Source organism: Vigna angularis, chromosome 4 (assembly GCF_016808095.1).
Source record: "Vigna angularis cultivar LongXiaoDou No.4 chromosome 4, ASM1680809v1, whole genome shotgun sequence".
Taxonomy (NCBI): domain Eukaryota; kingdom Viridiplantae; phylum Streptophyta; class Magnoliopsida; order Fabales; family Fabaceae; genus Vigna; species Vigna angularis.
Window position 1 is genome coordinate 2145111 of NC_068973.1, and position 72089 is coordinate 2217199.

Consider the following 72089-nt stretch of genomic DNA (forward strand, 5'->3'; position numbering starts at 1 on the left):
CTCAGCTATGGCGAACTAGGACAGCTTTCCTACTTTCTATGCAATTTGGTTCTGTTACAAGTGGGAATTGCTGCTGGCATTTTGTTTTACATGTTTTATCAAGCTACATGATTCTATACCAATGGTTAAGTGCTAATTTTTGATTCCAAACTTGTTTACAAACACTAACCATGATGTTTGCTTGATGAATTTTTCACATGGCCTGGGGGCCAGGCCCCTACTGATGGGGGAGCTAGAGCAGTTGCAGAGCATAAGCTACTGGGAGGAGGAAGATGTTTCACATGGAAGTAAAGCTAGTTTTCAATAGTTGTGAAGCTGCAAAGAGTTCACCTAAATCGGTTTTTGAGTTTTAATTTCAAGTTTTATTTTCTTTCAGTTTTTGAATTTGGATTTCTTTTTGACTTGCCTAGTGGATAGTTCTTGCGCAATTGGTCTAGTGATTTGAGTGAATCATATCTTAAGCTTGAAATGAATGCAAATCTCTTATGCTTGCTCTTTATCCATGAGAATTGTTTTGAAAATATGTTTGAGATTATGTGGTTGAGCTTGTTGAACAAAGATTGTGGTTGCTTGTATATGTTTAGATAGATGCTTGTTTTTAATTGTGATCAATATTCTTGGCATGATGTTTATCAAATTTTGGAACTTTGAGTAAACCTGTGAGATGTTGTGCCTCAGAGTTTATTGTTGAATGTTATTACTTTGGAATCATAGTTGATTTTGCCTAAGTTTCTCTATTTGAACTGTTACTTGTATGTTACAAATGATCAAGGCCATCTTGTTCTTCCACCTCTTCTACATTTTGAGCCTAAAAGCCAATGTATAACCTTTGAACCTTAAAGAAAACTTTCTCATTCCCAAAACCTTAAGCCTATTGAAAAATCATTAACCTCCTTACCTTGAGTTGAGATGAACATATTTGTTAGAATGAGGAGAATGGTTTAAGTTTGGGGGAGTTCTTGTAAAAAAAGGGAGCATTGAGAAAATAAGTTGAGTAAAAATAAAGAAAAAGAAGAAAGAAGAAAAAAAGACAAAAACATGAATTCAATGAAAAAGAGTTGGGAAATAAGTTGAGAGTGGTTTATTCAATTTTGGAGAAAAAGAGATACTATGCTATATCATGAACTAAATTGTTTGGTCTCTTATCTCAAGGTGCTTTGTTGTCCAGAAAAACCAATTTTTCTTCTTAGCCCAGCCACAATACAAGCTTTAAAAAGTCCTTGTGATGTAACTTGTTTGTTAATGTGTTTGAAATTGTTGAAACAAAAGGCAAAGTTGATTTGTGTAACATTGTGATATTTGAGAGTTAGACACACATCCTTATACACCATTGTGCTTGAGTGAAACACTTTCCTTGGTGAGGATTGGTTCCATGCATTCAATGAAAACATCTTTCCATTTTTGTTGATCTATCAATTGCATCTATCATGTGATTTTGAACTGTTAGCACCATGATTGAAGTTTAGCTTGCTAAGACTATATTGTCTCTTGAATGTGATTTATAAGTTGAGCAAGCATGATTGATTTTGTTTATTTGATTGAAACTATGCTTGAGTTGCTAGACCATTGTGATTGAATTGTTTGCAAGGTGAAGTACTTTTGCTTGAGGACAAGCAAAGTTGTAAGTTTGGGGGTATTTGATAATGCTAAATTTTACCATTATTTAAGCATCATTTTAGTAGCAAAATCAACTCCTTTCTAACTTGTAACTTGTTTAATCCTCTTCTTTTGTCATGATTTATAAATAAATGTGTTTTAGGCTACATTGATGTATTATCATCACTAATCCCCTTATTTTGTAGGTAATATTAAGCTTAGAAGAACCTCCACCAATGTATAGAGCTTAACCAGTCACAAAAGCAAGTAAAAAAGAGAGAATTTTGGAATGCTGTGGCTGAGCGGCACAGTTTCTGTGCAGCTGAGCGCCACCCGACCAGACTGGTTGTAGCTGAGCAGCACTTGATCCGACCTGCTGCCGCTGAGCGGTACCAGTTTTGTGCAGCTGAGCGCCAGCTCCCTGGAATGTTGTCGCTGGCGTGCAGCTGGCGCGCAGCTGAGCGCCAGCTCTCTGGAATGCTGCCGCTGGGCTGCCGCTGGGGTGCAGCTGAGCGGTGACGCTGCTGATGTGTCAAAAATTTCTATTTATTCAAGTTTTCTCGAAGCATTTGGGGTCTTTGGATCTTTGGAGGCGCGATTTCACTCAGAGGAGAGCTTGGAGGGCTGCTAGGGTTCGTGGGAACACTCCCTTCTTCCTCTTGGGTTCTTCATCTTCTTCCATGGCCATTTTGTAAGCTTTAGGGTTCTCCATGGAAATGGAGAACCAAACCCATCTTTGTTGGGATTAGTTGTAGCCTTTGAATTCTTGTGTAATTGTTGAATGATTTGATTATATATATGCCTTTTCTATCAATTGCTAGTATTCTTGTTTCCAATCTTAAAGCTTGCATGTAATGGGAACATTCATGGCTTGATTTTGGGGTTTCATGGATTATGGGGACGTAAGATGAAACCCAGAACTGAAATAGGAGTCCTTGTGGGTCATTGATTCTAGGGATGGAAGATGATTCACATGTTGTCTTAGATCCTAGCTCTTTAATGCGGGTTTGCTTGTTAGATTGTCCAAGGGATTGGAGTTTGATAAGGAAAACCTAGGCTCTTTCATCTAAGGGATTAGGGCTAGAGTGTTTTAGTGGATTGACTTTAGTAAATTGATAGAGAGGAGACGAAATTGGTCATACACAAGAGTGCATTGGTGAAAACTAACCTTAACAATGTCATTTCATACCATTTCTAGTCTTTTCCATTTCCAAGTGCCTTCAATACCAAAGTCCAACCTTGTAATTATGTATGAATTTATGTTTCTGCACTGGTTTTGTAAATTGATGTTATGTTCTTGAGTCTATGTGAGTTGTTAATCGCACAATTCTCTAGTATTACGAGTCTCTTGGGAAAACGATACCCGGTCTTACCGGTTTATTACTTGAACGATTCGGTGCACTTGCCGAAATCGAGCCCAACAAGTATTTTTTGAGCTAACAAGTTTTTGGCGCCGTTGCCGGGGATTTGGGGATTGAACCCGAGTCCTAGCAACGGCTAACAAGTTAAATTGGGCCTCATCACTTCTGCCATGATAAAGGAAACAAAAGCGAGAAAAAAAAACGAGAACGAAAGGAAGAAAAAGAAACAGAGATATGCGCAACAAAGCTTTTCAATCTAATACCATATTATAGTGGTAGATGCAACTTACAAAGTAAAACACGATCAAGGTAAAAGCAGCAAGCTTTATGATGAATAAAGCACAAAACATTGATAAAGAAGAAGAAAGAAGATGAGGTGCAGAAGATGTACACCTAAAGGAGAAAGAAAGCACAGTGAATTGAAAGTTGAGAAATCCCTAACACTCTTAGTAGCAGCGTTCAAAAAACATAAAGAAGAAAAGACAAACAGAGAAAAAGGAAAGATAAAATTAAGTGGGTTGGGCTTCCAAATACAGGCCCAATAGTATCAACTTTCAATTACAGAAATAAAGGCCTTTTGACCTTGTTGTTATAAGGAAATGCGTGTGATAAGCGCGGATGCAATTTATTATAATATTGATTAACGTTGTTACATTATGAGAAAATGAGGGAAAATACAATACAACTCACACAACCCCTCATTTCAAATATTTGACTGCTTCTTTCATTCAACAAGCAAGCTAGATGTCCAAAAACCTTAACTTTCTTCTTCCCTAAGCTACCTTAATAACAGTGTCCCTCGGCAAGAATTTCTTGAAATGCATGGTGGTCGTGTCTACGTATGCTTCCCATTTAGTTTAGGATGGACCAAAAAATAAGATCGTTGAAAAATATAATAAAACTAAAAACTCAATAACTCACTTGTGTCTACCAAAAAGAAATTCCCTAATTGTGTATAAATTTTGACATCAGAATGTTGGGTACAAACAAAGTCTCAAATTGGATAAAATAATAGATGAACATGGATTTATATACACATAAGATATTTTATGAATACTTTACCATCTCTGAATACTTTACTAAACTTCGTACTCTTTGGGATGAGATTGAAAATTTCCGGCCAGAACCTACTTGTTCTTGTAAACCTAATTGTGATTGTCGAGTCTTGAACATTTTGAAACAAAGAAAGCAAGAAGATCAAGTTATGCAGTTCTTACATGTATAAATGATGTATTAAATATTATTAGACAATTTAATATTTGAAATGAATTCTATTTTTTTAGTTTCATTGAATTTTTTAATTTGAAACTATATTGATTATAAATTGATTGAATAAGATGATAATATAATAATATTATTATAATTTCATTAATGTAAAATGTAATTTTCAATTTAAAAAAAAAACATATGTTATGACGTAATAAAAAATATATACATAATAATAATAAATATATACATAATAATAAATACCATAGTACAAAAATATATACGTAAAAATAGATCACATATTATAATGTTCATAATACATTCTATCCTATTATAACGCACAAATGAAAGTTTATCATAATAAACTACGTATCAGTTATAATATGTTCAACATATTATGACGTAAATTTTTGCTACTTTATAAAATGTGTAGACTTATTATATGGCCCAAAACTATATGTTCCCAGTAACTACGTTATAATATATCATTTTTGTACGTTATAAAATGTCATTTTTCCACTAGTGAATTTTATACTAGACCACTTATTGTTGTGTAGATTTCTAAACTCATATAATTACTTATTGACATATCATAACTATATATTCTTAATATTGCTATAGTAAAATTTAAAAATAATAATAATAATATTTTTTCTATATTAATCATATTATTAATTTTAGTATAGTCTTACTTTTTTTATCATTTCAATAATCTAATCAATAATTCTTTTGACATATTTTATTATCGTATCCTTCAAACGTTTTATTATTATTATTATTATTATTTGAAATATCTAATAAACTTATTATAGAATTTTAGAAAATGTTAAAATGACACATGTTTACGAAGAATGAAATTTTTTTTTTTTCCAATTTAGACTTTGTACGCACTTCACTTAAATGATGAAATGCACAAAAATAAATTATTTAAATAGTAAAATATACATGGAATCTTTATTTTATTCTACATTTTTTTACTATTATTTTTTGTCCCTCTTCTATTATATTAAATATCGTCTATTTTCTTTTACAGGCATATGACAGGTTCAACCACTCCGACAATACAACTATCCGACAATACAACGGACTCAGATGGGATCAATTTAATGCTCCTGACCAATACTTTTTACAGGAAACAATTAAGATCGAAAGTTTTTCTTTGTTGCCTTATCTATTCTCTTAATTATTTAAATTAAATAGTCTTATATATCTTACATTTTTTCTTTAAATAATAGTAAATTCATATGTTTTTTTATCTTTAAATATTTTAATTTTTTTATGGTATATCATTAATTATTAATTATTTTAGAATCTTTCATAGTAAAAAAAAATTGTTTAATGGTATATTTTGTTAAGTAATCATCAATGTTTTTGTTAAATGTAAATAAAAACTGACATTATATGAGAAATGTGTTAAAATTGAATATTTTATCAGTGCTTTGATATGCGAAGTTGACAACTAAGATAAAGTATAATTCACACGGCAGTTTTGTTTGGCCATATATCATCTTCAATATAGTACATGAGATAGGAACCCAAAAGGATCTTTTAGTAACCTATACGGTGAAAGAAGACAACCCTTCGTTTTCTTTACCAAAATAAAGAACAACAAATTGTTGTATTTGGCTGCAAAGTTAGCCCCACTAGATAAACTTGAATTAGTTTCTAGAGCAGCACTTCAAATGTGCCTTGAGATAATATGGTTTGAGGTAACTTCCTTCTTATATTATTATTATTATTATTATTATGATATAGGTCTTTGAAAGCTTATTCTAAGAAGACGGTCAAATAATCACACCTAACATAAGAGAAGAAACCGAGCTTATTTCATTTTAAGTGTTAGTACAAACTTTGTTACAATTCAATAGTGTATGTACATTAATGTAATATTTGGATTTAATAGATAGTTTCATGTATAAATGATCTATTAAATGTTATTAGACAATTTAATAGACAATTTAATGTTTGAAATGAATTATATTTTGTTAGTTCATTAAATTTGTTAATTTGAAACTATATTGATTATAAATTGATTGGATGACAAGATAATACAAGAATATTATTATATTTCATTGGATGTCAAATGTAATTTTCAACTTTTCTTTTTAAGAAAACATATATTATGAGGTACTAAATAATGTACGTTATTATATGTTGATCACATATTATAACGTACAAAAATATATACATAATAATAGATGACATATTATAACGTACAAAAATATATACGTAATAATAGATCATATATTATAATGTACAAAAATATATACGTAATAATAGATCACATATTATAACGTACACAAATATATACGTAATAATAAATCACATATTATGACGTAAATTTCTGCTACTTTATAAAATGTGCAGACTTATTACATGGTACAGAACTATGTATCCAGTAACTACGTTATAATATATCATTTTTGTACGTTATAAAATGTTATTTTTTCACAAGTGAATTTTATACTAGAGCAGTGATTGGTTTGTAAACTTCGTACACACTTCACTTAAATGATAAAATCACAAAAATAAAATATTTAAATAGTAAAATATACCTTGAATCTTTATTTTATTCTACATTTTTGTACTTTTATTTTTTTTTTCATTGTTCCTTTTGTTATATTAAATATCGTGTATTTTTTTTTACAGGCAAATGAGAGGTTCTCCAACTCCTAAAAGACAACTGCCCGAGAGATGCGGATCAATGCTCCTGACCAATACTTTTTACAAGAAACAACTCTTAATTATTTAAATTAAATAGTCGCATATATCTTACATTTTTTTTCTCTAAATAATAGTAAATTCATATGTTTTTTTATCTCTAAATATTTTAATTTTTTTTTATGCTATATCATTAATTGTTAATTATTTTAGAATCTTTCGTAATAAGAAGAAATTGATTAATTGTATATTTTGTTAAATAATGATCAATGTTTTTGTTAAATGTAAATAAAAACTGACTTAATATAAGAAATGTGTTAAAATTGAATATTTTATCAGTGCTCATCCCAGTTTGATATGGAAAGTTGACAATAAAGATCAAAGTATAATTCACAGGGCAGTTTTGTTTCTCCATGCTACATCTTCAATCTAGTACATGAGATAGGATCATAAAAGGATCTTTTAGTAACCTGTGAAAGAAGACAACCCTTCCTTTTCTTTACAGAAAATAAAGAACAACAAATTGTTGCATTTGACTGCAAAGTTAGCCCCACTAGATAAACTTGAATAAGTTTCTAGAGCAGCACTTTAAATGTGTCTTGAGATAATATGGTTTGAGGTAACCTCCTTCTTGTATTATTATTATTATAATATAGGTCTTTGGAAGATCTTCTAGGAAGAAGGTCAAATAATCACACCTAATATAGATTAATGTAATATTTGGGTTTAATAGATAGTTTCATGTATAAATGATCTATTAAATGTTATTAGACAATTTAAGGTTTGAAATGAATTATATTTTATTAGTTCATTGAATTTGTTAATTTGAAATTATATTGATTATAAATTGATTGGATCAGATGATAATACAAGAATATTATTATAATTTCATTGGATGTCAAATGTAATTTTCAATTTTTCTTTTTAAAAAAACATATATTATGACGTACTAAATAATGTACGTTATTATATGTTGATCACGTATTATAACGTACAAAAATATATACATAATAATAGATCACATATTATAACGTACAAAAATATATACGTAATAATATATCACATATTATAACGTACAAAAATTATATATTCTAAAGTAGTTACTGAAGACATAGTTCTAGGCCATATAATAAGTCTGTACATTTTATACTAGAGCAGTGATTGATTTGTAGATTTCTAAACTCATATAATTACTTATGGACATATCATAACTATATATATTCTCAATATTGTTAGTAAAATTTAAAAATAATAATAATAATATTTTTTCTATATTAATCATATTATTAATTTTAGTATAGTGTTACTCTTTTATCATTTCAATAATCTAATCAATAATTTTTTACACATATTTTATCATCATATCCTTCAATACGTTTTATTATTATTAATTATTATGTGAAATATCTAACAAGTTTATTATAGAATTTTTAAAAAAATGTTAAAATGACATAATTTTACGATAAAATGAAATAAAAATGTTATTTTGCGAATACACACTTCATTTAAATGATAAAATTACAAAAATAAATTATTTAAATAGTAAAATATACCTTGAATCTTTATTTTATTCCACATTTTTGTACCTTTATTTTTTTTTTTTCATTCTTCCTTTTGTTATATTAAATATCGTGTATTTTGTTTTACAGGCAAATGACAGGTTCTCTAACTCTTAAAAGACAACTGTCCGACACATGCGGATCAATTTAATGCTCCTGACCAATACTTTTTACAGGAAACAACTCTTAATTTTTTAAATTAAATAGTCGCATATATCTTACATTTTTTTTTGTCTAAATAATAGTAAATTCATATGATTTTTTATCTCTAAATATTTTAATTTTTTTTATGCTATATCATTAATTGTTAATTATTTCAGAATCTTTCGAAATAAGAAGAAATTGTTTAATTGTATATTTTGTTAAATAACGATCAATGTTTTTGTTAAATGTAAATAAAAACTGACATTATATAAGAAATGTGTTAAAATTGAATATTTTATCAGTGCTCATCCTAGTTTGATATGGGAAGTTGGCAACAAAGATCAAAGTATAATTCACAGGGCAGTTTTGTTTTTCCGTGCTAGCATCTTCAATCTAGTACATGAGATAGGATCATAAAAGGATCTTTTAGTAACCTATATTGTGAAAGAAGACAACCCTTCCTTTTCTTTACCGAAAATAAAGAACAACAAATTGTTGCATTTGGCTGCAAAGTTAACCCTACTAGATAAACTTGAATTAGTTTCTAGAGCAGCACTTCAAATGTGCCTTGAGATAATATGGTTTGAGGTAACTTCCTTGCTATATTATTATTATTGTTATTATATAGGTTTTTGGAAGCTCATTCTAGGAAGAAGGTCAAATAATCACACCTAATATAAGATAAGAAATCGAGTTTCTTTTATTTTAAGTGTTAGTAGAAACTTTGTTACAATTCAATAGTGTATATATTAATGTAATATTTGGGTTTAATAGATAGTTTCATGTATAAATGATGTATTAAATGTTATTAGACAATTTAATGTTTGAAATGAATTATATTTTGTTAGTTCATTGAATTTGTTAATTTGAAACTATATCGATTATAAATTGATTGGATGAGATGATAATACAAGAATATTATTATAATTTCATTGGTTGTCAAATGTAATTTTCAATTTTTTCTTTAAAAAAAACATATATTAACGTACTAAATAATGTACGTTATTATATGTTGATCACGTATTATAATGTACAAAAATATATATATAATAATATACGACATATTATAACGTACAAAAATATATACGTAATAATAGATCACATATTATAACGTACAAAAAACTTTTGTGTCATAATACATTCTACTATGTTATAATGCACAAATGAAAGTTTTTCATAATAAACTGCGCATATTATAACATACTAGTCCATTATAATATGTTCAACATATTATGACGTAAATTTCTGCTACTTTATAAAATGTGCAGACTTATTATATGGCCCAGAACTATGTACCTAGTAACTACTTTATAATATATCATTTTTGTACGTTATAAAATGTCATTTTTTCACTAGTGAATTTTATACTATAGCAGTGATTGATTTGTAGATTTCTAAACTCATATAAGTACTTATTGACATATCATAACTATATATATTCTTAATATTGTTATAGTAAAATTTAAAATAATAATAATAATATTTTTTCTATAATAATCATATTATTAATTTTAGTATAGTGTTATTCTTTTTTATCATTTCAATAATCTAATCAATACTTTTTTTCACATATTTTATCATCATATCCTTTAATTTCTAGACGTTTTATTATTATTATTATTATTATTATTATTATTTGAAATATTTAATAACAAGTTTATTATAGAATTTTAAAAAAATGTTAAAATGACATATTTTTACGACAAAATGAAATAAAAATGTTATTTTGCAACTTCATACACACTTCATTTAAATGATAAAATCACAAAAATAAATTATTTAAATATTAAAATATACCTTGAATCTTCATTTTATTCTACATTTTTGTATATTTTTTTATTGTTCGTTTTGTTATATTAAATATTGTGTATTTTTTTGTACAGGTGTTTACAGGAAACAAAGTAAGATCGAAAGGTTTTCTTTGTTACCTTATATATTTTCTTAATTATTTAAATTAAATAGTCTCATATATCTTACATTTTTTTCTCTAAATAATAGTAAATTCATATGTTTTTTTATCTCTAAATATTTTAATTTTTTTTATGCTATATCAATAATTATTAATTATTTTAGAATCTTTCGTAGTAAGAAGAAATTGTTTAATTGTATATTTTGTTAAATAATGATTAATGTTTTTGTTAAATGTAAATAAAAACTGACATTATATGAGAAATGTGTTAAAATTGAATATTTTATCAGTGCTCATCCCAGTTTGATATGGGAAGTTGACAACTGTTGTAAAAGCTGACAATAGTAGAATAAAGATCACGAACAGTATATTTCCTGAGGCGTGTAGATCACTGTCTTTAAGGACTTATCCGCAGTGTATTGCGCAAGCCCCCAGGATACAATAGGAATTCTCAGAATTTATGAGGATCTCTGAACTAGCAAAGATCTCTTAAAAGGAGAATAAATAAACCCAGAATATTTTTAGGGAAAGAGAGAGAATGAAATTAGGAGAAAAGAGAAAGAGGGAAGAATGATTCTCATCATCTTTTCTGAATGAAAGTAAAGCTCTATTTATAGAGCCTAGGATGGAACTAACCCTCCTTAGCTTGAGGAGTACTTCACGTAAAAAGTGGCACCAAACCTTAAAATTAAAGTACAAAATCAGTGGCTGTGGAGAGAGAAAAGCATCGTTGGAAACAAACAAGAACGTTGACACCAAAAGTGACGTTGGCTGCGTGCATATAGGAAAATATCTCTAAGGCAGAGACTTGCGGTCCAATCTCAACTTCCTCCGCAAATGATGGCACATATCTTTGCAATATTTTATTAATAAATAATAACAACAACAAAGATCAAAGTATAATTCACAGGGCATTTTTGTTTCGCCATGCTAGCATCTTCAATCTAGTACATGAGATAGGATCATAAAATGATCTTTTAGTAACCTATATTGTGAAAGAAGACAACCCTTCCTTTTCTTTACCGAAAATAAAGAATAACAAATTGTTGCATTTGGCTGCAAAGTTAGCCCCACTAGATAAACTTGAATTAGTGTATAGAGCAGCACTTCAAATGTGCCTTGAGATAATATGGTTTGAGGTAACCTCCTTCCTCTATTATTATTCTTATAATATAGGTCTTTGGAAGCTCTTCTAGGAAGAAGGTCAAATAATCACACCTAATATAAGAGAAGAAGTCGTGCTTCTTTTATTTTAAGTGTTAGTAGAAACTTGTTATAATTCAATAGTGTATATACATTAATGTAATATTTGGGTTTAATAGATAGTTTCATGTATAAATGATGTATTAAATGTTATAGATAATTTAATGTTTGAAATGAATTATATTTTGTTAGTTCATTGAATTTGTTAATTTGAAATTATATTGATTATAAATTGATTGGATGAGATGATAATACAAGAATATTATTATAATTTCATTGGATCTCAAATGTAATTTTCAATTTTTTTTTTAAAAAAACATATATTATGACGTACTAAATAATGTACGTTATTATATGTTGATCACGTAATAATAGATCACATATTATAACGTACAAAAACTTTTGTGTTATAATAAACTGTGCATATTATAACATACTAGTCTATTATAATAGGTTCAACATATTATAACGTAAATTGCTGCTACTTTATAAAATGTGCAGACTTATTATATGGTCTGAAACTATGTCTCCAATAACTACGTTATAATATATCATATTTGTACGTTATAAAATGTCATTTTTTCACTAGTGAATTTTATACTAGAGCATGGTTTGTAGATTTCTAAACTCATATAATTACTTATTGACATATCATAACTATATATATTCTTAATATTGTTATAGTAAAATTTAAAATTAATAATAATAATATTTTTTCTATATTAATCATATTATTAATTTTAGTATAGTGTTACTCTTTTACATTTCAATAATGTAATCAATAATTTTTTTCACATATTTTATCATCATATCTTTCAATTTCTAGACGTTTTATTATTATTATTATGTGAAATATTTAACAAGCTTATTATAGAATTTTAAAAAAAATGTTAAAAGGACATATTTTTACGACAAAATGAAATAAAAATGTTATTTTGCGACTTCGTACCCACTTCATTTAAATGATAAAATCACAAAAATAAATTATTTAAATAGTAAAATATACATTGAATCTTTATTTTATTCTACATTTTTGTACTTTTATTTTTTTTTCAATTGTTCCTTTTGTTATATTAAATATCGTGTATTTTTTTTTACAGGCAAATGACAGGTTCTCCAACTCCTAAAAGACAACTATCCGACAGATGCGGATCAATTTAATGCATACTTTTTACAGGAAACAAAGTAAGATCGAAAGGTTTTCTTTGTTGCCTTATATATTCTCTTAATTATTTAAATTAAATAGTCTCATATATCTTACATTTTTTCTCTAAATAATAGTAAATTCATATGTTTTTTTATCTCTAAATATTTTAATTTTTTTTATGCTATATCATTAATTATTAATTATTTTAGAATCTTTCCTAGTAACAAGAAATTGTTTAATTATATATTTTGTTAAATAATGATCAATGTTTTTATTTCGCCATGCTAGCATCTTCAATCTAGTATATGAGATAGGATCATAAAAGGATCTTTTAGTAATGTATATTATGAAAGAACACAACCCTTCCTTTTCTTTACCGAAAATAAAGAATATTTGACTGCAAAGTTAGAATAAACTTGAATTAGTTTATGGAGCAGCACTCCAAATGTGCTTTAGATAATATGGTTTCAGGTAACCTCTACTTCTTTTACTTCTATAAATCCAGAATGTGTATAATGTGTATAATAGTTATATTTTACAATCTTTTATACTAATTCTTAAATGTGTGCAAAAGGAAAAGAAAATAGTGCCTCCACATAATAATAAAAAATTCTGATGGCGTAACTGTTCAGGAATTATTCACAACAGAGCATGAAGGGTTGCCAAAAAAAAGAGAAGAGTGGATGAAACGTACTGCAGAGTTTTGCATCCTCATCGTTTGTCCACCCTTGCTTTTGTATATAGCTCTGCAATTTTCTTTATGGTCAGATATCGTATATTCAACCTTCTATTGTAGGACTCTATTTCGACCAACCAAACGTATGATCTATACTATTAAAGATATATAATAAATTCTTTACTCGATGTGTATATTGATTTTAATGTGCTGTTTTATCATTATGGAGCAGACTGTAGTTGTTGAAATAATAAGACTGTGCCTGTTAAAAAACACTAAGAATAATATTATATTTTTTTATATATATGTTTTTTTGTCTATTAAAAGAATTATATTATGGGAGATCACACTAGTGGAAAAATGACTTTTTATAACGTACTGGGGACGTAGTTCTGGGCGATATAATAACTCTGCGCATTTTATAACGTAACAGAAATTTACGTTATAATATGTTCCACATATTATAACGTAGTTTCTGAAGTACGTTATAATATGCGCAAACTATTATGACAAATTTCCATTTGTATGTTATAATATGTTATATATTATTACGTATATATTATTGTACGTTATAATATGTGATCAACATACCCTAATGTACTAAGCAATGTACGTTATAATATATGTTTTTATTTTTTAAAAAAAATTATTATTAAATTTGACATCCAATGAAATTATAATAATATTCCTGTATAATGATCTCATCCAATCAATTTATAATCAATAGAGCTTTAAATAAACAAATTTAATGAAACTAACAAAATAGAATTTATTTCAAATATTAAATAGTCTAATATTTAATACATCATTTATACATGAAGCTATATATTAAATCTAAATATTACATTAATGTACATACACTATTTAATTGTAACAGTTTCTACTAACACTTAAAATAAAAGAAGCCCAGTTCCTTCTAATGTCTTCAATGTCTGCAGCAGCATCCATGGGAGATGAATCATTAAAGATCTACAAATAAAATAATAGAGTTAAAACAATATTGTGATGAATAGTTGGATAAGTATTTAAAGATCAACCAAGAACCTTATCAAATATCTTTATATCCTAATCCTAGTTACACAGACCAAAGAAAAATACCCAAGAGGAGCAAGTGGATATTGAAAATTCATTAAGATCATAAACATAAAACACACTTATTTATTCTTCATTCAGTTACATATAAGCGAATAATAATTGATCAAAATTACTTTAAATTTAACGAAACCTGGTCCTACAATATTTAAAGCAAAATTTTAAATTAACTAATGTCTCTTGATCCACAAATCTTACTATCTAGAGATTGTTATTAATCATATTCAAATCTATAAAATTTCTTCTATCTAATTTAAGGAAAAAAATACAAACTAAATATTTATAGCTGAAACTCTACCATTATCTTTATCTAGATTAATTTAACGAAAATAGAATATTATGTTTAATAACTTTAAATGGTCCTCGACGGCTATAATGTCATTCAATTTCCTACAATCGCAGACATTGTAGACACAATCCTCTTACATAATCCATATATATATATATATATAATGATTTCTATATATAAATTAACATCAGCAATAACAATATATTAATATTGATTTCTAGAATGTTAGAAATGCCAAATAATATATTAATTTGGGAATTTCTTTATAAGAAAGAGTAATAAAATTAACATTAAATAAAGAACTTAGGCCAAAAACAGAAATATGAGACATGAAACGCATACCAGTGAACCATTTTCTATTTCTATCACTTCATTGACATTCCAACAGTGATAGTCTATAGATATGCCTTAATGCATAGTAGTTGTATATTAAATCTTAAACTGCAAGTGGTACTAACATCATTGACAATAGTTGGTACATGTCCGGTACAGTTATATAGTAGTACAACCTATATTCATGTGTATCTGCATCACAATCGAGAGTGAAACTTACATGTCTTGTTCGTGCTCATTGGCAAGAGCAGCCTTGGCAATACACAGGAATGCAGCATCAACATTGAAATCTTCTTTTGCGGATGTTTCAAAATAGGGAATATTCCCTTTTGAAGCACACCAATCCTTTGCTTTCTTCTCAGAAACCTGCATGTGAGATAAATAAACATTTTACACTCAGAGATAAAGTGAGAAAATGTCAAAGTGTAATAATATTTGCCTACCACTCGACTATTCCCGCCATCAATATCAATCTTGTTTCCAAGCAAAATAAATGGAAATGACCTTGGATCGGGTGGGTTTGCCTTCATCACAAAGATACAACGAGAACATAAATCTGAACAGAAAGCTTATCCAGCAAATTCCAACATTGGTAGGTTATAAATTAGGGTTAGACAATCTGTGAATGTTATGAGGACACACTAGCTAATAGATGCATTTGTCCATGTGAAAAAACACCACACCCTAGACAATAGTCGAAGCAGCAAGAGATAAAGCATTTTGAAAAGGACAATAATTACCTGTTTGAGAAACTCCTCATGCCAGTTGTCAAGGGTATCGAAAGATTTCATCACATTAACATCATACGCAAGAACACAGCAATCCTCGCCTCTATAAAATGCAACCCGGAGACTTTGGAATCTCTCTTGCCCAACAGTATCCCATATCTATCAATCAGACACAGAAAATAAACACATTGGAACAAACTAATTAGAAGGCAAACAGTAGCAGCAGATTTGCAACGAAATAACATTAATATAACACCAAGATCGAGAGTTAAAGACTCATGTTGAACATTACTCATAACACCAAAATTCTCAGACAAAACATTCCTAATAGCATGCTATTTCAAGATGAGAGCCATATGTACAATTTTCTGCTTCTGTTATATGAGGGATTAATTGTTCTTATTTTTTGTATTCTGTTATTTGAATTTGAAAGAATGTAGATCTAAAATAATAGAGTGAATTACAGTATGAAAGATACACAAACCCTAAAGAAAACCCCTTCTTCCCTGAAAATTTCCCTGAAAACACCACTACTCTACTACTTTTTCTCTGCCACTTTCATAAGCACAAGGACTAAAGTGAATAACACTATCCAGCATCAATGATTCAGAAAGAAACGTTTTTTTAATTATAAATAGTCTATGATTACACTAGTTTATTTGTAGAAATATAACCCTAAATTCAGAATTTAATTTGAAGCAAATTCTCGTGCAGGAGATTTAAAACCCAATCTTTTTGTTCTTCAAGAATCAATGAAAACAAAATTAACAGGATAAAAAGAGGGGGAAAGTGTTACGAAGAATGTGACCTATAACTACCTTCAAAATTCTCCAATCACTGCCGTGGATTCGGCATTCAAGGCTCCCTCCTCCTCTCTCTCGTGCTAACGCCGCTAATTTCTCCACCAATCCAAACACAATCCCCACCAATCTAGGAGAAAAATTAGTGAAATTAATAGAATAAAAACATAAAAAATTAGGAAAAAACAAAATAGTAGAATGTATGAATCATCACTACTACAAACCAACACGCTATGGACTCCTTCGAAGCTCCCTCAAAGAGTGAAACGCAGCGGAATGATACGAATCCAAGAGCAAATGAACCAAAACTGTGAATGAAGCAAGGAAACCCTAAATCGAACGGTGAAAGAACCTTAAAACACTAGGTTAACCGATTAAACGGTGGAAAGTGTTTAATCGAAGCAAAAGAGGATTTAAACGGTTAAAATCAAAGAAAAAGATGAAAGATGAGGGAAACCCTAGCGGAGGCCATAGATCGAAGAACTCATCGGTGAAGATGATGTTTCTAAGGCCAAAATAGCTGAAATAAGGTTGAAATGTGAGGAGAAAAGGTGGATATGTGAAGAACTGTGGCTGTTGCAGGAGAGAGAACTCGAGGTATGGTTTGATGGCGATGCTTCGCGAGAATGAGAGAAGCAACGGGTAACTGAAAATGAGGTGCAAGCACTGACGCAAGCACAATGAAGATGTGGCAAAAGATAGGGATGAGAATCACAGAAAACGTGAAATGAAATCTAGCGAGAGGGATATGGAAAATGAGAGAGTTAGAGATATTATAACCGATTTCTAAAACTCCGTTATAATACATCAATAATAGGTTTTGAACTTATTTACAAGTTTGCCACCGCTTTTCATATTATAACTGATTTTCAAAACTACGTTATAATATGTCTTAAACTTATTTACAAGTTTGCCATCGCATTTCATATTATAACTGATTTTCAAAACTACGTTATAATATGTCTTAAACTTATTTACAAGTTTGCCACCGCATTTCATATTATAACTGATTTAAAAAAATACGTTGTAATATCTCCCTATTATGATGGATAATTTTTGTCGTTATAATAGGCTTGTTATAAAATGTCATTTTTCCATTAGTGTCATCGTGATGTCCAAATTATATATAAACACCACTTCTTCCTATATACAAATTATAGAAATTATGTGGGTATCAGGATATAAATACTTAATAATCACCACTTCCAATGACCGAGCTTTAACATCATCTTGGCAAAAATTTACTGACAAATGTAGTCTCTTGCATCTGCCTCCGAAGCAAGCAATACAAAGAGGTCTCAAGAACCATATAACCCCATGGCTACTTCTTAAACATCTTTTTCTGATGTATTATTTCTTCTTAATCTGTTCCAGCATTTTCTTTCCACACTTTCCTTTTTGTTCACTTACAACACGATACTTAGTATCACTTTATCGTATATTTGTTAATATTCTTCCAATTCTTAGTCACTAAGTATAAACGGTCGCTCACATCCTTTTCCACCCACCCAATACGTTATCATTTTGAGTCAATCATTTTCTAATATTCTCCGTATTCATCGTATAGTACATTTTCTAATAGTTATAAAAACAAATCCAATATTAATGAAACAGTGACATCTTTGGTGAATTTATTACAATCATAAGACTTTTTCTCTCAAGGTTACTAAGGTGAAATGTAAAAGTGCACTGAAGCAGGAGGAAGATGGTGCATGGTGTTTGGGTAATGAGTTAGTTTCGAAGCAAACAGTGGTGATTTGCCATAAAATTTGTGCTTGAAAACGTACAGCTTGGCCTGACATTAACTTAATTGTTCTTGTTGTCCGGCTATATGTCACTGGTCACCAGAACTGAATTATGAGCTTTAATACCATTTGTAGGGAAAGGCATTGATAGGATATTGTCCGCTTTGGACCAATGATTTGCTTTTGATACTACTCCAAAAGACTTTTTACCAATGGAAGTAGCTTTTTACAAATAGAAGTATTTTATGTGTATATAAATTCATGTTCATCTTTTATTTTATCCAATTTGAGACTTTGTTTGTAGTCAATATTCTGATGTCAATATTTATACACAATTAGGGAATTTCTTTTTGGTAGACACGAGTGAGTTATTGAGTTTTTAGTTTTATTATATTTTTCAACGATTTTATTTTTTGGTCCATCCTAAACTAAATGTGAAGCATACGTAGACACGACCACCATGCATTTCTAGAAATTCTTGCCGAGGGACACTGTTAGGTAGCTTAGGGAAGAAGAAAGTTAAGGTTTTTGGGACATCTAGCTTGCTTGTTGAATGAAAGAAGCAGTCAAATATTTGAAATGAGGGGTTGTGTGAGATGTATTGTATTTTCCCTCTATTTTCTCAGAACATAACAACATTAATCAATATTATCGCTTATCACACGCCTCAGAACAACGAGGTCAAAAGGCCTTTATTTCTGAAGTTGAAAGTTGATACTATTGGGCCTGTATTGGGAAGCCCAGCCCACTTCATTTTATCTTTACTTTTTCTCTGTTTGTCTTTTCTCCTTTATGTTTTTTGAACATGTGTTGGGGCTTCGGCAAGTGTACCGAATTGTTCAAGTAATAAAACCGGTAAGACCGGATATCGTTTCCCAAGAGACTCGTGTCCTAGACAATCGTATAATAACTAACTAATTTAGACTAAAGAATGATTCCATGTTTTTGTGGTTTTCATGCAATTGAAATAAATATAAAACATAAATTGTAAAAGTGATCTTTGATAACGCAAACACTTAAGAATGGAAAGATTAGAAATGCTATGGAATGATATTGTTGGGGGATGATTTCACCTACTTCACTCTTATGTATAGAAAATCACTTCCTCTTCATTAATTAGCCAATGTCAATCTTCTAATTTACTCAAACCCAATCCCTTGGTAGAGAGAGCCTAGACTTACTTATTAATCTCCAATCCCTTGGAAAACCTAACAAGTTCATCCGCTTTAAGAATTGAGATTCAAGACAACCAAAGGTCCTAGTTCTATCCCTAGATACAATTTCCTTTAGGTGTTTAATCCAGTTCTAGATTCACCCAATATTTCCCAATATCAAGCAAACCCTAAAATCATGATATGGTTGAATTACTCATACAAGCTTTAAGTAGAGGAATTAAACACTAACAATCAATGAAAGAGGCATATAATCATTCAAAACAACTGTAATTACATAAGAGATCCGTGGTTACATCAATCCCCAACAAGAATGAAACTAGCTCTCCATGAATGGAGAGCTTGAGCTTACAACAATGGTGGAAATGGAAGAAGGAGGAGGACCCAAGGATGAAGAAGGGTTGTTCCCACAGCTCCTAGCTCACCTATGAACGCTCCAATTGAGAGAATTTGTGTCTGGGATGCTAAAGATGTCAAAGCCCTTCTAATTTGGGGTTAAATAAACCCAATCTGCCAAATCAGCAGCAGGCGCGCTTGAGACCGCGCTCCAGCGCGCGAAAACAGGAAAAAGGGCGCTCCAGCGCCCTTTTGTAGGGGGCGCTCCAGCTAGCTCCAGTCCTGGTGCAGAGCCCGCTCCAGCGCCCATGGAAAAAGGGTGCTCCAGCTAACTTTTTTCCAGATTCTGGTTCTTCATATTTTTGCTGTTTTTGCTGTTTTCTTGTTTTCTCTGGTTCCAGCACTCTTCATTTGATGCAGAGACTTCTTCCAACTAATTAACTTGTATAAATAAAGGGGTTAATGATCAATTTATCTAATTAAAGCTTAGGATGCAACCACTTCTTAAACTAAATGAAAACTAGGATTTACAAGGTAAAAAGGATGAGAAAGAGTTGATATTTTCTCTAATTCAATACTGAATTCATAGTAAAATATGCCACTATCAACTCCCCCAAACTGAGAACCTTACTTGTCCTCAAGCAAAAGGTATCTGACTGTCAAACAAAACATATTTCAAAGATTACAGTTGGATTCATAATACATTGCTTAACTTGAAACAACTAGAAATGTGTATCATGTTAGTTTTCCACTATGATGCTCACAACACAATCAATCAAATGCCATAGTTTATAAGAGATCAACAGTCATGGCAGGATGCTTTACTAAATTATGTAGAACCAATCCTCACTTAAGATGGTGTTTCACTCTAATGCACTGGTGTATAAGGATGTGTGTCTATCACTCTACTATCAAACTGTCACACAAATCAACTTTGCCATTTGTTTCAACCAAATTAAACACATGCACAAGTAAGTCTACATCACAAGGACTTTCATTGGCTTGTATTGTGGCTGGGCTAAGAAGGAACACGGTTTTTCTGGATAATAAAGCACCTTGAGCTAAGAGATCCAACAATTACAATCATGAATAAAAGTTCTCTTTTGCTTCACTTAGATTACCACCAATGTCGAACTTACACCCAACTGTTTTTCATTCAGTACTTTTCCTTCTCTCTTTTTCTTTCTTCCTTTTTGTTACTTTTGTATCTTTTAAATTTTTCTCAATTCATCCTTTCATAACAACTCCCCCAAACTTAAACCATTATCCTGCACTACAGATGATTTCTCCATTTAGCTCAAGGTAAGGAAAATAGGGAAATTTCATTTGGGCTTTAAGGTTCAAAAAGAGTCATTTATCAATCAAGGTCGAAAGGTTTTGAATTGGTTTCTTTTGGCAATATGTGGAAGAAGTAGGAGAGCAAGATGGCCTTGATCATGTGCAACTAACAAGCAAATGATTCATATCAGAGAAACTCAGGCAAAGTCAATTGTGATCAAATATGATAGCATTCACAAGAAAATTCTAAGGCACAACATCTCACAAGGTCAACTCGAGGTTCCACAATAACATCAAGCAACTGCCATGAATAATGATCTCAGTTAAGCATACAGCATTCTCAGACTTTTTCATGAAGGAAGCAATACAATTTGAACTAAATTGACCCATCTCAAGCATCATTTCATATCAAACCATAAGCATTATGAATCAGCATAAGTCTAACAAGCCAGATAACTAAAACAACTTAACTAAAATTGAAAAACGAAAGCTAACTAGTAACCAAAGTAAAAGAAAGCAAAATAAAAGGTCCTGTGACTCATGATTTGTAGCTCATTGTCAGACTCCTTCATTTTCTGCACCACCTCCCCCAATAAATTGGGTTGGTCCCCAAGCCATGCTACTTGGGTCGCATATTCCTCTGTTGACATCTCTACTTTGTGGCGGCGTTTGTTTTTATTCTCTTGGAGTTGGATGAAGAAGTCATTTCTGCACAAAAGATTGAAAATAAAGTTTGCAAATGTGAGCTCACAATGTATGCATTTGTAACAAACAATCATTAGATCACATGATCATGATTTCACAAGGTCAAACGCACACTAAATATGCAAGAAAAATCACAAAACACAGCCTGGAGCATGAAAAATTTGAAGCAGAAGAGAAAAATAGAGTTGCTGAAAAATCTGGTCTGGTTGGAGCTAGCTGGAGCGCCCCTAAGCAGAGGGCGCTGGAGCTAGCTATGGGTCAGAATGCCAGAAAACTGGATTCGTGCTGAGCGCGCTGGAGCGCCCCTGAGCAGAGGGCGCTGGAGCGCCATACCAGATTGCAGATTTGCAGAATTTCACAACTACACCTACGATTTTTGGAATTTGGCACTTCTTGATGCTCAATTCAGCCCAGATTAACATGTTTTCACTATACAAACTTGATCAAATCCATAAGGATTGAAATTGAGTGCAAGAATGCCAATTTAGGTGCACACTTCCAAAGCTTTCTAATTCTACAACTCAAGGCTTCAAATTTTACACTTTAAACATACCTAAACTAAACATAACCATTCAGAACATACACAATCACACTAGAACACATAAAAACAGATTGAACAATTCTAAAACACATCAATACACAATAAAACTCAACATTACACTAGTTAACCATTAACAACACAAAAACTACAATTGAAACTAACATGCTCCAAAATAACCAAATCAAATCAAAACATTCTAAAGCAAATTCAAACAATAAAAACACACTCAAATAACAAAATCACACAAAGAGAAAGGGTTAGAAAGCTGGGTTGCCTCCCAGTAAGCGCTTGTTTAACGTCATTAGCTTGACACCATTAAGCTCAAGTTTGATTTTTGATGTTGGAATGCTTCTTCTTGTCATGACACCAACATCCTCTCAGCAATTTCCTAGTCACCACCTTGACTCTCCTAGAATATGGAGCCTCTATCTCAAGCACTCCATTTATCTTTATGTTCTTGATGACCCATAACCTATTCTTGAATCTCACTGGTTTTCCAGGTTTGGGCTCATCGCTTGCTATCACAGAATTTTGGTGGACTAGTTCTTCTTCTTTTTCTTCTTCCTCTCCCTTTACTCTTGGGGATAAACAGCTGAAGCTCCTCTTGACCAACTTGGCAGCTTGCTCTGTTAGACTAGTAATTGATAGAAGTTCATCTGTAGCTTCAAGACTAGTCTCTTTTTCATGATTTTGCTGCTCAACCCCAAAGACGTTGAAAGTCACCTCCTCATCTTGGTCTTTCAATTTCACTGTTCCTTCTTCCACATGAATGACAACCTTGGCTGTCTTCATGAAAGGTCTTCCAAGTATGAGTGGTATCTCGACATCTTCTTCTATGTCCATAACTACAAAATCCACTGGGAATTGGAGTTTATCTATTTTGACCACCACATCTTCCACAACACCATACGGATACTTGATGGATCTATCCGCCAGCTGCAGCATCATTCTCGTAGGCTTGACTTCAAGACCACCAATCTTCTTAAGCATAGATAGGGGAATCAGATTGATACTAGCCCCCAAGTCAACGAGAGCTCTACCTATCTCCTTGTTTCCAATAGTGCATGGAATGGTGAAACTCCCTAGATCTTTAAATTTTGGAGGAAGAGTCTTCTGCATGATGGCACTGCAATTTCCCTGTACTTCAATTGTTTCCTCATCTAAATATTTCTTCTTGCTGAGGATTTGCTTCATGTATTTCGCATAAGCCGGAATTTGCTGCAGTGCTTCGGTCAATGGCATGGTGATCTCAAGTTGATCGAATATTTGCTTGAACCGAGCCAACTGTTTCTCCTTCCCTTTAGTAGATGGGATTTTTGGGTAAGGGAGGTGTTTCACTATTTCTTTCTCTTTTTGGTTTTTCTCTTTTTCAAAATTTTTATTCTCTTCTCCACCTTCAACAATCTCTTCTTCAATTATTTCTTGATTTTCCTCTTCATTCTTTTCTTGTTCTTTTTCTTCTGGCTTTTCTTTTTCTTCTTCTTCTCTTCCAACCTCTTTCCCACTTCTTGTGAATATTACATTACATTCTTCCTTGGGGTTGACTTGCGTATTTGCAGTAAATTGTCCACCCTGTTGGTTTGCTAATTTCTTGGCCAATTGACCAACTTGCACTTCCAGATTCTTTATAGATGCATCAGTGTTTTTCTGGTTTTGGATGGACTGCTGTATGAACATTTGCAAAGTATCTTCTAGCTTTGAAGTCCGATCATTTTGAGGTTGATAATGCTGAGCAGGTTGATACGGATTTTTACTGCTAGAAGCTTCTTGATTTTGTCTCCACCCTTGATTGGAAGGATTAGGGAAATGATTGTTGAAGAAGTGTTGTCGTCCTTGATTTCCCATATAATTGACTTCTTCAGGTTGGGATGTACTAGGACTTTGACAATGGCCGTTGGGGTGGTTATCTCCACAGAAATCACATCTCATTACTTGATGATGTGGTTGAGGTTGAGCTTGCATTGCTTGCAACTGTTGAGGTAGTTTGGCCATATGTTGAGTTAGGAGTTCCATCTGTTGGGCCAGAATCTTATTTTGTGCAAGTAAAGCATCCTGGGCACTCAATTCATACACTCCTCTCCTCTGTGCTGGATTTCTCCCATGTTGGCTCCGCATGTCAGTGGAAGCCATATTTTCAATCACCTCAATGGCTTCATCAGCAGTTTTAAATAGTACTGAACCACCAAAAGATGCGTCTAGTATCATCTTAGTATGAGGTTGCAAACCATTACAGAAAGTTTGCACTTGCATTTCTAGACTGAATCCATGGCTGGGACACTTTCTCAGTAAGGATTTAAATCTTTCCCAGGTTTCACAAAGTGGTTCATCTACACCTTGTACGAAGGTAGCAATGGCAGCCTTCACCTCTGTGCTCTTTGATGGTGGAAAGAAGCGTGCTAGAAATTTGTATTCTACATCCTCCCAGCTCGTAAGACTTTGATTAGGCTGTGACTGGAGCCAAGCCTTTGCTTTGCCATTCAGAGAAAATGGGAAGAGTCTCATGTACAATGCTTCTTCATCCTCCCCTTGTACACCCATAGTGCCACACAACTCATAGAAGGTGACCAAATGCGCATGAGGGTCTTCATTGTCCAGGCCAGAAAATTGGTTTGAACTGATGAGCTGGAGTAGAGCAGGCTTCATTTCTGTCAGCTTGTCACTCATAGTGGGCCTCACAATGCTTGAGAAATTCCTCGGGCTTGTGTAGGTTATTGAGTCCCCTATGGTTCTCCTTGGAGGTGGTCCTGCGCCAGCCATCCCGTTCACAGAAGAAGAATCAAAAGACTCTATGTCTTGATTGTTGAAAGAAGATGAAGATTCAAGAGCAGCTTGTGTTGCTAGAGCTTTTCGTTTCCTAGTGTCACTATTGTTCCTTCTAGCTACTTTCTCAATCTCAGGATCCGCAAGGAGTGGTTCAGATGACACAGTCCTCCTTGTACGGATGTTTCCCTGCATACACTAGAATCACCCAAGCTCGAAGCACAATTTAGCTCAAAAAAATATATAAATGATAAATACAATAAACAGAAAGTTATACACAAAAGATAAAGTCTAAATCGGTTAAAGATCACACAAAAGTCTAGTTTAACACGGGTCCCCGGCAACGGCGCCAAAAACTTGTTGGGGCTTCGGCAAGTGTACCGAATCGTTCAAGTAATAAAACCGGTAAGACCGGATATCGTTTCCCAAGAGACTCGTGTCCTAAACAATCGTATAATAACTAACTAATTTAGACTAAAGAATGATTCCATGTTTTTGTGGTTTTCATGCAATTGAAATAAATATAAAACATAAATTGTAAAAGTGATCTTTGATAACGCAAACACTTAAGAATGGAAAGATTAGAAATGCTATGGAATGATATTGTTGGGGGATGATTTCACCTACTTCACTCTTATGTATAGAAAATCACTTCCTCTTCATTAATTAGCCAATGTCAATCTTCTAATTTACTCAAACTCAATCCCTTGGTAGAGAGAGCCTAGACTTACTTATTAATCTCCAATCCCTTGGAAAACCTAACAAGTTCATCCGCTTTAAGAATTGAGATTCAAGACAACCAAAGGTCCTAGTTCTATCCCTAGATACAATTTCCTTTAGGTGTTTAATCCAGTTCTAGATTCACCCAATATTTCCCAATATCAAGCAAACCCTAAAATCATGATATGGTTGAATTACTCATACAAGCTTTAAGTAGAGGAATTAAACACTAACAATCAATGAAAGAGGCATATAATTATTCAAAACAACTGTAATTACATAAGAGATTCGTGGTTACATCAATCCCCAACAAGAATGAAACTAGCTCTCCATGAATGGAGAGCTTGAGCTTACAACAATGGTGGAAATGGAAGAAGGAGGAGGACCCAAGGATGAAGAAGGGTTGTTCCCACATCTCCTAGCTCGCCTCTGAACGCTCCAATTGAGAGAATTTGTGTCTGGGATGCCAAAGATGTCAAAGCCCTTCTAATTTGGGGTTAAATAAACCCAATCTGCCAAATCAGCAGCAGGCGCGCTTGAGACCGCGCTCCAGCACGCGAAAACAGGAAAAAGGGCGCTCCAGCGCCCTTTTGTAGGGGGCGCTCCAGCTAGCTCCAGTCCTGGTGTAGAGCCCGCTCCAGCGCCCATGGAAAAAGGGTGCTCCAGCTAACTTTTTTCCAGATTATGGTTCTTCATATTTTTGCTGTTTTTGCTGTTTTCTTGTTTTCTCTGGTTCCAGTACTCTTCATTTGATGCAGAGACTTCTTCCAACTAATTAACTTGTATAAATAAAGGGGTTAATGATCAATTTATCTAATTAAAGCTTAGGATGCAACCACTTCTTAAACTAAATGAAAACTAGGATTTACAAGGTAAAAAGGATGAGAAAGAGTTGATATTTTCTCTAATTCAATACTGAATTCATAGTAAAATATGCCACTATCAACATGGCTACTCTTTTGAGAGTAGAGATGGTAATTTTATCCGCGGGCACAGGTATCCACGGGTAAAATCTGCGGCGGATAGTAACTATTCGAGGATATTTACTACAGGCGGATAACGGGTATTTTAATACCCGCTTCTAAACGGGTCGGATACGGGTAGAATACTATCCGCCCTGCGGGTACCCGTTACCCGCAAAAAATTAAAAAGAAATAATTTATATATTTTTTAATTAAATTTAATTAAAAATTAAATAAAATTATATTTTATTAGTTTAAATTTAATTAAAATTAAATTTTAATTTACATTTAATTTAATTTATATTATATATATATATATATATATTGTATTTTTATTTAAATTTTATTTTTAAAATGTATTAAATATTTTTTTTTATTTTTTGCAGGTACCTGCGGGTTTTAAAATACCCGTGAGTATTTTTTAAACGGGTACCCGGTGGGTAGCGAGTCGGGTAGCGGGTACGATTTTATCTGGCGGGTCGGGCTGTGGGTAGGCACTATTCGTGCCCGACCCGTTGTCATCCCTAGTTGAGAGTGCTAGGGATTTCTCAACTTTCAATTCAGTGTGCTTTCTTTCTCTTTTGGGTGTACATCTTCTACACTTCATATTCTTTCTTCTTCTTTATCAATGCTTTGTGCTTTATTCATCATAAAGCTTGCTGCTTTTACCTTGATCGTGTTTTACTTTGTAAATTGCATCTACCATTGTAATATGGTATCAGATTGAAAAGCTTTGTTGCGCATATCTCTGCCTTCTTTTTCTTCCTTTCCTTCTTGTTTTTCTTTTTTTTTCTCGCTCTTGTTTCCTTTATCATGGAAGAAGACAACAATTATCTCTACATTTATCTGAGTGAAAATCCTACCACAGCCCTTGTCTCGCCTCTTCTTGACAACACCAACTACCATTCTTGGAGTCGATCAATGATGATTGCTCTCAGCGCTAAGAACAAGGTTGAGTTTGTAGTTCATAATGTTTGTCCACCTGAAGCAGATAAACTCGAACATGCTTCCTAGATTAGGGGGAATAACATGGTTGTGTCATGGCTTGTCCATTCCGTCTCCACGAACATCCGACAAAGTATCATATGGATGAACAAAGCTTCAGAGATCTGGAATATTTTTTTTATATTGTTTGGTAATTACCAAAGGCTTTTGTCCTTCAGTAATCACCGAAGACTTTTGTCCCTCGGTAATTACCGAAGGCTTATGCCCCTCGGTAAATGTTAGCGACAAGAGATTTATCGACGGTGTTTTGGTCGTCGATAAGCCGTCTGTAAAAGGTTATCACCGACGGCTTACGACTGTTTCCGAGGAATTATGACCTTCGATAATGCCCTTATTTTTTGTAGTGCACGTAGACAAAAGTTGCAGGAAAATATATAACAATTTTTTATTTAAATTAAAAATACTTAAATGAACCTTAAGCAACAAAAATCTTTTACAAAAGAAATTATCTAACCTGATTTTCTGACTTTTTATTTATCAATGGAAATACGTAAAAATAAAATTAATCTTTATCGAGTTCACATAAATAATTTCATAAATATACATTTTCTTTGATTTAAAAAAAAGTTGTTACATTTATCTTTTCTTGATTTTAGAAAAAAATAAATATTTAAAAAAATATATCAATTTTGCCTCTGATTACGTGTTAAGTTTTTTTTACACGTAATTGAGCTAAACCCAAATTTGGTTTCAAATTAATGAAGTAGGGTAACGACTTCTCTTATCACGATCGAATTGCAACAATTATACATATATGCATTAACATTTAGAATAATTTAAATTTTATTTTTATAAAAATTGAGCGTTAAATTCTCTGTTTGAGTTTTTCCAGGATCGGAGATAGATGCATATAAGATACCCATGGACAACATATCTTCTACAAATATATATCAACCAGATTTTAACATTTTGTTTTCAATATTAAGTGCTTTAAATTAAAATACACATTTTGGTACTTAATTAATTAAAATAACTAAATATATTATGTGTACTTTGTTGATTTGTTTCTCTAATAAGTTATAAATTAATTGAAAAATAATTAGTGTATTAAAAAAATATAATTTTACATTAATTACAGTCGTAGTCGATACAAGGAAACTATTAGAAAACTTCCATTTAAATGTAATGTATTTCTTTAAAAAAAAAATGTTCGTGTGTATGTAAATCCAATAGGCAACCTAAATTATTTAAAATAATCAATGTTAAAAAGAGAGGCTATCTTAGTATAAAAGATAAATGAAATATAAAAGAAAAGTATACTATTTAGTATAGATTATAATTATGTTTTGAGGCATATATTTAAACTTAGACCTTTCCGACTTTTCTCTTCCTAACACCAATAACAGTAAAGGAAACTCGTGAAAAATACACATCACATACAGCACAAACAAACGATAAAAAAAAAAGAAAAAAATTTCTGATCATGAAAGTTAGTTTATAGTTCAATTTTATATTCGCCAATATAGATTTGATAAAGTGTATATGGTGCTCGGTAGTATTAGTATGATGAAGAAGGTTAGGTTGAGTAAATTCAGCATCTATTTATCAAATTATTTGCAGTGTTTTAGGGTTTCACCGTTTAAGTCATTAAATTAAGAGAAGAGTAAGAGTAATATACACACATTAAAATTTATTTGACTCATTTAACAAGAATAAAAGAATTTTAAAAGAGTAAATTTTTATAATTTTTCGAAAAGATGAAAGTAAAAAAAATATATCAAATAAATGTAAAAGAATTACGTATGTTAAAATATTATTTTTCTTGAAAGAAGGGTGTGAAAATGTAAAAGAAACATAGACTTGTATAGATTTTTCAACTATCTGACTTTTCAAATAAAAGCAGAGAGTAATTGGCTAGAACCTGCACCATTAAACTCCCCCTGCCACGTAGCACCAAACCGCGGAAACAAGCTTGCAGCTGAAGCTACCATTGATCATTTCAATTGCATGGCAGGTTCATCACGTTCCCATAAACCTATAAATATTTCATCAAAGTTTGAACCTTCAAAACCATTCGATGTTTCCTATAGCAACTTCAATATACGTTCATTCCCTCACTCTTCATCAAGTCTCAACGCTCCTTCTACAAATCAAGCATCATGAGTTCTAAAAACATGATTCAAAGTGCTATTTGCCACACCACAAGACCGGCTCCTCGTACCAATAACACCAATTCTAGGTGGCCTTTAGTTTCTTTATATATATTAGTTACTTTTATCTAAATGTTTGACACTTACTCTTAAAATGATGCAAGTGAGGAAGATGACGCAGGAAAGCTTTTGCTTGAGTATGAAGATCCTTCTAACAGAAAAGGTGCTAGTAAAGGAGAAGGGAAAACAAATGGACCCAGCACCGGAGAACTTCAGAAACCCGATCCAGAGACTAAAGAACCAAAGGGTTCTAGATTCAAAGCTCGAAAATAAACAATACCAAATCACAAACAAACAGGTAACAATATTTCACCAAACTTTCTTAATTTGCAGCACCTGTTCCTTTGCAGTTACATCAGTTTTCTTTTTTAACTGTTTTTGCAGGTTTACTTTCAAGTGTTTATGTGGAAAAAAATTATGCAGCAACTTGAAGATTCAATGTTCTTATTTCCAACTTCGTTTAGAGTATAGTGATTACAAACTAATGTGACCTAAGAAATAAGTCTACGTTGTTATTAGTTAGTAAGTTATGATTTGGGATTCACATGTACGTCTTTATTTATATTTATACTTGTAATTGATAAAGTAGCATGTTATAATAAGATTCAAGTTAATTAATGAGATGTGGGTTGGTTGAATTTTTGTGGATATACGTTCTAAATATCTTCATATATATATATAGATCATTAATGGAGCTATATATTAATAAGCTGATTCTCTTGCAATTCAACATGTTATTTTAATTATGTTTCTGTGGTTCGGTGCCAAATTTTTAAACAAAAAAAAATCCAACAACGAAACAGTGACATCTTTGATAAATTTATTACACCATAGAAGGATTCCTTACTCGAGGATAATGAACTCCTTTGTGAACTACTCACAAAGTGTGTTCAAAGAAGAAGGAGAAGAAGACTTAAAAGGAAACATCTCATTGTAGACTTCAATCCCAGTTTACCCTAATTTATTTGCTTCTTTATTTACTATGTAATCACTTCTAAATACTATGACATTCGTTCAAATTTCTCAGTAGTTTTCGAAGCAAAGCATGGTGATTTACCATAACATTTGTGTGTGAAAACACTGTTGAATGAGAGGAACAGTCAAAGATATGAAAAGAGATGTTGTGAGTTTTATTGTATGTTCCCATTTTCTCTCACCGTAACAATATGAATCAATATTATAATAAATAAACAATCCGCGTCTTTACCACATGTCTTGCCTCATAATCTAGCATATTGTTTTTACAATATACTTATTTATTTTATGTGATTTATTTATTTAACTAAATTTAGAGATTAAATAAATGTATTTTATAAAAATATAAATACAACTATACTGTTATAGACGAAAAGAAAAGCTAGCATTGAATTAAGTTTTATAACAGGGATTAGTGTTGGGTTTTTTTTTTATCCATTTTGAGGTATGAATTCATATAAAATAATGCGACATCACTATTTGTTTTTTATTGGGTTTTTACCAAAGTCTCATATAAATAATCTATGTCTTTATCAGATGCCTTCCTTAGTAACTCTAGCGTATTACTTTTACAATATTGTTCTGGTAAAAGGTTGAAATGTCCTAACAAGAGCCTCTTCTCTCTTTGTTACCTTCCACTTCTTCTTAGTGAGACAAGGGTACGTTGTTGGTGCAAAATCAACGACAAATATATCAGTCGTAGTGTAATAAGTGATAAATATTATTTTCTCTCAAGAAATTTATATAATACTCCGACAACTCCTGCATTTAATAACTTAATTAGATCATCACAAAGTTTATAAAAACACACAAAAAAAACTATTTTTTATATTTTCATTAAACAATTGATGTGCAAGAAAATATAACATAGATTATTTAAAATTTGTTGAGACTAGAGCTCATCCACTTCTTTCTCATTGCCTTAAAAATCATATCAATTCCATATTCATGTCAAAATCAAATTGTAACCATCGCCCAATGACTTAATTCTTCTTACATCCACTTTCTAATATACAAAAACTTATCAAGTATTATAAAGTAGGTTTAAAGCCTAACTCAACCTCAAAAAACCGGTTTATAGGGCGAGGTTTGCACTCACTTATAAACTAAGAATGGACCTTATCTCTAGTCGGTGTGGAACTTCCAACACCCCCTTTATGCGGAGGTATAGACATCTCGTGTCGTGCGTGATAGTGAAAATTGGGTGGTCCGATAATGGTCTGATTGCGAATGGAATAGAAGAATAGAATGCCCACCTAGAACTCGCTAGGATAGGCTCTAACGTGGCTCTCTGATACCATATTAGAAAGTAGGTTTAAAGCCTAACTCAACTCCACAAAACCGGCTTATAGGATGAGGTTTGCACCCACTTATAAACTAAGAATTGGTCTTATTTCTAGTCGGCGTGGGACTTCCAACACGAAGGAACAAAATATTTTTTTGCAAATTAATATTAACAAAAAAATTAAAAAATAGTTAAGGTTAATATCTTTAAGGAAATTAGTTCAAAATATCAAATGAATGGAATATTATTGTGTCGTATTTTTGTATCCGTAAATGAATGGAATATTAAAATTTACAAACAAATACACTGTTGGAGAGCAACCAGGTGCTGCATTTATTGCAGTCTCCCTATGAATGCAAGTGTAAATATACCAATAATTTAATCTTTTCTTTCAGTTCACATTCATTCATAAGCCAACGCGTCATAATTTCTATAACTATTTCTTCAAACACTTCATAGGCCCTTTCTTCTTCGTGGAATTCAATGGAAAAATCAGTTAAATATGAGCAATTTATCATACAACATTTACTCATCATATTGATTTAAAATCAAATTAAAGCAAAACGAGTTAGTAGAAATCATTGTCTGAGATTAAGAAAAAAAAAACACAAGTCGTTCGTCCTCTATTTTTTTAAACAACAAATATAGAAAATGTTTTATTTGTATTCATACATTACAATGAAATCTCTTACACAAACAATATAATATAATGAAACTATGATATATATGAGAACATCAGAAATTTCACCTCAATTTAAGTTATCAATACTTAAATCAGGAATTCAAATTTTCAAAGTTGGATTACTTGGTTTCGTGTGATTATGAAAATCCAGTTCTGCAAAAGAGCCTTAATTTACTGTGAGTTACACAGGACATTCCTTTATGCAATATCAGTTTGGCTATAAAATGGGTTAAAGGAATCACATCCAAAACAACACAGAATAGAATTTGTATTCATATTGTTCATTAAGAATGAGTTCGTCAACTGATCGCTATGCCACCAGGTAATATAATGAGTTCATCACCTTCATTTCTTTTTTAAATATTCAATATTCATAATTTTAGTTAGTTTTGTCCTCTATGTTTTTCTTCAAACTTTGACACTATTCTGGAAATGATACAAGAGAGCATGAAAGCTCAGGCCAACATTTGACTACGGGAAAGTCTTCAACAAAAAAGTTCTAACAAAGACACCGAGAAATCAAAGGAATCCACGGCATCTTATGTGGGCGGAAAGACAAGTTCTGAAGGAAAAAAGGGTTCAAGAAGCAAACGTTGAAAGTAAACAATACCAAATCACAAACAGGTAACATTTCACCAATTTTTCTTAATTTGTAGCACATGTTCCTTTGCACTTACATCAGTATTTCTTTTTTTTCTTTTTTAAATTTTTTTGCAGGATTACTGGCAAAGGAAAATATGCAGTAGCAAATTATACTATTACTTCAAAATTCAATGTTATCGTTTCCAACTTGTTTAGAGTCTGTAGTTTGCAAACTAAATTCAGCTAAACAATAAGTCTATATTATTCTCGTTAATAAGTTATTACAATTTGGAATTCACATGTACGTTTATTTATTATTTACTCAAATTTGTATTTATATTGGTTTACCAACAATGTAGCAAGTTTTAATCAAATTCAAAGTTAATAATGAGATGTGGGTTAGTTCTGTTTTGTTGATGTACATTTTAAATTTCGTCATATAAATCATTAATGAAGCCACTGATATTCTCTTGTAATTAGAGTCGTTATATTAATTATTCCACTGTTGTTCAGCGAGAAATTTTTAAGCACAAAATAAAGTTATAAAAACAAATCCAATATTAATGAAACAGTGACATCTTTGGTGAATTTATTAAATCATAAGACTTTTTCGAAGTAAACAGTGGTGATTTGCCATAAAATTTGTACGTTTTCACGGACCGTTTCTGTCAAACCTTTTCTTTTTCTATTTCAGATTCCAACCATTTTGTTGTAAATGAAAAAAGCGCATTTTTATATATATTGATATGTATATCGATATCCACTTTAGTGAAATCGACACAAATTACTCATAATTTGTTTTTTATTATTATTAACAAATTGATTGAAAATTGAATCAATGAAAAAAAAATATTTTTTTTTCAATTTTTGCTTAGATTTTCTACTTACATATCTTCACATGAATACATATTATTAACAAGATTTGAATTTGTAAAAAAAAATATAAAATACAGAAAAAAAAGAAATAACCTTAGATATGTTTAATCTCATTATTCTTCCGTATCAGACATGAATCATGAGCTCTGCGTTTACGGATTTGTTTTTGGTACTACTCCAAAAGGCTTTTTACAAATGAAAATATCTTATGTGTATATAAATCCATGTTCATCTTTTATTTTATCCAATTTGAGACTTTGTTTGTACCCAACATTCTGATGTCAAAATTTATACACAATTAGGGAATTTCTTTTTGGTAGACACAAGTGAGTTATTGAGTTTTTAGTTTTATTATATTTTTCAACGATCTTATTTTTTGGTCCATCCTAAACTAAATGGGAAGCATACGTAGACACGACCACCATGCATTTCAAGAAATTCTTGCCGAGGGACACTGTTATTAAGGTAGCTTAGGGAAGAAGAAAGTTAAGGTTTTTGGACATCTAGCTTGCTTGTTGAATGAAAGAAGCAGTCAAATATTTGAAATGAGGGGTTGTGTGAGTTGTATTGTATTTTCCCTCATTTTCTCATAACGTAACAACGTTAATCAATATTATAATAAATTGCATCCGCGCTTATACACGCCTTTCCTCATAACAACAAGGTCAAAAGGCCTTTATTTCTGTAATTGAAAGTTGATACTATTGGGCCTGTATTTGGAAGCCCAACCCACTTAATTTTATCTTTCCTTTTTCTCTGTTTGTCTTTTCTTCTTTATGTTTTTTGAACGCTGCTACTAAGAGTGCTAGGGATTTCTCAACTTTCAATTCACTGTGCTTTCTTTCTCCTTTAGGTGTACATCTTCTGCACCTCATCTTCTTTCTTCTTCTTTATCAATGTTTTGTGCTTTATTCATCATAAAGCTTGCTGCTTTTACCTTGATCGTATTTTACTTTGTAAGTTGCATCTACCATTGTAATATGGTATTAGATTGAAAAGCTTTGTTGCGCATATCTCTGTTTCTTTTTCTTCCTTTCGTTCTCGTTTTTTTTTTCTCGCTTTTGTTTCCTTTATCATGGCAGAAGACAACAGTTATCTCTACATTCATCTGAGTGAAAATCCTGCCACAACCCTTGTCTCGCCTCTTCTTGACGACACCAACTATCATTCTTGGAGTTGATCAATGATGACTACTCTCAGCGCTAAGAACAAGGTTGAGTTACTGGTTCATAATGTTCGTCCACCTGAAGCAGATAAACTCGAACATGTTGTCTGGATTAGGGGGAATAACATGGTTGTGTTGTGGCTTGTCCATTCCGTCTCCACGAACATCCGGCAAAGTATCATATGGATGAACAAAGCTTCAGAGATCTGGAATGATTTAAAGAACAGGTTCTCTCAAGGCAGCTTATCTCACATTTCGAGTCTTCAACTTGATATCGCCACGCTCCATCAAGGTGACCTTACCATCTCTGAATACTTTACTAAACTTCGTACTCTTTGGGATGAGATTGAAAATTTCCGGCCAGAACCTACTTGTTCTTGTAAACCTAATTGTGATTGTCGAGTCTTGAACATTTTGAAACAAAGAAAGCAAGAAGATAAAGTTATGCAGTTCTTACATGTATAAATGATGTATTAAATATTATTAGACAATTTAATATTTGAAATGAATTCTATTTTTTTAGTTTCATTGAATTTTTTAATTTGAAACTATATTGATTATAAATTGATTGAATAAGATGATAATATAATAATATTATTATAATTTCATTAATGTAAAATGTAATTTTCAATTTAAAAAAAAACATATGTTATGACGTAATAAAAAATATATACATAATAATAATAAATATATACATAATAATAAATACCATAGTACAAAAATATATACGTAAAAATAGATCACATATTATAATGTTCATAATACATTCTACCCTATTATAACGCACAAATGAAAGTTTATCATAATAAACTACGTATCAGTTATAATATGTTCAACATATTATGACGTAAATTTTTGCTACTTTATAAAATGTGTAGACTTATTATATGGCCCAAAACTATATGTTTCCAGTAACTACGTTATAATATATCATTTTTGTACGTTATAAAATGTCATTTTTCCACTAGTGAATTTTATACTAGACCACTTATTGTTGTGTAGATTTCTAAACTCATATAATTACTTATTGACATATCATAACTATATATTCTTAATATTGCTATAGTAAAATTTAAAAATAATAATAATAATATTTTTTCTATATTAATCATATTATTAATTTTAGTATAGTCTTACTTTTTTTATCATTTCAATAATCTAATCAATAATTCTTTTGACATATTTTATTATCGTATCCTTCAAACGTTTTATTATTATTATTATTATTATTATTATTATTATTATTATTATTATTATTTGAAATATCTAATAAACTTATTATAGAATTTTAGAAAATGTTAAAATGACACATGTTTACGAAGAATGAAATTTTTTTTTTTCCAATTTAGACTTTGTACGCACTTCACTTAAATGATGAAATGCACAAAAATAAATTATTTAAATAGTAAAATATACATGGAATCTTTATTTTATTCTACATTTTTTTACTATTATTTTTTGTCCCTCTTCTATTATATTAAATATCGTCTATTTTCTTTTACAGGTGATACGACTGTCGCGGTCATACAAATTTGATACAGATAAATAATGTAGTATAAACTAGGAGCTGACTCCTAGGTCGTCTCTCAAGGACCAAATTAGGTTCAGTCTCAGATTTTTTTACACGAAGAGGGGGGTGGTTTTTGTGAAATTTTGGTTGCGGAAAATAAAATTTAAAATGAAAATTAAACACAACTGAATTTAACAACACTGAAGTAAATTTTAAAAATAGTAAAATCAAAAAAAGTAAAAGACGGTCAAAACGGAAAGCGGTAAATTTGAGAAACGGTAAAATTAAACGACTCAAAAAGTAATAAGCGGTAAAATAAAAGAGACGATAAAATTAAAAGCACTTGACTCAAAATAAAATTTATCGAAGATTCAATTCTTAAATTAAAATTCAACACTTGAAATAAAATGAAAATGAAATGATCAAAGTGTGAAATGCACGCTTCAGAAATAAAATTCATGTACTGATGAAAATAGAACTGGATGATGAAAATAGAACTGGAAAAGAAGGAAGAGGCTCTGCCTCTTCCAAGACCGTGACTTCTCCTAAACTAATTCTACTATAACACCAAAATCTACTCCTAAATCTAATGCCTTTCTTTCTTCTCTGCTGCTCCATTTTATAGCCATAATTCTAAACCCGTGAATTCTCTCCTTTTGCCAAATTATCTTCCTCTTCAATCACTTTTTGCACACCATTCCAATCGTGGGCTCCCCTTCTTTCGAGATGAATCACGTGAATGGCTCCCTTCAATTTTCCATTCTCCACTCTTGTCTTCTGGTCCCGTGCACATACTCCTCCATGCCTCCAGCATCAATCACGTTCCTCCAAGGTGTCAATGTGGGCTTCGCTTCTTGCTGGACACTACTGGACTTGGAGGACCAACACACCTTCTTCCCAACGTGCTACCAAAATAAAGTGAAGACTCTCTTCAGCCTGCTGGACCAGAATCTCGCGTCAACTCCTTCAATTTGCAACTCCGAAGCTTGCTACCGTGTGCTGTGTGTGAAAGCTGGTCATGACAACTCTCCTTCCAGCTGTGAGCTTCCTGGATGGTGGAGCGTCACGTGCATCAATGGCCATCAAAACTGGTGAACGTTAGCTTCTTGCAGCTGTGCTGGTCGGACGCTGCAGTGGCGCATCCAACACACGTCCCAGCTCTCTCTCTTCATGCATCTTTAGAAGGAAAATTATCCTGTTGTTGGACCGTTTCACTCTAAACCAAACAGCTGCTGTGTTGGATATTTGAAAGACCAAGGACTCCTACCATGGAAGTTGTTGCAGTTGTGGCAGCAGCAGCTTGAATGTTCTGAACTGGTGGAGATAGTTTGATGGATATGGATGAGCTTACTTGTGGGTCTCGCAGGAACCTCATTAGCAGCCGTGGCACCTCTTGTAGTTTAACAATACCGTAAGCTTTCTCTTCCTCCAGCCGTGGGCTTCATCTTCTTCAAACTCAGCTGCTCCAAAATGCTTGAAGCTGCCTCCATTCTAAGCTGTTATCATGTACGAGCTTCTTTCTTAATGAAGGTTTGCTGGACCGTGAGTGAAGCTTCTCTATGTGGCTGGACTGCTGCTGGAATGAAGATGCGTGGATGCTGGAATGGAGTAAGGTGTTGAACGTAAATGTGGCTGCTGCTGCTGCAGAGATGGATCAACCTTCTTCCAGCCCCCACCGTGACAGCACCATCCAGGCCGTGGCACCACTCCTCTCAACATGCTGGCTTTGGAGCTTTCCATTCGAGACCGTGAGACTTCAAGAAGTGTGCCCCTCTTTCATTCCAATTGTGTTTTGCGAATTTTTAATGAGGCTATACAATGGGCTGCACTTACCAAAGAATAATATAGAAACCATGAGGTGGCCCCCTTATTCAATCAAACTTTACGGCTAAAATGAATTCTCCAATGCTAACAAGTGGTGGTCCCTTTTATCTTTTGTTTCTTCTACTTTAATAAACTGAATTCACTTCTTGGTGTGGCCGTGTGGTGTGCTACAAAATTCAATAATTGAATTGCTTGCTCTCTCTCCCACTCGTAACTTTTCAAAATGGTGGCCCCTTCCATTATTCTTCACTTGATTTTATTTTTGATGAGAGCAAAAGAGTTGTTCCAGCCTTGGAACTTTCTGTCTTCTTGAGAGAACCGTGAACTCTTACTTGCACTTGATGGCCCGTGTTGCCTCATTTAGCATATCATATTGTATAATAAGAAGGGCCGTGAGTTTGCAAAGTGAATTGTCCACATTTTATTTTTCAGCCGAGCATACAACACTTTCCAACGTATCCTTTGCCAAAATGAAATTTTCAATGTGCCTATATTGAATAATTGAATCAAATGTAGCCTCTTTCAAGTGAAACAACAGAGTGTGCAGATGAATATTCTTCCAAATGTCCTAATTTGCATTTCCAAAATTTCCCTGCGATTATTAATGCAAATAAATATCTCAGATAATTCAAATTAAGTAAAATAAGAATTTCTGATCGAATTAAGCACAATTAAGAAAAATGGGAAAATACTGGACAATTAAACACAATTCCTCGATTAATTTTAGCACAATAAACTAAGTGTAGTGAAGAAAATAATGATTCATCAAAATAGACCACACTTAGTCTTTTGCACTCCTGGGCAAAATTAAGACGCAAATCAGGGAATGGTTCAAAAGACTTTTAGGGAGGGTGACACAACACTCAGCAGACAGACAAATAAAGACTCACGAGAGAAAAAAAAACAAAATTTACAAAGTTCTCAAGAAGTCTGGACAAAGAAAAGAAGTAGACAATATCCAACACATAGTCAAGAAAAGCATATACTTATAGAAATCTTCCAAGCAATTCAATACACGGAAAAATAATCACTCAACTCAAGAGGTGATTTAAAAATAACAAAACCTTACAGATGCACTAACAGTGTTTCTCTCAAGTGTTTAAGGTAAATCAATGTCACTCAATGCACTCAAGAAAGCAAACACAAGTAGACTTGGCAAGCTTCTAATATCAACACCTAAAACATATGCATGTTTAGATCAAAAGGTCTTTACTGGGTTGTAATGGGGCCAAGGACAGGGGAGGATAAATTTGGATAAGTAGCTATAGCTCAGAAGAAATAGAGGTGCACTAGGGGAAAAAATGTAAACACAGTGAAATCTCACTCAAACCTCTAATTCAATCCTCTTCTCGACTCCATTATTCACAAAAATTATTTTTCAAAATTTTTTTTTTTTTTCTCATCATTTTTTTTTATCCTGTCTTCTTTCTCTTTTTTTTTTTTTTTTTTTTATCACATAACAGGATATAAATTATCATTTCAAAACATGATGAGGAACCAACTAGCCAATTCATCAGAATTCCCAAGGAGACCACACTTATTCACAAAATACTTCTATAGCTCCAGACTTTCCTAAGGTTAAGGTAATAATTTGTTTTTCACTTAGGATCAGTGTATGAGCTTCAACACAAAGAAATATATACAGTATAGGCTCAAAGGGGTTATCAAAGGATAATAACAAGGTAGGCTTATTTGGCTAAAGAGGCTCAAGAACAAAAATGCCTTTATCACTTCCAAAAATGCATATAAATCAAGTATATCAAAAAGAATCAAGCCAAGGCATATGTGCAAGCAATCAAGAGACATATCACACACAAGAAAGAAAATTAAGTGGCTCAAATCTCACATAGGGTATTCGTCACAATCAAATCAACCTCTCAAACGTATAATCATCTTTCCAAGCAAAGAAAAAGCAAGGATTACAATCTATAAGTAGTAAGTAAGTGAAGGAAAAATCTACAACTTAGATAATCCAGAAATCAAGAGAAAAATGTAAAATTTATTGAACTCAAGAACACTAAAAACAACTTAAAACAAAAAAAAAAAAATTTAACACTCAAAAACAAAAAATTTAACACACCAAATACAAACTAACAGAAACTAACAGAAAAATCAGAATTTCTTCCCAGTAGACCACACTTAAATCACACAATGTCCTCAGTGTGTCACAATCATCAGATTATCAATTTCAGAGCAGTGAAATAAGATAAACAAGTGTAATAAAAAGTAGGAAAAATGGGAAGAAATTTTTCAGTAACATCCATCAGTAGATGTTATCAGTGACATCTATCAGCAGATGTCTAAATCACCTAGCACCCATCAGTAGATGCTAATTAAATTTTTTTTTTTTTTTTTTTTTTGAAAAAGGAGATGACCGGCACTGTGACAACAGTCTCGGTGGCAACGACCGGAACTGTTGCTACAGTGGAAACAATTTGCCTATAAATAGGCCAATCTCAGCGTCGAGCAACATTTTCTGACCTAGTCTCTCTCTTTAATCCTCCCTTCTCTCTCTTCTCCTCTCTTCTCCTCTCTTCTCCGAGCATCTGGAGTCTGCAAGGAGCCTCTGCCACCGCGCTGTTTGGAGAGTCTGAGACCCGCGAGGAGCTCCTCTTCCAACCTTCCGCTTCCGGGTAAGTCCTCAGAACTTGGATCTCCCTTTCTTTCTGTCCTTCATCCTCCCTCTTCTCATTTATCAGCTTTTATTTCTCTTTTTCATTTCCTGCTTTCCTGCTTTCCAGTCTTCCATTTCATTTTTTTTTTTTTATTTTCCATTTCCTGCTTTCCTTTATTTTATTTTCTTTTCAGCATTACCTGTCCTCTTCCCCTCTCCGATCCATCTTCTTTCTTCCCCTTCATTTTTTTTTTTTTTGCCTTTCCAGTTTTATGCACACTAAAAACAACTAAAAATCAAGCTAAAATCAAAAATAATGGACAAAACACAGGACCTAGATCCGTTAGGACCCTTAGCGAGGACCAGGACCTAAACATGGACAAAACAGATGGACCGAAAACTGGAAAATGGACAAACCTGAGACAAGACACTGAAACAAAGACTGGTAGGACAAAATAAATTTAACGGGAAACAAAAACAAATAAGGAAAACACAGAACTAATCTAATTTTTTTATGCTTCTTGTTTTTCCTTTTATTTTTTTTTTTTTATGTTTTGCTTTTTTTTTTTTTTTATGTTTTTGTTCTTTTTATTTTTATATATATTTTTTTATTTAGAAAATATGATGAGTGAGATGGAAATCGAGAGATACACGAGTCAGCGGTGGCGCCCAACAAATGATCAGGTCAAGATGATGACCAACATCTTCAACTATGGGGTCACTCATCCAAGCCGAGCGCAAGTCGTCGAGATCACGTCTCGACTAAGGACCTACGGAGATGCCAGCGAATACAACGTGCACTGCTGGTTCAACAACCACGGCAATCGGGTCAGGCGCTGGCAAGCGGAGATAGACCCCACTGGCACTCAGTTTTCACAACTGCCGCTATACATGTACGGTAAGAACTCTCATCAGATCTCAATTTTTATTGAATTTTTTTTTTTTTTTTTTTTTTTTATTAACAAGATTTTTTTTTTTTTGTTGAAAGAAAATGGCTGGGTGGTAATGAGGGCACCGAGGCTGTTGGACCTCTCCCCATTCCTATCATAATCGATCCAGAAACAGAGATTCCTCCGCCTCCGCTCGTGACTTTTCGTACCAGAGCTCCCTCAACGGAGCTCTCCCTTAGACCACCACAACCAGCTCGAGAGTTCTTTCATTTTTAAAGCTTTGTATTATTATTTTTTTTATGTTTTTGCTGGCCGAGTGTGGCCAGAATTTGAATAAGGCATGTAATCTGAACAAATTTTTTTTTTTTTATGTTTTTATGTTTTTTTTTTTTTTTTTTATTATTATATGGCTTGTAATATTAACGATCAGAAATGATCGACCCCCGGACAACTTTAATTTCATATATATCTACTGCAATTTCAATTTCAGATCTGTTCAATTTCCAATTTTCCATTACTGTAATTTTTGCATTGATGAATGAAATATTTTCTTAGTCTAAAAATTTTCAATCAAAAACATGTATGAGACAACTAAGAAAATATATTTTCAATGAAGAAAATAAGGAAAATTGAAAAAATGAGATCTGAAGTAAAAATTTTCAATGAATTATTGGTATGAAATAATAAGAAGCTAAGGGCCGAGAAAAAAATAATGGACTACGCAAAACAATTTTTTTTTTTTATTTTTTGATTTTTTTTTTAAGGATAAAAATTTGAAAACTAAGAAAGAAAAATCAATATACATATCAGAATACAGATTTGGCACGCTTTAAACAATTTTTTTTTTAACACAATTTTTTTTTTTTAAGATAACAATTCGAAAACTAAAAAGAAAAGGAAAAACAAACTTAAAAGAAAAACAAAATGCAGAATCTTCCCGAGACCACACTTAAACTACAATGTCCTAAACATGTTCTAAGCATAAGATCATCAATTAAAACACTAAACAGATAAAGGACAAATGCAATAAAAGTAGGAAAACAGGGAAGAAAGAAAGAGAAAACTCTCCTGGTCAGGGTGGCAGTTGCCAATTTTGGACTTGTAGGGAGAGGTTTTCCACTTCATGATCCATCACGGAAGTTTTGAGGAGGAACTGCTTCATCCTCCAGATTTGATCTAGCAATGAAATGTCTTCCACCGCTGGATCTAAGCAGAAAAAATTGTTGATGATTGGGTTCAGCAGGTGCCAATTGATTTTCAAACTGTTTTGTAAGCTTGCACCTTTGTCTTCAATCGTGGGTGTTTGTTGATGCAATACATGTACACCTCCTGCAACATGGTTAGTGTAATGTGGTTCCAAAGAAATGTTATGCAGAGGTATAACACCCAATCCCAATTCATCATACTGAGCCTTAGATACAACCTCATAACATGAATCGGTTTCAAATGTAGAAACAATATCTATAACAGGCTCAGATTCATGTTCAGAGGGAGACTTAAAAACATGCTCAACAACAATATGATTACAAGCATACCTATCATCAGCATAATCTTTAATAACACAGTCAACAGAATAATCAATTTGCGGTATGCTTTCCTCCATTTCCTTGAAGATTGGTAAAGTAGTGGAGGATGAAAGTAGTCTACCTGGTTCAGGATTATTGCTTATTCTTGCCTGGTCCTCAAAATCATCAGCATTTTCCTCAAGTGCAAGAGTGGCCATCTGCCCAATCTGATTACTCAGATTCTGCATGGCAGCTTGAGTTTCCTGCTGGATCTTCATGCTCTCTTGCTTGAACTTGAGATTCTGCATGGTCATCTGCTCCAATAACTCCTGCAATGTGGGCTCAGAAGTTGAAGGCTGAGGAATTAATTGAGTAGGAGCATCATACTGCTGAATCTCATATTGCTGGACTGGTGGAGGCATAAAGGTGCTCTGGAATGGTGGTTCTTCGTATTGATGTGAGGCATCGTACCATCCCAAGTTAGGGTCATTCCATCCAGGACTGTTGTTGTATCCATCTTGCACAGGGGAAAATTTGCTCAGAAACTGAAGCTCAAGATATCCCCAATCGGTAACGGATCCTAGAGGAAGAGAATCTTGCCAATCCTTAGCTGCTCCGTGTAATGAGTGTGGAAATGCCCTCAAGAAAATGTGATCAAGAGGGACATGTGGAGGCTTCATTGAAGAGCACATGTTGTGGAACTCCTCCAAATGTCTATGTGGGCATTCTCCGGCAAAACCATGAAACTTAGGGAGCAAATATATCAGTCCAGTGCTAAGAACACAATGAATATCATCCTTAGGTGGGACCGGCTCACGAGGAGCGCGCTCAGGAAATTGAGGATGATCATTATAATTTTCATCATAAAATTCAGCAGAATTAAAATCAGAGCAATATGCAGAATAAGAATCATATTCACAGACATTGGCAGAATAAGCAGTATTCACATAGCCAGAATAGATAGACATGAAAAAAATAAAACAAATAAAAACTAAATACTAAAAATTACAAAACAGATAAATCACAACACATTTATACATGTTACACGCACACAAAAGACAAAACATAAATTTTTTTTTTTTTTTAAATTTTTTTTTTATTTAACAGATAAAACACATGCGACACACATACAGAACATCACATCACAACACAAAATAAAACACAACACAATTAACATGCTACAGGCACAAACAAGACATAACAATTTTTATTATTTTTTTTAACAACTAAATACACAACATAGCACAATAAAAATATAAAAGACAAAACATAGATTACAACCATGTAATAAAACAAAAACAGTAAAAATCAAAAACAAGAACCTGGACTGAAGTGACAACGCCGCCAAAATTTGCTAAAGGTGTCGTTGTCGCCTACAAGAATACAAAACACAAAACACACAAAACACACATATTAACAGAACAAAAATTTATACAACAAAAAATCTAAAACCAAACCTTCATTGGTCCCCGGCAACGGCGCCAAAATTTGTTACGACTGTCGCGGTCATACAAATTTGATGTGCAATAAGAATGCAGTATAGCTAGGATTTGACTCCTAGGTCGTCTCTCAAGGACCAAATTAGGTTCAGTCTCAGATTTTTTTACACGAAGAGGGGGGTGGTTTTTGTGAAATTTTGGTTGCGGAAAATAAAATTTAAAATGAAAATTAAACACAACTGAATTTAACAACACTGAAGTAAATTTTAAAAATAGTAAAATCAAAAAAAGTAAAAGACGGTCAAAACGGAAAGCGGTAAATTTGAGAAACGGTAAAATTAAACGACTCAAAAAGTAATAAGCGGTAAAATAAAAGAGACGATAAAATTAAAAGCACTTGACTCAAAATAAAATTTATCGAAGATTCAATTCTTAAATTAAAATTCAACACTTGAAATAAAATGAAAATGAAATGATCAAAGTGTGAAATGCACGCTTCAGAAATAAAATTCATGTACTGATGAAAATAGAACTGGATGATGAAAATAGAACTGGAAAAGAAGGAAGAGGCTCTGCCTCTTCCAAGACCGTGACTTCTCCTAAACTAATTCTACTATAACACCAAAATCTACTCCTAAATCTAATGCCTTTCTTTCTTCTCTGCTGCTCCATTTTATAGCCATAATTCTAAACCCGTGAATTCTCTCCTTTTGCCAAATTATCTTCCTCTTCAATCACTTTTTGCACACCATTCCAATCGTGGGCTCCCCTTCTTTCGAGATGAATCACGTGAATGGCTCCCTTCAATTTTCCATTCTCCACTCTTGTCTTCTGGTCCCGTGCACATACTCCTCCATGCCTCCAGCATCAATCACGTTCCTCCAAGGTGTCAATGTGGGCTTCGCTTCTTGCTGGACACTACTGGACTTGGAGGACCAACACACCTTCTTCCCAACGTGCTACCAAAATAAAGTGAAGACTCTCTTCAGCCTGCTGGACCAGAATCTCGCGTCAACTCCTTCAATTTGCAACTCCGAAGCTTGCTACCGTGTGCTGTGTGTGAAAGCTGGTCATGACAACTCTCTTTCCAGCTGTGAGCTTCCTGGATGGTGGAGCGTCACGTGCATCAATGGCCATCAAAACTGGTGAACGTTAGCTTCTTGCAGCTGTGCTGGTCGGACGCTGCAGTGGCGCATCCAACACACGTCCCAGCTCTCTCTCTTCATGCATCTTTAGAAGGAAAATTATCCTGTTGTTGGACCGTTTCACTCTAAACCAAACAGCTGCTGTGTTGGATATTTGAAAGACCAAGGACTCCTACCATGGAAGTTGTTGCAGTTGTGGCAGCAGCAGCTTGAATGTTCTGAACTGGTGGAGATAGTTTGATGGATATGGATGAGCTTACTTGTGGGTCTCGCAGGAACCTCATTAGCAGCCGTGGCACCTCTTGTAGTTTAACAATACCGTAAGCTTTCTCTTCCTCCAGCCGTGGGCTTCATCTTCTTCAAACTTAGCTGCTCCAAAATGCTTGAAGCTGCCTCCATTCTAAGCTGTTATCATGTACGAGCTTCTTTCTTAATGAAGGTTTGCTGGACCGTGAGTGAAGCTTCTCTATGTGGCTGGACTGCTGCTGGAATGAAGATGCGTGGATGCTGGAATGGAGTAAGGTGTTGAACGTAAATGTGGCTGCTGCTGCTGCAGAGATGGATCAACCTTCTTCCAGCCCCCACCGTGACAGCACCATCCAGGCCGTGGCACCACTCCTCTCAACATGCTGGCTTTGGAGCTTTCCATTCGAGACCGTGAGACTTCAAGAAGTGTGCCCCTCTTTCATTCCAATTGTGTTTTGCGAATTTTTAATGAGGCTATACAATGGGCTGCACTTACCAAAGAATAATATAGAAACCATGAGGTGGCCCCCTTATTCAATCAAACTTTACGGCTAAAATGAATTCTCCAATGCTAACAAGTGGTGGTCCCTTTTATCTTTTGTTTCTTCTACTTTAATAAACTGAATTCACTTCTTGGTGTGGCCGTGTGGTGTGCTACAAAATTCAATAATTGAATTGCTTGCTCTCTCTCCCACTCGTAACTTTTCAAAATGGTGGCCCCTTCCATTATTCTTCACTTGATTTTATTTTTGATGAGAGCAAAAGAGTTGTTCCAGCCTTGGAACTTTCTGTCTTCTTGAGAGAACCGTGAACTCTTACTTGCACTTGATGGCCCGTGTTGCCTCATTTAGCATATCATATTGTATAATAAGAAGGGCCGTGAGTTTGCAAAGTGAATTGTCCACATTTTATTTTTCAGCCGAGCATACAACACTTTCCAACGTATCCTTTGCCAAAATGAAATTTTCAATGTGCCTATATTGAATAATTGAATCAAATGTAGCCTCTTTCAAGTGAAACAACAGAGTGTGCAGATGAATATTCTTCCAAATGTCCTAATTTGCATTTCCAAAATTTCCCTGCGATTATTAATGCAAATAAATATCTCAGATAATTCAAATTAAGTAAAATAAGAATTTCTGATCGAATTAAGCACAATTAAGAAAAATGGGAAAATACTGGACAATTAAACACAATTCCTCGATTAATTTTAGCACAATAAACTAAGTGTAGTGAAGAAAATAATGATTCATCAAAATAAACCACACTTAGTCTTTTGCACTCCTGGGCAAAATTAAGACGCAAATCAGGGAATGGTTCAAAAGACTTTTAGGGAGGGTGACACAACACTCAGCAGACAGACAAATAAAGACTCACGAGAGAAAAAAAAACAAAATTTACAAAGTTCTCAAGAAGTCTGGACAAAGAAAAGAAGTAGACAATATCCAACACATAGTCAAGAAAAGCATATACTTATAGAAATCTTCCAAGCAATTCAATACACGGAAAAATAATCACTCAACTCAAGAGGTGATTTAAAAATAACAAAACCTTACAGATGCACTAACAGTGTTTCTCTCAAGTGTTTAAGGTAAATCAATGTCACTCAATGCACTCAAGAAAGCAAACACAAGTAGACTTGGCAAGCTTCTAATATCAACACCTAAAACATATGCATGTTTAGATCAAAAGGTCTTTACTGGGTTGTAATGGGGCCAAGGACAGGGGAGGATAAATTTGGATAAGTAGCTATAGCTCAAAAGAAATAGAGGTGCACTAGGGGAAAAAATGTAAACACAGTGAAATCTCACTCAAACCTCTAATTCAATCCTCTTCTCGACTCCATTATTCACAAAAATTATTTTTCAAAATTTTTTTTTTTTTCTCATCATTTTTTTTTATCCTGTCTTCTTTCTCTTTTTTTTTTTTTTTTTTTTTTATCACATAACAGGATATAAATTATCATTTCAAAACATGATAAGGAACCAACTAGCCAATTCATCAGAATTCCCAAGGAGACCACACTTATTCACAAAATACTTCTATAGCTCCAGACTTTCCTAAGGTTAAGGTAATAATTTGTTTTTCACTTAGGATCAGTGTATGAGCTTCAACACAAAGAAATATATACAGTATAGGCTCAAAGGGGTTATCAAAGGATAATAACAAGGTAGGCTTATTTGGCTAAAGAGGCTCAAGAACAAAAATGCCTTTATCACTTCCAAAAATGCATATAAATCAAGTATATCAAAAAGAATCAAGCCAAGGCATATGTGCAAGCAATCAAGAGACATATCACACACAAGAAAGAAAATTAAGTGGCTCAAATCTCACATAGGGTATTCGTCACAATCAAATCAACCTCTCAAACGTATAATCATCTTTCCAAGCAAAGAAAAAGCAAGGATTACAATCTATAAGTAGTAAGTAAGTGAAGGAAAAATCTACAACTTAGATAATCCAGAAATCAAGAGAAAAATGTAAAATTTATTGAACTCAAGAACACTAAAAACAACTTAAAACAAAAAAAAAAAAATTTAACACTCAAAAACAAAAAATTTAACACACCAAATACAAACTAACAGAAACTAACAGAAAAATCAGAATTTCTTCCCAGTAGACCACACTTAAATCACACAATGTCCTCAGTGTGTCACAATCATCAGATTATCAATTTCAGAGCAGTGAAATAAGATAAACAAGTGTAATAAAAAGTAGGAAAAATGGGAAGAAATTTTTCAGTAACATCCATCAGTAGATGTTATCAGTGACATCTATCAGCAGATGTCTAAATCACCTAGCACCCATCAGTAGATGCTAATTAAATTTTTTTTTTTTTTTTTTTTTTGAAAAAGGAGATGACCGGCACTGTGACAACAGTCTCGGTGGCAACGACCGGAACTGTTGCTACAGTGGAAACAATTTGCCTATAAATAGGCCAATCTCAGCGTCGAGCAACATTTTCTGACCTAGTCTCTCTCTTTAATCCTCCCTTCTCTCTCTTCTCCTCTCTTCTCCTCTCTTCTCCGAGCATCTGGAGTCTGCAAGGAGCCTCTGCCACCGCGCTGTTTGGAGAGTCTGAGACCCGCGAGGAGCTCCTCTTCCAACCTTCCGCTTCCGGGTAAGTCCTCAGAACTTGGATCTCCCTTTCTTTCTGTCCTTCATCCTCCCTCTTCTCATTTATCAGCTTTTATTTCTCTTTTTCATTTCCTGCTTTCCTGCTTTCCAGTCTTCCATTTCATTTTTTTTTTTTATTTTCCATTTCCTGCTTTCCTTTATTTTATTTTCTTTTCAGCATTACCTGTCCTCTTCCCCTCTCCGATCCATCTTCTTTCTTCCCCTTCATTTTTTTTTTTTTTTGCCTTTCCAGTTTTATGCACACTAAAAACAACTAAAAATCAAGCTAAAATCAAAAATAATGGACAAAACACAGGACCTAGATCCGTTAGGACCCTTAGCGAGGACCAGGACCTAAACATGGACAAAACAGATGGACCGAAAACTGGAAAATGGACAAACCTGAGACAAGACACTGAAACAAAGACTGGTAGGACAAAATAAATTTAACGGGAAACAAAAACAAATAAGGAAAACACAGAACTAATCTAATTTTTTTATGCTTCTTGTTTTTCCTTTTATTTTTTTTTTTTTTATGTTTTGCTTTTTTTTTTTTTTTTTTATGTTTTTGTTCTTTTTATTTTTATATATATTTTTTTATTTAGAAAATATGATGAGTGAGATGGAAATCGAGAGATACACGAGTCAGCGGTGGCGCCCAACAGATGATCAGGTCAAGATGATGACCAACATCTTCAACTATGGGGTCACTCATCCAAGCCGAGCGCAAGTCGTCGAGATCACGTCTCGACTAAGGACCTACGGAGATGCCAGCGAATACAACGTGCACTGCTGGTTCAACAACCACGGCAATCGGGTCAGGCGCTGGCAAGCGGAGATAGACCCCACTGGCACTCAGTTTTCACAACTGCCGCTATACATGTACGGTAAGAACTCTCATCAGATCTCAATTTTTATTGAATTTTTTTTTTTTTTTTTTTTTTTTTTATTAACAAGATTTTTTTTTTTTTTGTTGAAAGAAAATGGCTGGGTGGTAATGAGGGCACCGAGGCTGTTGGACCTCTCCCCATTCCTATCATAATCGATCCAGAAACAGAGATTCCTCCGCCTCCGCTCGTGACTTTTCGTACCAGAGCTCCCTCAACGGAGCTCTCCCTTAGACCACCACAACCAGCTCGAGAGTTCTTTCATTTTTAAAGCTTTGTATTATTATTTTTTTTATGTTTTTGCTGGCCGAGTGTGGCCAGAATTTGAATAAGGCATGTAATCTGAACAAATTTTTTTTTTTTTATGTTTTTATGTTTTTTTTTTTTTTTTTTTATTATTATATGGCTTGTAATATTAACGATCAGAAATGATCGACCCCCGGACAACTTTAATTTCATATATATCTACTGCAATTTCAATTTCAGATCTGTTCAATTTCCAATTTTCCATTACTGTAATTTTTGCATTGATGAATGAAATATTTTCTTAGTCTAAAAATTTTCAATCAAAAACATGTATGAGACAACTAAGAAAATATATTTTCAATGAAGAAAATAAGGAAAATTGAAAAAATGAGATCTGAAGTAAAAATTTTCAATGAATTATTGGTATGAAATAATAAGAAGCTAAGGGCCGAGAAAAAAATAATGGACTACGCAAAACAATTTTTTTTTTTATTTTTTGATTTTTTTTTTAAGGATAAAAATTTGAAAACTAAGAAAGAAAAATCAATATACATATCAGAATACAGATTTGGCACGCTTTAAACAATTTTTTTTTTAACACAATTTTTTTTTTTTAAGATAACAATTCGAAAACTAAAAAGAAAAGGAAAAACAAACTTAAAAGAAAAACAAAATGCAGAATCTTCCCGAGACCACACTTAAACTACAATGTCCTAAACATGTTCTAAGCATAAGATCATCAATTAAAACACTAAACAGATAAAGGACAAATGCAATAAAAGTAGGAAAACAGGGAAGAAAGAAAGAGAAAACTCTCCTGGTCAGGGTGGCAGTTGCCAATTTTGGACTTGTAGGGAGAGGTTTTCCACTTCATGATCCATCACGGAAGTTTTGAGGAGGAACTGCTTCATCCTCCAGATTTGATCTAGCAATGAAATGTCTTCCACCGCTGGATCTAAGCAGAAAAAATTGTTGATGATTGGGTTCAGCAGGTGCCAATTGATTTTCAAACTGTTTTGTAAGCTTGCACCTTTGTCTTCAATCGTGGGTGTTTGTTGATGCAATACATGTACACCTCCTGCAACATGGTTAGTGTAATGTGGTTCCAAAGAAATGTTATGCAGAGGTATAACACCCAATCCCAATTCATCATACTGAGCCTTAGATACAACCTCATAACATGAATCGGTTTCAAATGTAGAAACAATATCTATAACAGGCTCAGATTCATGTTCAGAGGGAGACTTAAAAACATGCTCAACAACAATATGATTACAAGCATACCTATCATCAGCATAATCTTTAATAACACAGTCAACAGAATAATCAATTTGCGGTATGCTTTCCTCCATTTCCTTGAAGATTGGTAAAGTAGTGGAGGATGAAAGTAGTCTACCTGGTTCAGGATTATTGCTTATTCTTGCCTGGTCCTCAAAATCATCAGCATTTTCCTCAAGTGCAAGAGTGGCCATCTGCCCAATCTGATTACTCAGATTCTGCATGGCAGCTTGAGTTTCCTGCTGGATCTTCATGCTCTCTTGCTTGAACTTGAGATTCTGCATGGTCATCTGCTCCAATAACTCCTGCAATGTGGGCTCAGAAGTTGAAGGCTGAGGAATTAATTGAGTAGGAGCATCATACTGCTGAATCTCATATTGCTGGACTGGTGGAGGCATAAAGGTGCTCTGGAATGGTGGTTCTTCGTATTGATGTGAGGCATCGTACCATCCCAAGTTAGGGTCATTCCATCCAGGACTGTTGTTGTATCCATCTTGCACAGGGGAAAATTTGCTCAGAAACTGAAGCTCAAGATATCCCCAATCGGTAACGGATCCTAGAGGAAGAGAATCTTGCCAATCCTTAGCTGCTCCGTGTAATGAGTGTGGAAATGCCCTCAAGAAAATGTGATCAAGAGGGACATGTGGAGGCTTCATTGAAGAGCACATGTTGTGGAACTCCTCCAAATGTCTATGTGGGCATTCTCCGGCAAAACCATGAAACTTAGGGAGCAAATATATCAGTCCAGTGCTAAGAACACAATGAATATCATCCTTAGGTGGGACCGGCTCACGAGGAGCGCGCTCAGGAAATTGAGGATGATCATTATAATTTTCATCATAAAATTCAGCAGAATTAAAATCAGAGCAATATGCAGAATAAGAATCATATTCACAGACATTGGCAGAATAAGCAGTATTCACATAGCCAGAATAGATAGACATGAAAAAAATAAAACAAATAAAAACTAAATACTAAAAATTACAAAACAGATAAATCACAACACATTTATACATGTTACACGCACACAAAAGACAAAACATAAAATTTTTTTTTTTTTTTAAATTTTTTTTTTATTTAACAGATAAAACACATGCGACACACATACAGAACATCACATCACAACACAAAATAAAACACAACACAATTAACATGCTACAGGCACAAACAAGACATAACAATTTTTATTATTTTTTTTAACAACTAAATACACAACATAGCACAATAAAAATATAAAAGACAAAACATAGATTACAACCATGTAATAAAACAAAAACAGTAAAAATCAAAAACAAGAACCTGGACTGAAGTGACAACGCCGCCAAAATTTGCTAAAGGTGTCGTTGTCGCCTACAAGAATACAAAACACAAAACACACAAAACACACATATTAACAGAACAAAAATTTATACAACAAAAAATCTAAAACCAAACCTTCATTGGTCCCCGGCAACGGCGCCAAAATTTGTTACGACTGTCGCGGTCATACAAATTTGATGTGCAATAAGAATGCAGTATAGCTAGGATTTGACTCCTAGGTCGTCTCTCAAGGACCAAATTAGGTTCAGTCTCAGATTTTTTTACACAAAGAGGGGGGTGGTTTTTGTGAAATTTTGGTTGCGGAAAATAAAATTTAAAATGAAAATTAAACACAACTGAATTTAACAACACTGAAGTAAATTTTAAAAATAGTAAAATCAAAAAAAGTAAAAGACGGTCAAAACGGAAAGCGGTAAATTTGAGAAACGGTAAAATTAAACGACTCAAAAAGTAATAAGCGGTAAAATAAAAGAGACGATAAAATTAAAAGCACTTGACTCAAAATAAAATTTATCGAAGATTCAATTCTTAAATTAAAATTCAACACTTGAAATAAAATGAAAATGAAATGATCAAAGTGTGAAATGCACGCTTCAGAAATAAAATTCATGTACTGATGAAAATAGAACTGGATGATGAAAATAGAACTGGAAAAGAAGGAAGAGGCTCTGCCTCTTCCAAGACCGTGACTTCTCCTAAACTAATTCTACTATAACACCAAAATCTACTCCTAAATCTAATGCCTTTCTTTCTTCTCTGCTGCTCCATTTTATAGCCATAATTCTAAACCCGTGAATTCTCTCCTTTTGCCAAATTATCTTCCTCTTCAATCACTTTTTGCACACCATTCCAATCGTGGGCTCCCCTTCTTTCGAGATGAATCACGTGAATGGCTCCCTTCAATTTTCCATTCTCCACTCTTGTCTTCTGGTCCCGTGCACATACTCCTCCATGCCTCCAACATCAATCACGTTCCTCCAAGGTGTCAATGTGGGCTTCGCTTCTTGCTGGACACTACTGGACTTGGAGGACCAACACACCTTCTTCCCAACGTGCTACCAAAATAAAGTGAAGACTCTCTTCAGCCTGCTGGACCAGAATCTCGCGTCAACTCCTTCAATTTGCAACTCCGAAGCTTGCTACCGTGTGCTGTGTGTGAAAGCTGGTCATGACAACTCTCCTTCCAGCTGTGAGCTTCCTGGATGGTGGAGCGTCACGTGCATCAATGGCCATCAAAACTGGTGAACGTTAGCTTCTTGCAGCTGTGCTGGTCGGACGCTGCAGTGGCGCATCCAACACACGTCCCAGCTCTCTCTCTTCATGCATCTTTAGAAGGAAAATTATCCTGTTGTTGGACCGTTTCACTCTAAACCAAACAGCTGCTGTGTTGGATATTTGAAAGACCAAGGACTCCTACTATGGAAGTTGTTGCAGTTGTGGCAGCAGCAGCTTGAATGTTCTGAACTGGTGGAGATAGTTTGATGGATATGGATGAGCTTACTTGTGGGTCTCGCAGGAACCTCATTAGCAGCCGTGGCACCTCTTGTAGTTTAACAATACCGTAAGCTTTCTCTTCCTCCAGCCGTGGGCTTCATCTTCTTCAAACTCAGCTGCTCCAAAATGCTTGAAGCTGCCTCCATTCTAAGCTGTTATCATGTACGAGCTTCTTTCTTAATGAAGGTTTGCTGGACCGTGAGTGAAGCTTCTCTATGTGGCTGGACTGCTGCTGGAATGAAGATGCGTGGATGCTGGAATGGAGTAAGGTGTTGAACGTAAATGTGGCTGCTGCTGCTGCAGAGATGGATCAACCTTCTTCCAGCCCCCACCGTGACAGCACCATCCAGGCCGTGGCACCACTCCTCTCAACATGCTGGCTTTGGAGCTTTCCATTCGAGACCGTGAGACTTCAAGAAGTGTGCCCCTCTTTCATTCCAATTGTGTTTTGCGAATTTTTAATGAGGCTATACAATGGGCTGCACTTACCAAAGAATAATATAGAAACCATGAGGTGGCCCCCTTATTCAATCAAACTTTACGGCTAAAATGAATTCTCCAATGCTAACAAGTGGTGGTCCCTTTTATCTTTTGTTTCTTCTACTTTAATAAACTGAATTCACTTCTTGGTGTGGCCGTGTGGTGTGCTACAAAATTCAATAATTGAATTGCTTGCTCTCTCTCCCACTCGTAACTTTTCAAAATGGTGGCCTGATAACGGTAAATTTCACCTTTATCTTTGAACCAATTTTCGTACCAAATCTACCCTTTTGAAGCTTGAAACATGTTTAATCCTCTCTTTTTATCTAAGTTTGTGAATTTATAGCTTATGCTTTATATTTAAGTTTTCATCATTAATTCCTCAAATTTGTAGGCAAATTGTGTGTATTGGAGAAGTACTTGGGAACCAAGGAAAAGATTCAATAGCAGGAGACTAAAGAAGTAACGAAGGCATAACGCGCCCGGGCGCGACAGAGGGGCGCCCAGGCGCGAGTTGACAACTGAGGACGCTCGTCCAGCACAGAGGACGCTCGTCCAGACGCTCGTCCAGACTCTCAGAGGACGCTCGCCCACACGAACGCTCGCCAGAATAAGTGGACGCTCGTCCAAGAGTGGACGCACGAGCGGACGCTCGTCCAGGCAGGACGCTCGTCCAGGCAGGACGCTCGTCCAGGCAGGACGCTCGTCCCAGCCAGACGCTCGTCCAGAGGGAGAAAAGAAGACGCTTGCCCAGCGAGTGGACGCTCGCCCAGGAGAAGTGGACGCTCGTCCTCGTGCATGGAACGCTTCGTCCAAGTCCAGAGAGTTTCACGCCCGGGCGCGAGAAATGGGGCGCCCGGGCGCGACCTTTCGTAGGATTTGAATCACTTTCCAGAGAGTTTCACGCCCGGGCGCGAGAAATGGGGCGCCCGAGCGCGACCTCTGCTGACCTGGAACCCTAGTTCTATTTAAAGCATTCTGAACCTGAAGTTGGGTATCTTCTTGGCGGCTGAAGCTTGGAACACCATTTTCGGACCTAAGGGAGCTAGGTTTTGGGCAGTGGAAACTCTTCATCCTTCCTCCTTGGATCCCCATTCTTCCATTTTTCTCCATTGTAAGCTCAAGTTCTCCATGACTATGGAGAACTAATTTCATTTTGTTGGGGAATGATGTAGTTACGAAACTTTCATGTAAATGCACTTGAGTTTAATGAATTTAAGCTTCCTTCAATTGATTGTGAGTGTTAAATTTCCTTCTCTTAAAGCTTGTTGTGACTTGATCAACCATAACATGAATCTAAGATTTGCTAGATATTGGAAAGTATTGTGTGGATCTTGAACTGGAATTAACACCTAAGGGAGATTGTATCTAGGAATGGAGCTTGATGCTTTAGTTGTCTTAAACCTCTAATCGTAATGCAGATGAACTTTCTAGGTTACCAAGGAATTGGGACTGAAAGAAGTGAGTTTAGGTTTTTTCTACCAAGGAATTGGGTCTAAGTATAATAGGAAGGTTGACAAACGCAATTAATTGATGAAGTAGTGATGTGCATTTGCATGATAGCGTAGTAATTACAATCATTCTCCAACATCTCATCCATATTGTTTCATTATCCATTAACCATTTTCCAATCTTTTAGCCTCTAAGACGTTCATTTTATCACTTATATTTGAATTGGAATTTTATTACACTCGAATCATACCAAAATGATGTATTCTTAGTCTAAGTTAGTTAACTTATTATACGGTTTTAAGGTATTACACGAGTCTCTTGGGAAACGATATCCGGTCTTACCGGTTTTATTACTTTGAACGATTTGGTACACTTGCCAGAAAGTTAACAAGTTTTTGGCGCCGCTGCCGGGGACTCGGTGTTAGTACTTTACTGTTGTGTAATTCTTAACCAACTTAGGCTTTATTCTTTTTATTCTTTTTACTGTGAATAAATTTGTTTTAGTGATCTTAAAGTTAATCTTGTGCTCTAGTATTGTTGTTTCTAGTGAATGCAGAGAAAAATTCGTACTAGAAGCACACCATCACTTGAACCTCTTCTATTGGATCCTGAAGTTGAAAAGACAGCAAGAAGAAACAATAGCCAAAGAAGGAGAGAAAACAGAACTTCGAGAAACATTTCTCCCGCACCTGTAATCTCTGAGCAACCAAACTCTTCCACAGCTAATCAGGAAATGGGGGATATGGGTGATGATATGAATGGCAATGGTGATAGACAAGCAAGGCGCACCTTGGAAGACTACTCTACTTTTGCAGGACCGCTCCACTTTAATAGTATTGCTCGACCACGGGTAAATGCTGTGAACATGGAAATGAAGCCTGCTCTCATCCATCTGGTGCAGAGTAATCAATTCAATGGCCTGTCACACGAGAATCCTTATAATCATTTAGCAACTTTCTTGGAAATTTGCAACACTGTAAAGATCCATCAAGTGCCAGATGAGGCAATAAGGCTCAGTTTATTTCCATTCTCCTTGGGAGGTAATGCGAAGATGTGGCTGAATTCTTTCCCTGAAAATAGCTTCACTACGTGGGAGGATGTTGTGGCAAAATTCCTCAACAAATTCTTTCCACAGTCCAAGGTTAACAAAGGGAAACAGGAGATTTCATCTTTTCAGCAGGATGTCAATGAGACTCTGAGTCAAGCCTGGGACAGATTCAAAGGGCTACTGAGAAAGACACCCACTCATGGGTTTGATGAACCTACCGTTCTCAACATGTTTTTGGGAGGATTGAGATCCCAAACCAAATTGATGTTAGATGCCTCAGCTGGAGGAAATATCCGTTGGAAGACACCAGAAGAAGCTCATGAGCTAATAGAAAACATGGCTGCAAATGATAGTGAATTGCAGAATGAAAGGGCTCAGCAAAAAGGCGTGTTTCAGCTACAATCTCAGGATGCTCTATTAGCCCAAAACAAGATAATGACCCAACAGCTTGAAGCTCTCATGAACAAACTCTCTCAATTGCCAAAAGAACTCCAGAATGTTTCACAAGCCCAACATCAAGGGTGTGAATTGTGTGGTGGAGAACATGCTAATGGTCATTGTGCTATGCAGGTCAATACCCAAGAAGACGTGAACTATATGGGTAATCAAAACCGTAACAATCACTTTAATCAAGGATGGAGACCGCACCCAAGCATGGGCCAAGGACAAGCTGGACCTTCAAACAGACCACCTCAACAACAATACCAACCACACCCCTCTCTATCAGATAGGACCTCTAAGTTGGAGGACACTCTTCAACAATTCATGCAAGTATCCATCTCCAATCACAAAAGCACGGAAGCATCCATAAGGAATCTGGAGATACAAATTGGCCAACTGGCCAAGAAGCTAGAAGAAAAACCTGATAAGAGTTTTGGAGCTAATACTGAAACCAACCCAAAGGAGGAGTGCAAGGCAATCACTACAAGAAGTGGTAAGTTGTTAGTGAGTGGAGAGAAAAAGAACTCAGAAGAGAGTGATGAAAGAAAAGATGAAAATGAGACGAAGAGTGAGAATAGAAAAGAAGAAGAGAATGAGAGAAAAGAAAATGAGAATAGTGTTAGTGGAGAGAAAGAAAAAGAAGAAGAGGATCAGAGAAGAAAAAGAAAAGAAAAAGAAGTTGAGAGGCCCCTTCCCTATCCACAAATATACACAAGAAAGGATAAAGAAAAGCAGTTTGGACGGTTCATGGATATCTTCAAGCAATTGGAGATAAAAATACCATTCTCAGAAGCACTACAACAAATGCCGGCTTATGCAAAATTCATGAAGGAACTCCTCACTAAAAAGAGGAAATACATTGAGGAAGAGACCATTGAAGTTCAAGGTAACTGCAGTGCCATTATCCAGAAGCTCCTCCCTCCTAAATTCAAGGATCCTGGTAGCTTCACCATTCCCTGCACTATAGGTAAGCTAGCTATTGGAAAAGCTTTGATCGATTTGGGTGCAAGCATCAATTTGATGCCTTTCTCTTTATTTGAGAAAATTGGAGAGCTTGAACTCAAACCTACTCGGATGAGCCTACAATTGGCAGACAGATCCATCAAGTATCCACTTGGTGTAGTGGAGGATGTTCTTGTACGAGTAGATAAATTTGTGTTTCCAGTGGATTTCGTTATCATGGAAATGGAGGCGGATGTGGAGGTACCACTCATCCTTGGAAGGCCATTCATGAAGACGGCAAGAGTACTCATTGATGTTGATGATGGTAAGCTCAAGGTGAGGGTGGAAGATGAAGAGGTGAATTTCAATGTTTTTGAAGCAATGTCTCACCCCAGTGATGAGGGAGCTTGCTTTCAAGTTGATGTGCTTGACGAAGCCTGCGTAACGGTAGAAAGGGAGATACATGTGTCGTCCCCGCTGATAAAAACACTCATAGATGCACGTGAATCTCTCAATGAAGAAGAAGAGAAAATGATTGAAGAACGTTTAACAGATTTGGATGTGCTGAAGGAGATCCCATCTAATGAAGTACAGATCGAAGATATAAAGACTGATGTCATGATGGAAGAGAAGAAGCTTGAACTAAAAATTTTACCCTCTCACTTAAAGTATGTTTTTCTAGATGAGGGTAACAACAAGCCTGTGATTATCAGCAGCTCCTTATCATCTGCTGAAGAGAAAAAGTTGATCGAAGTGTTGAAAAGAAACAAAGGAGCTGTAGGATGGTCTATCTCTGATTTAAAGGGGATAAGTCCAACCTATTGCATGCACCGTATTTTCATGGAAGATGATTTTAAACCAGCAACTCAACCTCAAAGAAGGCTAAATCCAGTCATGAAAGAGGAGGTGAGAAAAGAGGTTCTCAAGCTTCTTGAGGCAGGGATCATTTATCCTATCTCTGATAGCACATGGGTAAGTCCTGTGCAAGTGGTCCCGAAGAAGGGCGGCATGACAGTTATATGTAATGAGAAAAATGAGCTTATACCTACACGAACTGTCACTGGTTGGAGAATGTGCATTGACTACCGGAAGTTGAATAAGGCCACAAGAAAAGACCATTTTCCACTCCCCTTTATGGATCAAATGCTGGAGAGATTAGCAGGGCAAGCTTTCTACTGCTTTTTGGACGGTTATTCTGGCTATAATCAAATAGCTGTAGATCCAAAAGATCAAGAAAAGACCGCATTCACGTGCCCCTTCGGTATATTCGCTTATAGAAAGATGCCTTTTGGGCTTTGCAATGCCCCTGCCACCTTTCAAAGATGCATGCAAGCTATATTCTCCGATCTTGTGGAGAAATGTATAGAAGTCTTCATGGACGACTTCTCAGTGTTTGGAAGCTCATTTGACTTATGTCTGGCAAATTTAGAAACGGTGTTAAAGAGATGCATCCAAACCAACCTCATTCTTAACTGGGAGAAATGTCACTTCATGGTAACAGAAGGGATTGTTTTGGGGCATAAAATTTCTTCCAAAGGAATTGAAGTGGACATAGCTAAAGTGGAAGTCATTGAAAAGCTTCCACCACCAACAAATGTGAAAGGAATTCGAAGCTTTCTTGGACATGCTGGCTTTTATAGAAGATTCATTCAAGATTTCTCCAAGATTGCTAAGCCTTTAAGCAATCTCCTTGTAAAAGATACACCATTTGAACTGAATGAGGAATGCTTGAAGGCATTTGAAGCATTGAAATCCAAGCTAATTTCTGCTCCGGTGATCATATCTCCTGATTGGAACAAAGATTTTGAATTAATGTGTGATGCTAGTGATTATGCTATTGGTGCAGTGCTTGGACAGAGAAGAGAGAAAGTGTTCCACACAATCTACTATGCAAGCAAGGTCTTGAATGGAGCTCAACTAAAGTATGCAACCACGGAAAAGGAGTTTCTTGCCATAGTGTATGCATTAGAGAAATTCAGACCCTATCTCATAGGTTCAAAGGTGATTATTTACACTGACCATGCTGCTATCAAGTATTTGCTTACCAAGCCTGATTCCAAACCAAGATTGATAAGATGGGTTCTTATGTTGCAAGAATTTGATTTGGAGATCAGAGATAAGAAAGGAAGTGAAAATGTCATTGCTGATCATCTCTCAAGACTTGTCAATAATGAAGTTACAACTAAAGAAAGAGAAATCCGTGAAGAGTTTTATGATGAGAACTTGATGATGGTCCAACAAAGGCCCTGGTTTGCTGACATAGCTAATTTCAAAGCTGCGGGAATCCTTCCAGATGATCTTTCATGGCAACAAAAGAAGAAATTCTTAAATGATGCTAAGCAGTTTGTTTGGGATGACCCCTATTTATTCAAACTAGGAGCTGACAATCTCTTGAGGCGGTGTGTTACTGAAGAAGAATCAGCAGGAATCTTGTGGCATTGCCATAATTCACCCTATGGAGGACACTTCAATGGTGAAAGAACAGCTGCCAAAGTCCTCCAATCTGGATTTTACTGGCCTACTATATTCAAGGATGCTTATGCCCAAGCCAAGCGTTGTGATAAATGTCAAAGAGTGGGCACTATCTCAAGAAGGCATGAAATGCCACTACAAAGCATCCTGGAAGTTGAGGTTTTTGATTGTTGGGGTATTGATTTTGTCGGTCCCCTACCTTCATCTTATACTAATGAGTATATTCTGGTTGCAGTAGACTATGTTAGCAAATGGGTGGAAGCAGTAGCATGTCAAAAGAATGATGCAACCACTGTGATTAAATTCTTGAGGAAAAACATATTTTCAAGATTTGGGGTGCCAAGAATTCTTATTAGCGACGGAGGATCACATTTCTGCAACTATCAGCTTGAAGGTTCTAAAAAACTATGAGGTGAAGCATAAAGTTGCTTCCCCATATCATCCTCAAACCAATGGGCAAGCGGAAGTATCAAACAGAGAAATCAAGAGGATTCTAGAGAAAACTGTTTCATCTTCCAGGAAGGATTGGTCATTAAAACTGGATGATGCTCTGTGGGCCTACAGGACTGCAATGAAAACACCTGTTGGGATGACTCCCTTTCAACTAGTCTATGGCAAATCTTGTCATTTACCGGTGGAGATGGAGCACAAAGCTTATTGGGCCCTGAAGTTCTTGAACTTTGATTCTACCTTGTCTGCAGAAAAGAGAAAGTTGCAATTACAGGAGTTGGAGGAAATGAGATTGACAGCTTATGATAACTCCAAGAATTACAAAGAGAAGGTTAAGTTGTATCATGACAAAAAGCTCTTAAAGAGAGAGTTTCAACCTGGCCAACAAGTTTTACTCTTTAATTCCAGATTCAAGATTCTGCAAGGCAAATTGAAATCAAAGTGGTCTGGACCGTTCATCATAAAGGAGGTAAAGCCCCATGGGGCTATTGAGTTGGTTAACCCTGCAGCAGATGATCCAAACAAAAGTTGGGTGGTAAATGGACAGAGGCTGAAACAGTACCTAGGCGGTGAGATTCAGCGTCTCACAACAATCATTCACCTCTCAGATCCATGAGCATCAGTGTGTCAAGCTAATGACGTTAAACAAGCGCTTACTGGGAGGCAACCCAGCTTTCTAACCTTCTTTCAGTGATTTTTTGTTATTTGTGTGTTGTTGATTGTTTGTTTGTGTTTTAGCACTTGTTAAAATTTTGTCTGTGAGGAAGTTGTTACTGTTTTGTGTAGCTTGAGTTGTGAATGGTGTGTTTGTGTTGTGTCTTGATGTTTAATTGCTTGTTTTGGAGAATGTTGAAAATTTATGAAATTGAACACCTTCAAATTGATTCTTCAAGTGAATTTCCCTTATTGAAGATTTAAGCAAACGTTTTTTATAAAAATAAGGTGTTCTGGGGTGTTTTGAGAGCTAGAGAATGCAAAAATCAGAAAATGGTACTGTGAGTTGAACCATTCTGCAGTCTGCTGAAATTCTGCAGAATTCACGCCCAAGCCCCCCTGACCAGGCGCGCCCAGGCGCGAGATGCAGCAGTGTGCTGGTCGCGCCCGGGCGCGAGAAAGAGGGCGCCCGGGCGCGACAGGTGCAGGTCCAAAATTTTTCTGAGTTAAGTGCACAGTGGTCAGATTTTTCCTCATTTCCAAACCCTAATTTCCAGCCTTCTCTCCCCCTTTCTCTCGTGCCTATCCTCTCACAGCCCCCAAAACCACCATACACCTCCATCTCAGCCACATTCACAACCATCATCACACTCACCTTTGTGATCTCTGTCTCACTAACGAACCCTTCCAACTCCACTCAACGTAACCACTTAACCCTACCAATTAAACCTCACTCTCACTTACTCTCTTCACTGATCCGTTTTCTTTGTGCAATCACGGTCAAGCTCTCAACTCTCTCAAGATCCCCAATTTCCAAATTCAAACTCAATTCTCCAAATCAAGTAGGTTTTATTTTCGTTTGCTTGTTTTGAAATTTCTTTTCCTTTCTTATGTTGATTGTGTTTGAATTAGAATAGGTTTGTTCAATTAAACTGTTTGTATGTGTGATTGATAATGGAAAAGTGGAACCAAACCACTCCCACTGAGTTCTGCACTCTGCAGAAACTCGCGCCCAGGCGCCCCTTGCAGGGTCGCGCCCAAGCGCGAGTAGCTCGGCCATGAATGTGGCCCATGCTCTGATCTTCAAATGTTTTTCCATTTTCTCTGTTTCATCTGTGTTTTGTCTGTTTTGAATTTGTCTTTGTTGTTCAATTGAATTGCTTGTATGTTGGTTTGCTGTCTAAAAGTTCCAAAACTCACAAAAATAGGTAGAGAAGAAGAAACCATTCTGCAGAATTTTTCTGCAGAAGTCGCGCCCAGGCGCCCCTTGCAGGGTCGCGCCCGAGCGCGACTGGTTCGGCCAGCAACTGAGCCTGGGTTCAGTTTTTCTGTTGTTTTTCAATTCTAGTCTTTCGATTTCTTTGTGATTATTTGTGATTGCTTACCCTAACTGTTTGAGTATGATTTTAAATCTGGAATGAACCTTCTTTTGCACAAACAATACAGTTCACTTTGATTATGTGTTGCTCCTAGTTAAAATCACAACACTTGCATGTTTGTGCAGAAATGGCATCTGCCTCAGGATCTAAAAGAATCAAAACCACAGCTGCTTCTATCAAAAAGGGGCGGGCAGGGGAGAACAAGATGTCTCAACCTACATTCCTCTCCGAAGAACATCAGCAGAATTTTGAGGCGTCACAGAACAAAAGGCTGCTTATGGAACGAGTTGTTGAGGAAATACATCCGGAGGCACCACAATTTGGGGCAGAGGTGGAGCGTCAGCACTGGAGCATCCTCACCACCTTCCCTGCCCCAGCTAATATTGCACTTGTCCGGGAGTTCTATGCAAATGCCCGGATCTATTCAGATGAAGCTGAACCGTTCATGAGCTATGTAAGAGGGAAGCAAGTACCATTCAATGCAGATGCAATCAACTCCTTCCTGAACATTCAGTGGCCAGGGGGCAATACTCAATGTCAATATTCTGAAGCCTCCAACAATGACTTTGAGGGAGTTGACTTCCAGGAGGTTGAGAGGACTTTATGCTTACCAAGGGGTCATTTCCATAGGAATAGACAAGGACAGCCACTGCATATCAAGCGTTCCTTTCTCACACCTCTATGCAAATACTGGGTGGCATTTATCCATGCCAATATATCTCCCTGCTCTCACATGTCTGACCTTAATTTGTGTAGGGTCGTCCTCCTTTTCTTCATCTTGCAGGGCCAACCAGTTAATGTGGGTCAAGTCATAGCAACTGAGATCAATGATTGTGCCAATACTCCACTGAACAATACTCCACTTGGGCACCCATCTCTGATCACACACTTATGTACGCTTGCTGGGGTTGACACATCAAATCCTCCATTTGAGAGACCTCGGAAAACAATCGACCGCTCATATTTCCTACAATACTGTTCCATTGATGAAGAGGGTCAACATATCCCTCCACCCCAGCCCCCAAGACTACATAGGCGAAATCGTCCAGACCCAACTGCACAGCCTGAACAAGTTCGCCCACAAGATCCCTTCCAGATGGCTGAGATCAAAGAAAAGCTTGAAGCAATCTACAGGATGGGCCTTGCTCACGCAGACATGATGCGTCATGTATACGCCTCCTCTCACCCAGGTTTCATGACTTCAGAGGAGTATGCTGCCAGAGTAGCTTGGCCTGGGGACCAGACCCAAAACAGCGGAGGGGGTGGAACATCCTCTGGAGCTCAAGCTATGGAAGAAGATCAATCTGAAGGAGAAGAAGATGAGGAGGAGGAAGCCACTGAAGAGGACACAGAGAGTGATTCCTGAGGAGATGAAACAAAGAAGGGGCAGCAATCATTTCTTTCATTTCTTTCATGCTTTAACTTCCGTAGTTAATTTAATTTCAGTTCTCGTATTTTTTTTTGAACTTTTGGTTTTTGAACTTGGCTGAATGAATGAGTCGATGAAAATGTTTTGAACTACTTTACTAGAAATCGTTTATGTTTGCTCTTACTCTGTGAGACTTTGAGAAATCTGGATTGAGTTGTGAAGTTACATAGTGTGGTTACTCTCGATTGATTGAATTTCATGCTCTGTTTTTCTTGTGATTAATATGTGTGGCATTGTGTTTGAAAACAAATTTGGAACCCTAAGTAACCTAGTGAGATTTTGTGCTCCAGAATTATTGTTGAATGATATCACCTTAGAAGCATAATTGAGTTTTGCCTGATTTTCTCTGAAGTGGATCATTTACTTGTTCAATACACATGATCAAGGTTGTCTTGTTCTCCCTTTGTTGTCTTAAGTTCTTGAACCCAAAGCCTATTGTAACCTTTTGTAGCCCATCCATGAACCTTAAAAAGCAATCCGAAAAATTTGTAATCCCTCTACCTTAAGCTAAGATGAGCATTCAAGTGGGGTACAGGAAAATGGTTCAAGTTTGGGGTATTTGAGGTGACATAAAAAAAAAAAAAAAAAATTAAAAGTACTACAAAAAGGGAAAAAGAAGTAAGATTTGCTTACAATTGGTGGAAGTATGCGAGACTTTGTTATCTTGTGCTAAAATGAATGCTCTCTTAGTGTTAGTTTTGCCTAGAAAAACCAAAGCTCCTTCTTAACCTAACCCTTGTAAAGCCTTGAATGTTCTTGTACCTCAATTTTATAGGTAAGTGTGTTCATTGTAAGGGAAATGAAAGGCAAAGTTCAATTGTGTGATATTGTGATGTTTGAGTGAGAGACACACATCCCCATACACCTGTGAAAGTGAGTGAAACAGTTTCTTTTCAGAGGAAGGGTTCCATGTTAGTTAAGAAAATACTATTGCCATGCGTGTTGGTCCCTCATAGAACATAGCAGTTTTCTTATGTAATTTTGTGAGTACCATCAGTGAAAGCTTCACTTCTTGTGACAAAAAATCAAGTCAACATGATGAGCAAGCAAGATTGAATTTTATTCTTCTGGAGTGTTGAAACATTAAATTTGAGTTGTTTGTTCAAGCCATTTCATTCCTTTTTTTTCTGCTTGAGGACAAGCAAGATTTCAAGTTTGGGGTTGTGATAACGGTAAATTTCACCTTTATCTTTGAACCAATTTTCGTACCAAATCTACCCTTTTGAAGCTTGAAACATGTTTAATCCTCTCTTTTTATCTAAGTTTGTGAATTTATAGCTTATGCTTTATATTTAAGTTTTCATCATTAATTCCTCAAATTTGTAGGCAAATTGTGTGTATTGGAGAAGTACTTGGGAACCAAGGAAAAGATTCAATAGCAGGAGACTAAAGAAGTAACGAAGGCATAACGCGCCCGGGCGCGACAGAGGGGCGCCCAGGCGCGAGTTGACAACTGAGGACGCTCGTCCAGCACAGAGGACGCTCGTCCAGACGCTCGTCCAGACTCTCAGAGGACGCTCGCCCACACGAACGCTCGCCAGAATAAGTGGACGCTCGTCCAAGAGTGGACGCACGAGCGGACGCTCGTCCAGGCAGGACGCTCGTCCAGGCAGGACGCTCGTCCCAGCCAGACGCTCGTCCAGAGGGAGAAAAGAAGACGCTTGCCCAGCGAGTGGACGCTCGCCCAGGAGAAGTGGACGCTCGTCCTCGTGCATGGAACGCTTCGTCCAAGTCCAGAGAGTTTCACGCCCGGGCGCGAGAAATGGGGCGCCCGGGCGCGACTTTTCACAAGCATTGAATCAATTTCCAGAGAGTTTCACGCCCGGGCGCGAGAAATGGGGCGCCCGGGCGCGACCTTTCGTAGGATTTGAATCACTTTCCAGAGAGTTTCACGCCCGGGCGCGAGAAATGGGGCGCCCGAGCGCGACCTCTGCTGACCTGGAACCCTAGTTCTATTTAAAGCATTCTGAACCTGAAGTTGGGTATCTTCTTGGCGGCTGAAGCTTGGAACACCATTTTCGGACCTAAGGGAGCTAGGTTTTGGGCAGTGGAAACTCTTCATCCTTCCTCCTTGGATCCCCATTCTTCCATTTTTCTCCATTGTAAGCTCAAGTTCTCCATGACTATGGAGAACTAATTTCATTTTGTTGGGGAATGATGTAGTTACGAAACTTTCATGTAAATGCACTTGAGTTTAATGAATTTAAGCTTCCTTCAATTGATTGTGAGTGTTAAATTTCCTTCTCTTAAAGCTTGTTGTGACTTGATCAACCATAACATGAATCTAAGATTTGCTAGATATTGGAAAGTATTGTGTGGATCTTGAACTGGAATTAACACCTAAGGGAGATTGTATCTAGGAATGGAGCTTGATGCTTTAGTTGTCTTAAACCTCTAATCGTAATGCAGATGAACTTTCTAGGTTACCAAGGAATTGGGACTGAAAGAAGTGAGTTTAGGTTTTTTCTACCAAGGAATTGGGTCTAAGTATAATAGGAAGGTTGACAAACGCAATTAATTGATGAAGTAGTGATGTGCATTTGCATGATAGCGTAGTAATTACAATCATTCTCCAACATCTCATCCATATTGTTTCATTATCCATTAACCATTTTCCAATCTTTTAGCCTCTAAGACGTTCATTTTATCACTTATATTTGAATTGGAATTTTATTACACTCGAATCATACCAAAATGATGTATTCTTAGTCTAAGTTAGTTAACTTATTATACGGTTTTAAGGTATTACACGAGTCTCTTGGGAAACGATATCCGGTCTTACCGGTTTTATTACTTTGAACGATTTGGTACACTTGCCAGAAAGTTAACATGGCCCCTTCCATTATTCTTCACTTGATTTTATTTTTGATGAGAGCAAAAGAGTTGTTCCAGCCTTGGAACTTTCTGTCTTCTTGAGAGAACCGAGAACTCTTACTTGCACTTGATGGCCCGTGTTGCCTCATTTAGCATATCATATTGTATAATAAGAAGGGCCGTGAGTTTGCAAAGTGAATTGTCCACATTTTATTTTTCAGCCGAGCATACAACACTTTCCAACGTATCCTTTGCCAAAATGAAATTTTCAATGTGCCTATATTGAATAATTGAATCAAATGTAGCCTCTTTCAAGTGAAACAACAGAGTGTGCAGATGAATATTCTTCCAAATGTCCTAATTTGCATTTCCAAAATTTCCCTGCGATTATTAATGCAAATAAATATCTCAGATAATTCAAATTAAGTAAAATAAGAATTTCTGATCGAATTAAGCACAATTAAGAAAAATGGGAAAATACTGGACAATTAAACACAATTCCTCGATTAATTTTAGCACAATAAACTAAGTGTAGTGAAGAAAATAATGATTCATCAAAATAGACCACACTTAGTCTTTTGCACTCCTGGGCAAAATTAAGACGCAAATCAGGGAATGGTTCAAAAGACTTTTAGGGAGGGTGACACAACACTCAGCAGACAGACAAATAAAGACTCACGAGAGAAAAAAAAACAAAATTTACAAAGTTCTCAAGAAGTCTGGACAAAGAAAAGAAGTAGACAATATCCAACACATAGTCAAGAAAAGCATATACTTATAGAAATCTTCCAAGCAATTCAATACACGGAAAAATAATCACTCAACTCAAGAGGTGATTTAAAAATAACAAAACCTTACAGATGCACTAACAGTGTTTCTCTCAAGTGTTTAAGGTAAATCAATGTCACTCAATGCACTCAAGAAAGCAAACACAAGTAGACTTGGCAAGCTTCTAATATCAACACCTAAAACATATACAGTGAAATCTCACTCAAACCTCTAATTCAATCCTCTTCTCGACTCCATTATTCACAAAAATTATTTTTCAAAATTTTTTTTTTTTCTCATCATTTTTTTTTATCCTGTCTTCTTTCTCTTTTTTTTTTTTTTTTTTTATCACATAACAGGATATAAATTATCATTTCAAAACATGATGAGGAACCAACTAGCCAATTCATCAGAATTCCCAAGGAGACCACACTTATTCACAAAATACTTCTATAGCTCCAGACTTTCCTAAGGTTAAGGTAATAATTTGTTTTTCACTTAGGATCAGTGTATGAGCTTCAACACAAAGAAATATATACAGTATAGGCTCAAAGGGGTTATCAAAGGATAATAACAAGGTAGGCTTATTTGGCTAAAGAGGCTCAAGAACAAAAATGCCTTTATCACTTCCAAAAATGCATATAAATCAAGTATATCAAAAAGAATCAAGCCAAGGCATATGTGCAAGCAATCAAGAGACATATCACACACAAGAAAGAAAATTAAGTGGCTCAAATCTCACATAGGGTATTCGTCACAATCAAATCAACCTCTCAAACGTATAATCATCTTTCCAAGCAAAGAAAAAGCAAGGATTACAATCTATAAGTAGTAAGTAAGTGAAGGAAAAATCTACAACTTAGATAATCCAGAAATCAAGAGAAAAATGTAAAATTTATTGAACTCAAGAACACTAAAAACAACTTAAAACAAAAAAAAAAAAAATTTAACACTCAAAAACAAAAAATTTAACACACCAAATACAAACTAACAGAAACTAACAGAAAAATCAGAATTTCTTCCCAATAGACCACACTTAAATCACACAATGTCCTCAGTGTGTCACAATCATCAGATTATCAATTTCAGAGCAGTGAAATAAGATAAACAAGTGTAATAAAAAGTAGGAAAAATGGGAAGAAATTTTTCAGTAACATCCATCAGTAGATGTTATCAGTGACATCCATCAGCAGATGTCTAAATCACCTAGCACCCATCAGTAGATGCTAATTAAATTTTTTTTTTTTTTTTTTTTTTTTGAAAAAGGAGATGACCGGCACTGTGACAACAGTCTCGGTGGCAACGACCGGAACTGTTGCTACAGTGGAAACAATTTGCCTATAAATAGGCCAATCTCAGCGTCGAGCAACATTTTCTGACCTAGTCTCTCTCTCTAATCCTCCCTTCTCTCTCTTCTCCTCTCTTCTCCGAGCATCTGGAGTCTGCACGGAGCCTCTGCCACCGCGCTGTTTGGAGAGTCTGAGACCCGCGAGGAGCTCCTCTTCCAACCTTCCGCTTCCGGGTAAGTCCTCAGAACTTGGATCTCCCTTTCTTTCTGTCCTTCATCCTCCCTCTTCTCATTTATCAGCTTTTATTTCTCTTTTTCATTTCCTGTTTTCCTGCTTTCCTGCTTTCCAGTCTTCCATTTCATTTTTTTTTTATTTTCCATTTCCTGCTTTCCTTTATTTTATTTTCTTTTCAGCATTACCTGTCCTCTTCCCCTCTCTGATCCATCTTCTTTCTTCCCCTTCATTTTTTTTTTTTTTGCCTTTCCAGTTTTATGCACACTAAAAACAACTAAAAATCAAGCTAAAATCAAAAATAATGGACAAAACACAGGACCTAGATCCGTTAGGACCCTTAGCGAGGACCAGGACCTAAACATGGACAAAACAGATGGACCGAAAACTGGAAAATGGACAAACCTGAGACAAGACACTGAAACAAAGACTGATAGGACAAAATAAATTTAACGGGAAACAAAAACAAATAAGGAAAACACAGAACTAATCTAATTTTTTTATGCTTCTTGTTTTTCCTTTTATTTTTTATTTTTTTATGTTTTGCTTTTTTTTTTTTTTATGTTTTTGTTCTTTTTATTTTTATATATATTTTTTTATTTAGAAAATATGATGAGTGAGATGGAAATCGAGAGATACACGAGTCAGCGGTGGCGCCCAACAGATGATCAGGTCAAGATGATGACCAACATCTTCAACTATGGGGTCACTCATCCAAGCCGAGCGCAAGTCGTCGAGATCACGTCTCGACTAAGGACCTACGGAGATGCCAGCGAATACAACGTGCACTGCTGGTTCAACAACCACGGCAATCGGGTCAGGCGCTGGCAAGCGGAGATAGACCCCACTGGCACTCAGTTTTCACAACTGCCGCTATACATGTACGGTAAGAACTCTCATCAGATCTCAATTTTTATTGAAATTTTTTTTTTTTTTTTTTTTTTATTAACAAGATTTTTTTTTTTTTTGTTGAAAGAAAATGGCTGGGTGGTAATGAGGGCACCGAGGCTGTTGGACCTCTCCCCATTCCTATCATAATCGATCCAGAAACAGAGATTCCTCCGCCTCCGCTCGTGACTTTT

The 72089-nt window shown here is 35.0% G+C and overlaps 1 protein-coding gene and 2 long non-coding RNA genes across 3 annotated transcripts; 2 read left to right on the plus strand and 1 right to left on the minus strand.

The window, feature by feature from the left end:
* Positions 1 to 14304: 14304 nt before the first annotated feature.
* On the minus strand, positions 14305 to 16200 carry LOC128196120 (ras-related protein Rab7-like). The gene is made up of 5 exons (XM_052875969.1): positions 16120 to 16200; positions 15917 to 16063; positions 15620 to 15700; positions 15397 to 15542; positions 14305 to 14431 (listed from the first exon to the last, which is right to left on the minus strand). Exons 1-5 carry the CDS (start codon positions 16198 to 16200, stop codon positions 14353 to 14355), a joined length of 534 nt encoding a protein of 177 aa, XP_052731929.1. The 3' UTR covers positions 14305 to 14352.
* A 13753-nt stretch (positions 16201 to 29953) lies between these two features.
* LOC128196381 (uncharacterized) lies at positions 29954 to 30618 on the plus strand. Its single transcript, XR_008248649.1, has 3 exons — positions 29954 to 30107; positions 30183 to 30376; positions 30463 to 30618. It is a non-coding gene; the product is annotated as an uncharacterized LOC128196381 (long non-coding RNA).
* Positions 30619 to 33281: 2663 nt separating this feature from the next.
* LOC128196371 (uncharacterized) lies at positions 33282 to 33952 on the plus strand. Its single transcript, XR_008248632.1, has 3 exons — positions 33282 to 33342; positions 33463 to 33644; positions 33738 to 33952. It is a non-coding gene; the product is annotated as an uncharacterized LOC128196371 (long non-coding RNA).
* The last annotated feature ends 38137 nt before the right edge of the window (positions 33953 to 72089 follow it).

Bases quoted from the DNA above. Each gene is read 5' to 3' on its own strand.
- LOC128196120 (XM_052875969.1), bottom strand. From the start codon at position 16,200: ATGAGTAATGTTCAACATGAGTCTTTAACTCTCGATCTTGGTGTTATA. The intron at 16,064-16,119 runs GTTTGCCTTCTA...TCTGATTGATAG, and splicing joins GTTGCAAATCTGCTGCTACT to ATATGGGATACTGTTGGGCA. The intron at 14,432-15,396 runs GTAAGTTTCACT...TTTTATTTGTAG, and splicing joins AATGAGCACGAACAAGACAT to ATCTTTAATGATTCATCTCC.